Source organism: Neltuma alba, unplaced genomic scaffold, assembly GCF_004799145.2.
Source record: "Neltuma alba isolate B1F8T4 unplaced genomic scaffold, ASM479914v2 tig00003838_pilon, whole genome shotgun sequence".
Lineage (NCBI taxonomy): Eukaryota > Viridiplantae > Streptophyta > Magnoliopsida > Fabales > Fabaceae > Neltuma > Neltuma alba.
The window spans coordinates 111098-166845 of NW_021633442.1; the positions used below are offsets into that span (position 1 = coordinate 111098).

The window sequence follows — 55748 nt, forward strand, 5'->3', positions numbered from 1 at the left end:
TAACTTGTATAGAAAGTATTCCAAAGGAAAAGAATTAGCTAGATCGGCAGTGACAAGGTTTGCAACAGCTTATCTTACACTAAGTTGTATATTGCAACAAAAAAATACTCTTCGAACCATGTTTGCTTCAGATGATTGGATTTCTAGTTCTTTTGCTAGTAAAAGTGAGGGCAAGCAAGTGGTGGACATGGTTTCTGGGGATTCTAGATTTTGGAGTTCCATCAAATATTGCTTAAAGTGTGTGATTCCACTTGTAAAAGTTTTAAGACTTATAGATGGTGACTCTAAACCTGCTATGCCTTATATTTATGAAGCAATAGACAGAGCCAAAGAAGAGATTGCTGACAATTTTGAAAAGAAGGAATCAAGGTATAAAAAAATATGGAACATCATTGATATTCGTTGGACTTTGCAATTACATAGACCCCTCCATGCGGCTGTCTACTTTCTTAATCCTAAGTAAGTTTTGTACACTTTAAAGTTTAAAATTTAAATATTATTGTTTAATTGTATGTTAGAACTTAGAAGAACATAACTTATTTGTTATTTTTGTAGGTTTCATTATGATGAAAAATTTAATGCGGACTAGGAAGTTTATTTTGGTTTATTTGAAACTATTGAGAGAATGATTCCAGATAGAAAGACAAGATTTTTAGTTGATCAACAACTTGAAGCATTTAAGTCTGCTAAGGGGCTTTTTGGAAGGAGCATGGCAATACATACTAGAAACAAAAAGCAACCTGGCACCATTCTCTAGTCTATAGTCTATTCTATTTAGAAGACTTTAATTTTTAATCTTAATAATAAATCCAAATTTTTGAAATCATTTCTCATTATTGTATCTTTTTTTAGCTCTTTGGTGGGAAAGTTATGGAGGAGAGGGCAAGGAGTTGCAAAAGATAGCTATGAGGATTTTGAGTCTCACGTGTAGTGCTACTGGATGTGAAAGAAATTGGAGCACATTTGATCAAGTGCATACTAAGAGAAGAAATCCTTTAGAACAACAAAGGTTAAATGCACTTGTATTTGTCAAGTACAACCTTCAACTTGAGATGAGACAGAAGATTAGAGAGGAAAAAGGAGAGACATATGATCCAATCTATTTATTAGATATTGAATCTGAGGATGAGTGGATCATTGAAAAAGAAAATCCATGCTTGCCAGTGGACGGGTCATGGATGGACATATATGAGAGTTTTACTCTTGATGAAGGAGCTCCAAGTAAGATAAGAAAGAGAGGTATAATATTTCAAAGCTAAACTTAAGTTAATTTTAGTTTAAATATATACCATCATGCCTATTAAGTTTTTTTCCCCATAGGTCCAAGAAACTTGAATACCAAAGCCAATAACAAAGGAAAATCTATAGTAAGACAAGAGAATGAGAATGAAGATGATGCTAAAGATGGGGAAGAGGAGGATGATGAAGAAGTGACATTGTTAATCGAGGATGATTATGAATTGAGTGACATTGATCTTGGAGATGATGAATGAGGAATTGAATTTTATGTTCAGTGATTTTAGTCTTTTTAAGCTAGGATTTTGATTTTTGAATTGATTTTGAGGACTATTTGTCTTTAGAATTTCATATGTTGGCTTTTTTATTTTTTTGAGAGTCTAAAATAACTAATATTTACAAACTTTTGACATCTTCTTATACAAAAATTACTTATATATCATCCTTAATAGTTATTCATGAATCTTACGATTCACAATACGTTACGATTCAAGATTCAAAAATCGGCTTTCCAATTCACGATTCGTATCTCGTTTTGATAACCATGAACGGCATTACTAAAGTTGTAAAAATGCTATCTTTTGAATTTTTCAAAAAACCTGTTTTTAACTGATATATTGAACTTATTAATAAAGTTACAAAAGTTGTTAACTGTTTTGTTGAAGTTGTAAAAAAAAAATTTTAAAAAATTGTTGCCGGCAGCCAAAGACGGGAGCTTTGTGACTAGCCGGTCAGTGGGGGCATTTGGTTTTTTAAAAAACAATAAATAAATTAAAGGGCAATATGATTATTTCAGCATATCTATAAATGTCAAATTGGTCACTTGTGACGAAATTGGAATTTTGCAAATTCAAGTGACTATTTTGGCATTTTCAAGTTCAAATATTAGTTTTGTGTCATTTTCTCTATTAATTAGTTTCTGCTATATATATATATATATATATATATATTTGTGCTTTTAACTTCTTGGCATTTAGTATATTACTTATAATAGTATTATATCTTGTCAACAACTGGTCAAGCTCATGGTTTTTTGTTTTTTTTTTTGTTAAATTATCATCAAGTAGTTAAATCAGCGTATAATTCATTGCGCTGATGTAATACCAAAAAAAGGAGCGGCAACTCACAAATTTACGTATGGGAAATTAAGTATTTACGAGATTTAACTATAATTATATGGACATAAGTATCTATAGCCTTCCACTAATGAAAGGTTTTGTAGCATAACAAATTAATCATAAAACGCCTCCGCTCTTTTAATTTTATTTTGTGGTTTCTTTTTCTGTGCTAAAAATGTGATTACTATTTTTCTGTGTTCATTGACATCAAGCTACTTTGTTCCGTGCTTTTTGTAGGAGAAACTATGGTGAACATTTCAAGGTCAGAGGTTGGGCTACATGCAGAGAATGAAACTTGACAGTTTTCTGGAAGACCAACATAACTGATTGCAGTGTTCAAGTAATTAGTAATTAGTAATTAAATTAAATAATCCAACGTTAGAGCATATTATTAAGCTCTGAGACACTATGTATAGTTGTTTATTGCTTGTTTTATTTTGTTTTGACTACGATATCAAACAACGATAATCCTTATAGTGCAAGTTCATAAGATCTTATTATTATGATATCAAACAACTGAATTATATTGAAATCATATATGCTAGCTCGGCTTGTGTCCTTTTCAACGTAAAAGCTAGCTAGTTAGGGATTTAATTTGATTCTAAATTACCTGATAGGAGGGATTGGTTCTTGAATTGAAAGAAGGCACAGGGGCGGATTCTGTCATTGTATATATGCTGCAGAAATTTATTTCCACCGTGATATATCCATCTCATCAAGCGTCGGAATTTGTAGTCAGGTAATTTGCTTGATTTACTCTTTACTTGTTCTTCTCTTCTTGTGCCTGAATTTACTCTTACTTCATTACCCTATGCATACGAAATTATGGATCCAAAACAAGTACGGCGAGACACAGTCCACCCGAACGCCAAACCTTCCGAGCTCCACGGCGGTGTTCCTCGTCAGGCCCACCAGACGCCACCACTGCATGCTTGGAGCTCGTGTACGCATGTGAGGCCCCACCCCCGATACAGCCACAAACATTGGCCGTAGATATCATGCTGCCACGTCGTGCAGGAACCATCACCCTAGCAGCCTGCTTGGTCCCCAGAAGCACACGAATCAGATTAACGTTAATGATTTCCTCGAATTCGGATTTGGGTTTTCGATGATGTTGGTTTTGTTGACACCGCCAATACAAGCGTTGTTGAACATGATGTCAAGCTTGCCGTACTTTGAAACCGCAGTGTCCACCGCGATTTCGATGTCCTTTTCCTTTGTGACGTCGCAATGGACGTAGGTAGCAGAAGAAGAAGAATCTGTGATGCTTTTGGATATCAGCGATCGCCACATTAGCTCCATGCTGCGAGAAGAGCCTTACAGTAGACTCTCCAATACCACTTGCACGACCTGTGATCAGAGCCACCTTCCCTTCAAGCCTGAAAGTGGTGAATGATATTTTACTTGTAAGTATACATATTAAATCTTCAAATTAAACATATTGGGAAGTTGAGTTCCATTAATAATTGAGACGGATGAAGCCGTAATTGTTTACCTTCTCATGGCAACCGAGGCTAACATGGAGACACCTCCCATGATGAAGCTTCTGGGCCTTCTTCGATGCCAATCTTCAGTTCTGTGTCAGTTTGGATTTTGCTGCATTATATAATAGAGGACTAGATGGGCTATTTATAGAGTTCATATGATAATATGATTGGTCGATTTCAAGTGGAACCAGTTTCGATGCTCATCACTTTGATGAGTACTCTAAACTCATCAGATCTGGATTGTCCATATCTCATTTGGCTGGTCCAAAGTTGGTTTCTTTTTTTATTTTTATTTATTCAAAATAATTATTTTAATATGTATAGAATATAAAATAGAGATAATCTCTTCACTATCACTTTTTCAAAAAATAGTTTTCTCTATTTAAAAATAACTAATTAAAGATTTTAAATCTAGACCGTTCAAATCAAATATAGACAGTCCAAATATGATGAGCTTAAGGTGATCGTCAAGGCGATGAGCATTGAAACTGGTTCCATTTCAAGTACAGTGAATCTATGCATGGGGAATGTGTTTCGGCACTCATCAGAGTAAGGAGCACTCCAAGCTTGTGATACTTGGACTATTCGGATTTGATTTGGATGGTCCAGATTTAATTTATTTTTTGTTTTTATTTTTAAACAAGAAATTATTTTTCAAAAAAATGATAGTTAAGAAATAGTTCTTATTTTAGATGCTATACTCATTAAAATAATTATTTTTTTAAAAAAATGGATTATCCAAATCAAATCTAGATAGTCAAGACATAATGAGCTTGGGGTGCTCATCATTCCGGTGAGCACCAAAACTACTTCCGTACATGGGGTGTTCGTTCACTTCACATGCATACACTCGGCAACCCAGTTTTCTTGTCTTGGATATACGAAGATATAGATACCTTAAACTATTTTTTCGGCAAGTTACAGTCTAACCTTATTGAAATCACAAAATATAGCTTATATATGACTATTTCAATTCTCTGCACTACAATGCTATGACTTACGAGGCACTCTATAATTCAAATTACGTACCACGTTTTATGATTATTATAGGACATCTAAGATTTTAAATAACAGAAGTTAATTAATGTGTTTCTTCCATTTTCCTTTTGGGAAGAATTGCAATCAAATTTCAAAGAAGGAATTTAATTATCCTAAAATCTATTGATAACTGAAGAGCACACAATAACAAGTTTCACGATGAGAAATGACAATAGGTTCAGGTTGTTTCACTTGTCATTGAGATTTTTTGGTAATTAACTTTCTTCCTTGATACATCTCTTAAAGGAAACGGTTTTGATGCTCATTGCAGCTAGGGGTACTATAATAGTTATCGTTAGGGTAAAATCTCACCATTTAGATATATATAGTTTTAATGATTTAGATTTAAAATTTTCAACTAATAATTTTTAAATGAAGAAATTATTTGTTAAGAAACTTACAGTTAAAAAATTATATTTATTTTGGATTATCTACCTGTTAAAAAAATTTTTTTAAAAAACAAAAGATATAAAAATTAAATCTCGATCGTTTATATTAAATTTAAATGGTTGAGATTTAAAACATTATGGTGCTCATCATTGTGATGAGTACCAAAATCCAAATCAAATACATTGTTTTTTATAGGGAAAATGGATTTTAATTAACTGTCATGTCAATGTCGTTAATTTCATTTTCAATATAATTAAAAAACACACATTACACATTTTGGAAGGTCCATCCCAACAAGGCTCGTAGAGTGACTGTGTGACGAGTGTAATTCAAATTTTATATATAACGACTATGACGACGATGGTGATTTATTCATTTAGGAGAACTTTTAGTGTGTGGTGGGCCTTTTTATTTTTTATCTCTTACTCATTGATACGATCTGTTCAGCTTGAGCAAGGAAAAACATATGAATTAAAATATGGTGCGAGTGTATATGCAAAGTCAAAGGGTTAATCCATTCAAATTTCACCATTCCAAGATATATATATATATATATATATAAAAGCTGCACAAGTGGAGAGATCATTCAACTTAACCAAGACAAAAGTTTGGAACCCCTAAGTATTTGGTTCAACTGACAGGAATTGTTCCTCCTTAATTATATGTTTTAAGATTGAGTCCTGAAAATTTAATCGAGTTAAATACTTGGTTTTGGAGAGTTTTTGTTGTCCTTTGCGGTCTTGTCCTTCTCAATCCAGATTATTCGAAGTATTGTTAGGTCCTCCAGTTTTAAAACAGGACAATCCCGGGATATTAGGGGGTTCAATTGACCAAATACAAAAGATTTAGAGAGGGAGTTTCAAATTGTGGAGGAGAAATCACATTTTTCTTGAGGAATTATTAAAAATAAGTTTACGCGTATTGGGTAAAAGATTTCTTAGGATAATGTATTTTTGTCCACTAGTGGCGACAATTAAGCCCTTCACTACTTGAAAGTACATAATTTGAGTTTCTAATTAGAGATTAAAAAAAGAGAGTGAGGAAGAGAGGGATTGAAGCTAATGAAGTCCTTTTTCTGCAATTTAATAACGTGGGTCATGTCCCGTACCACAACACTCTCCCACCTTTCCATAATTTAATGAAGTAGTTCAAGTTTGAATCAGACGTTGGGCTGTATCATGGGTTTGATCAAATGAAGAGCCCATTGCAGCCCACAATATCTGATCTCGATGTGCTTGTTTTCCACTTTTCCTTTTCATTCTTTTTTTTTCAATTTTTCATTAACTCTTTTCAAAACATAAAAATCAAAAGTTGGCATACCTTTTAGAAAACTTAATATGGATGATTCGATATTGTATTAGTATTATATTTTTGACTTGTTATCTTTGAATTGCGACCTTGTGTCGACAAAACGAGGAACTAGGCGTGTTGACGGGAGCATAAATTATTTAATTTAAACACGACAACAAATTTCTAAGAAATAATTAATTAGTGAGTTGTTATATATATCAATCCTTTCCTTTTTATTTTGTGATGTTTTTTCTTTGGCTGAATTTTCCTCAGTAAACTTCTCAAGATCTCCCTTGTAAGAGCAGTTGGCCAAGGTACTTGCTGTTGATATAAGAACTATATTTTTCAATGAATTTGTTTTCGTTTTTCTTGAATATAATCCTTTTTATTTCGTTTTTTGCTTAAAGATCTCACAGAAAACATTTTGTTATGCATGGAAGAGAATTTACTTATAGTTGAATGGAGCTTTCCAGGAAAGTGCACACTCGAAATTAGAGCGCGGGTGACAGTGAATCTCGAAGATAGGGACATACTTTTCCTTGTCACGTGGAAAATGGAAAATAAGAGGGAAAATGATAGTTGTTGAATATTGACCGTGGAGCTTGGGGCATTCATTATGTGGATTCGGATTATACTTTTCTTTGCCGTTTTTTTTTTAAACAACTTATTAAATAGAGTGAAAATCACAGTTGAGAAAAGCCTGGGTAAACGTATGATTGACAGGAAAATGAAAGATTGCATTTTAATTAAAACGTGCAAAAACAAGTTAATTAATTTAATCATATAAAAATTACATACTCACAGATCAATAACAGCAGCAAGTCAGTACTGTGTCCTGGCATTATCAATAATTCTTTTTGTTTTTCTAAATGATATATATTTTTTCTTTGGTTCAATTTTCTTCAGTATACGATCTTTAAGGTGTCCCTTGTGAAATCAACAGACCAAGGTATTTCTTGACGACAAGTACTGTTTTTTCTTCAATGATTTTTTTCGTTTTTCTTGAATCCTTTCTGTTTCTCAGAGAAAATTTTTTGTTCTACATGAGTATTTTCTTAAAGTAGTTGAATGGAGCTTTCCACGTAACTGCATTAATTCGAAATTAGAGAGCAAGCAGATGATAGAGGTTGAAGCTTGCTGGGACGCAAATACCTGCTATTCTTTGCCGCGTGGAAACTAAAGTAAAATATCTTTTTTAATCTTACGCATTAACAGGAAATGAAGGATTTTTTTTTTTAAATCACCGCACATCATTTGCAGTTAGAGCGTGAAAATGGTAGATGCAAGATGGCCATGAAGTTTGGAAATTCTCCACTTCCTTTGCGTTTGTTTTCCTCCATTTTTTTATTCTCACCGTTAAATCAACTTCGAACTATCGAGATTTAATATTTTCTAAAAAATAAAAAATATATGAAATATTTTAATAAGAACATAAATTCTGAAATATTCAGATCAAGTCTTAATAATTTAAATTTATTTATATACAATTTTTTTCATTTGATATTAAACTAATATTTTCGTAGGATATTAAATCTTAACCGTTCTAAGTTAGTCTAATGATGAGAATAAAGGAAGAGAAGGAAGTGGACGGTGGTAAGAAAAGGGAGGATGTTCCTTCTCGGTGAAGCTTCTAGGAAGATCGGCGATGGAATGTATTATGCACGTTATGGACTCATAATTTTATAATATTGCTGAGCATAAAGCCTATGTCGATGGGAGTGGTTGGTGGAGCATAAAGCCTATGTCGATGGGAGTGCTTGGTGTTCATACTTTAAAACAAATTGAGTCAATCCTTTTTTTATATTAATTTTTTTCTTCAGTAAATAATTCAACGTCTCTCTTATGAAACCGAATATAACCAACCGTGCAAGATATTTCTTGATGAAAAGTACTACTTTTTTCATTTATTTTTTTGGTTTTCCTTAAATAAAATCCTTTTTTTTTTTTTGCTTTAAGGTCTCAGAGAAATTTTTTCCGCCCCATCGTAAGTATTTCCTTAGGGTAGTTGAATGGAGCCTTGCATGAAACCGCGTTAAATTAATTTGAAATTAGAGGGCAGATGATGGTTGTTGAAGCTTGGAATGTGAATACCTACTTTTATATGGCGTGTTTTAGATTGATTGGAAATTAAGTTAGTGTGAATATGATAGTTATTGGATATTGAGCGTGGAAAGTAAATTCCCGTCCCGACAATAAGGCCCCAGCATGTTTTGCGCGTCAAGATTCTTAAGCTCTTGTAGCTTACGAAATGAAAGAGTACACATTAGAATGTCTAAAAACAAGTTAACTTGATCATATAAAAATTACATACTCCAAGCAACTATCTCTATAAATACTAATAGATGCAGTAGTGTGTCTAGCATTATCAACTCAACAGAGATACAATGGTGAAAGAAATGGAGACGATGTCGATGGGTTTTTTGAAATTGCTGGTGTTAGCTATGACAGTGCTTGAGGTTTGGAGAGCCATGGGTGTTGATGAGGTTCACTGCATAGAGAAGGAGAGGGAAGCCTTACTTCGCTTTAAGGCTGCTCATGGGAATGATTCTTCCCTTGTCAGATGGTCTTCATGGGGTAGCAAACAGCACAAGACAGATTGCTGTGAATGGGAGGGAGTTTTCTGCGACAACCAAACTGGCCATGTCATCAAGCTTCATCTTCCTGGTGATTTTCCAATGTTCCGCTTGAAAGGTGAGATCGATGCATCATTGGCAGAGTTGCAATACTTGATGTATTTGAACCTTAGTTCCAATTATTTTGGAGATAGCTCCATCCCCGAATTCCTTGGCTCTCTGCAGCACTTGAGATACCTTGATCTCCACAATTGCGGTTTAAGTGGAGGAAATATTCCAAGTCAACTTGGGCTTCTTTCACATTTACAATATCTTGACCTCTCATGGAACTCGGCTCAGGGAGCAATACCTTATCAGCTTGGAAATCTCTCGCAATTGAGGTATCTTGATCTCTCACGCAATTACCCTCTTGAAGGAGCAATACCTCATTTGGAAATCTCGTGCACCTGCAGCATGTTGATCTTTCGTCAAATAATCTTACAGGATCAGTACCTCATCAACTTGGAAATCTCTCACAATTGCAGTATCTTGATCTCTCATATAATACTCTTAGCGGAACAATGCCTCATCAACTTGGAAACCTTACGAACTTGCAAAATCTTCGTCTACGTAGTGCAGGTACTCTCAAGATTGATCAAGAAAATGGTGCTGGACATGAGTGGCTGTCTAGTCTCACTTCTTTGACCCGTCTAGAGCTGCCAAATGTAACTGATCTCAAATATTGTCACAAGTGGTTGCAAATGATTGCAAAGCTACCCAACTTGAAAGAGCTGACTATAACGGACAATGATCTTTCAGATGAGTATATCCTCTCCTTACCCTCCTTAAAATTCAATTCCTCTTCCTCTCTTTCTAAATTAGATTTCAGCTGCAATGATTTCCAGTCATCTACAGTATTCCATTGGATCTTAAATATCAGCACCAATCTTGTTGATCTTAGTCTTGAGGGGAACCGCCTAAAGGGTCCCATTCCTCGTGAATTTGCTACTACGATGAATTTTCTTGAGAATCTAGACCTTAGTGGTAACAAAATCAATGGGGGATTAAAATTCGTAGGACATATATGTACCTTGCGTTCTTTGTCTCTAAGCTTTAATCGTTTGAGTGAAGAACTTTCAACAATTCTTGAAACTTTTTCTAGTTGTGCCCGGTGTTCTTTGCAATACTTGGACTTTAGCTATAATAAAATCACCGGCACACTGGTAAACCTTTCCACATTCTCATCTTTAGAGTATCTTGACATTTCAAGAAACCTGTTGAATGGGACAATACCCAACGATTACCGATTTCCCTCATCACTAGTGCATTTGGACATTCATTCCAACTCCTTAAAAGGCATTCTCACAGACTCACATCTTGCCAATATGGACAAGTTGACATTTTTGGAGCTATCTGATAATTCATTGACTTTGAGACTCAGTCATAATTGGGTCCCGCCATTTCAATTACAAGCCATCTATGTGAGGTCATGCAAGTTGGGTCCTGATTTTCCGATATGGTTGCAAACTCAAAATAATTTCACGGAACTTGACATTTCAAATAATGGAATTTCAGGTATTATTCCAGAGTGGTTTTGGGGCTTGTTGACACCACAACTTAAAAACTTAAATGTTTCATGCAACAACATTTCTGGTATTATACCGAATGTCACTATAGACTTTATTGGATACCCTATCATAAATCTAGCTTCAAATCAATTTGAAGGCTCACTTCCTAAGTTTCTTCAAAATGCAAGGGTCCTTTTGTTGTCAAATAATAGTTTTTCTGAGCTTCGCATGTTTTTATGTGCAAAATGGTCAAGCCCAGCACTGGATGTGTTTGATCTTCATGATAATCAATTACATGGGCAGCTTCCTGATTGTTGGAGTCCTTTCAAATCATTATGGTATTTAGACTTGAGTAATAACAATTTCTCTGGAGAACTTCCCATGTCTGTAGGTTCTCTACAACATCTTCAAGTATTGGTATTGAGAAACAATGGGTTTACTGGAGAGTTGCTTGTTGCTTTGAGGAGTTGCTTAAGTTTAGCACTTCTTGATGCAGGGAACAACAAGTTCTTCGGACATATACCTTCATGGATTGGGACTGAATTGCAAAATTTGGAAATTTTAATCTTACGAAATAACTGCATTTCAGGAAGTTTGTTATCAACTCATCTTTGTTATTTATCGAACCTTCATGTTTTGGATCTTTCTTCGAACATTCTATCTGGCCAAATCCCCAGATGCTTCAAAAACTTCACCCAAATGGCTCTACGAAGTACATATGATTCTTTACCTGGTGTTGCTACACTTGATACTGTGGAGGATGGAGTAACTTTTGTCTCTTTTGATGCAAGTGCATTGCTGATGTGGAAGGGCCAAGAGCGTATTTTTAAGCATAAAATATTGGTTAAAGGCATTGACCTTTCAAACAACAAGTTAACGGGAAAAATTCCATCAGAATTAGGAATGTTGGTTGAATTGATATCATTGAACTTGTCAAGGAATCAATTAAATGGAGAAATTCCTTTGGAAATTGGACGACTAACATCATTAGACTTTCTTGACTTGTCTAGAAACCATCTCGTCGGTCCAATTCCTTCTAGTTTTGCTCAAATTGATCGTCTTGCAGAGTTAGACTTGTCATATAACAACCTTTCTGGAAAAATTCCAACTAGCACGCAACTGCAGAGTTTTGACAGCTCAAGATATGAAGGAAATCTTGGCCTATGCGGAAAACCACTTGAGATAAAGTGTCCTGGAGAGAAAATTCCTCAAAAATCAGTTGAATTCCAAGAAAAAAATGAGTCAATTCCTTTGGGAGAGTTTTATTGGAGTATGGCATTTGGATTTATTATTGGATTTTGGGGAGTTTGTGGGCCAGTACTTTTTAATCGCTCTTGGAGGCATGCTTACTTCCACTTCCTCAACAATGTGGCTGACGCTATTTATGTTATGGCTGTACTAAATGTGACAAAATGCAATAGACGGTTTAGAGGCTATTTGGTAATACTTCTTATTCTTGCTTTTAGTTTTTGCATGCGTACTTCTTCTGTAGTTTGTTCTTTCAACTTTTGCGCATCTAATATTTAACTTTACTCAATAATTATAATCATGTAGTTTTATATCTTATAGATAAATAGGCAAGCTTATACGCTTATGCTTATTTTATTAGCATGAAGTAGTTAAACAACTTAAAATTCATTGTGCTGGTATAACACCACAAATTAAAATAAACTAGCAACTCACAAACTTACTAATTCAAAATTAAGTAGTTATGAGATTTAAATATAATTATATGAAAATTGTCAAAGTCGTGTTGTGCATAATCACTATATAAGTAAAATAATTATCTGTAGCCTACCACTAATGGAAGGTATTGACAAATTGGCATGACAAATTAATCATAAAAAGTCCCTGTTCTTTTAATTTTAACTTCTAGTTCCTCTGTCTGTGTAAAAATGTAATTATATCTGTTTTGCATAATATCAAGCTACTTGGTTCCTTTGCTTTCTGCAGGAGAAACTAAGGATGAACATCCAGCTTCAACAGCTTAAAGGTTGGAGTACATGCAGAGCAGGAGACATGACACATATGGGCTAAGAGTTTGCTGTCGGAAGACCCGCATAATTGATTGCAATGATCTAATACTTATTAATTACTAAATCAAATAATCGAACGTTAGAGCATGTTGTAGAGCTCTGAGATACAATGTATTGCTGGTTTGTACTGTTTGTTTTATTGTGTTATTATATTATGCTTTGTTTGTACGTAAGTATCTATCTATGCCAATCTTCGACTAATGTGTGTCAGTTCGAATTCTACTATGTTACATAATAGACGACGAGGTGGGCTATTGATAGAATAGAGTACATGTAAAGTCATTGTTCCATCAACAAGGGTTGGGTCAGGGCCTAGTCTCTCATAACCTGATGAACTAAGGTTCAAATTCCTATTAGGAGATGTACCCACATTTAGTGTCCGACAATGTTTCGAATAAGATTACCTCAAATAGAAAGATACCCATGTTGTAGCCAAAAAAAAAAAGAGTCATTGTTTCATAAGGAAAGGGTTGATCCATTCAGATTTCACCCTTTCAAGAACAAAAAAACATAAAAGCTGCACAAGTGGAGATATCATTCAGCTTAATTGTAAGTATTGAGATTGAGTCTAGAAAATGCAATTGCCTTAAATACTTGGTGTGAGGGAGTTTTTGTTGTCCTTTATAGTCTTGTCCTGCTTAATCCAGATTATATTAAGTCCTGTTAGGTCCTCCGGTTAAAAACAGAACAATCTCATAATATCGAGTGGTTCATTTTGCCAGCAAAATAGCTTCGTAGTAAATTGTTACCGAGACTTTTACTTTGATTTCCATGGCCGCCTCAGCCACATCTTGAGTTTCAAGCTTTGCACCTTTCAGGGTGGAATAAACCCCCTGGAGTCCCTTATCATCAAGCCTGAAGAAAGCTTTGTCAGGCCCACCAGTGCATGCCTCGGGCCCGTGTGCGCGTGTGAGGGCCCCCACCGACACAGCCACACACACTGGCCGTTGAGAATATGCTGCCATTAAAAAAAAAAAAAAAAGCTTCAAAACTATTTTTCTTTTCATATTCCTTCAAATTTTCGTTAACTGCTCTACAGTATCTTCAACATGGTTATTTCTTCTGATCACCGGATACCTGTGTTCAGCCCAAAAAAATCTTCATTAACTCTTTTTAAAAATGAAACTTGAAAATTGACTTACATTTTAAAAAACTTAGGGAGTGTTTGGGAATTAAAAAAAAAATACTTTTTAAAAGTATTTTTTCACAAATTGAGATAAACTCCTTCATATATTGTAAAATCATTTCTGAACTTATGGTTTGGTTTCCATTCAAATGCCCTAACTGGATAGGTCAACAAATTGCTAGGAAAAAATTGGTGATCAGTCGCCGTTTTGTTATGTGATGTCCCCCTCCCTTTGGTTGAATTTTCTTCGGTAAAGACCCCAAGGTCTTGTTTTTGCTTTTAGCTGGGTGTCAGAAAATTTTTTGTTCTGCATGTTGGAAGCAGCTTTCCGCGAAATTGCATATTTGAAATTAGAGTGCAGCCGATAGTGAATTTCGAAGCTGGCTTGGGACGCAAACACATACTTTTGTCTCACATGTGGAAATTAAATTAGAGTGAAAATGATCGTTGTGATTGAATATGGACGTGGAGCTCGGGCTATTCATTATTATGAGGGATCATATTAATATTTTTAATTTCTTCCCATTTTCTAAAACAACTTAGCTTATTAAATAGAGTGAAAATCATAGTTGAGAAAAGTCCAGGTATAAAGATGATTGACAGGCCCACCACATTTTTCTTGAGGAATTATTAAAATAAGATTACTCTTATTGGGTATAACCGCATAAAGTTTCTTAGGAAAATGCATTTTTGTCCACTAATGGCGACAATTAAGCCATTCACTACTTGAAAGCACATAATTTGAGTTCCTAATTAGAGATAAAAAGAAAGAGTGAGGAAGAGAGGGATTGAAGTTAATCAAGTCCGCTGGTCCAAAAACAATGAAGTCTCTTTTCTGCAATTTAATGAAGGGGTTTGGCCTAAGAAGCATCAGACGTTGGCTTGTATCATGAGTTTGATCAAACAGAGAGCCCATTACGGCCCACAATATCTGATTTCGATGTGCCTTTTTTCCTTTTCATATTTTTTTTTTCAATTTTTCATTAACTCTTTTAAATGTATAAACATTAAAAGCTGACACACCTTTTAGAAAACTTAATGTGGACGATTCGATGTTGTATTAGTATTATATTTTTGACTTATTATCTTGTTCTCACCACATGTCACTAATTTGAATTTAGAGTGAAAACGAGGGATGTAATTAAGATGGCCGTTAAGCTTCTTCTTGAAAGATCAGTTATTTGAATTTTGACCCTGTGTAGGTAAAAGAAAGAACTAGTCGTGTTGACGGGAGTATAAATTATTTAATTTAAACACGTCAACAAATTTTTAGGAAATAATTAATTAGTGAGTTGTTATATATCAATCTTTTCCTTTTTGTTTTGTGACGTTTTTCTTTGGCTGAATCAACCTATAATAATAAATAAAAATCAATGATCAGCCAGCTCATTTTCATATGCATATCGGCTCTTCACTCAAAATACTGTTCTATGAACAATAACAGCTTGGCTTATGAACAGTGCCAGCTCGCATATGGCTCCATCATTTTTTTTTCCTTACGAGGCTGTTCTCATCTGTCATATTTTTCACCTACTACGCCTACTCCTCTGTTAAAATTCAAGATTGAGGCTCTATTAATTTGTTTCCTTTTCCCCTCACTTTGTCTTCACCAATGCCGGTGAGGGACGAGGGGAGAAAATTTTCTAGAAGCTTCATTCAGTCCCTCCTCTGCTCAAGTCGTTGCTCCTCTTTTCAAGGGAGAATGTTTTTTTTTTTTCATTTATAATGCTCTGCTGTCACCCTCTGTATTTGTAATCTCTCCTTATCTCATCTATTTTTCTCTTTCTTTTTCATTTCTTCTTCTTCACAGGCTTCTTCGTTGGCCTAGAGATCAGCTAGAGGGGTCTTCAACTTCATCTCCATCTTGGCTGATTGATTTCTGACCCATAACTTCGCTACTTTTGCTTTAAAGGTGGGATTTCTCCATGCTCTTTTCTTATTGCAAGCATTTATTCCCTTCCATTGCTTCCGTGCTTATTCTACTTTATTCTTCTTCATCCTATGTTTCCCAGCATTTTTTTATGCTCCATGATTCTCATCGGTTATGATTTTTTGGAACCCTGAAGCTGTTGATTTCAACAAAAAAATTTTAAGGAAGGAAAAGAGAACAGTACTTAAATGATTTATTAAAATGCTTTCTGCGATGCACATATGGTGTGAAGGAAGTTTGAAAAGTGCACGTAAAATAAATTGGAACGACAAGCAATTATTTGTATTGACTATTGCAAAATTTTCATTTATTCATCATTCTCCATAACTTCCACTCATAAAATAATGTTCATAGAACAATAGTTTGAGTGAGGAGCCGATGTGGATCTAAAAATGAGCTGGCTGGTCATGGATCTACATTAATTATGGTATTGAGTGTTTTTTTTTTAATTACTCTCGAAATTTGAGTTTTTAGTTATATCAGAACCTTCATTCATGTGGAATTAAACTTTGTCAACAAAATAGCAAAAAAGTGGACCATAATCATGGAGGTACGTTGGATTTGACAGCCATTTTCATTCACAAGCATGGAGGTACATCGAAAACACAACTTCCACTAAAATTTTACGGCAGAAGGATCCTCAATCTTGGGTGGGATCTTGGCTTGCCAACACATTCCAACTCTATCAAAGCTACGGTGGTCCACATATCACTCATTGGGGAATAAGAGTGGCTGAGCATTGCTAATAGGTTGGTAGTTGAATTAGCTTTCTGGTCATTCCTCTTCATGTTTTGAGGGGATAGTTGCTGTATTTCTTGATTATCTAATATACATATTTATGATATTATCCAGATGCTTATTGCATGATTCTATATAGTTGGAGCAAGACTGGAGATTTACATTTGGCATGCAATTATATCAACGATCACTAAAATTTTACAGCAGAAGGATCCTCAATCTTGGGTGGGATCTTTGCTTGCCAACACATTCCGACTCTATCAAAGCTATGGTGGTCCATAAATTTAGAATTGTGATCGTTATGTTTCAAATGATGTGGAGGCATTAGTAGGTTTAGATATTAGGCCGTAAACTCAATAAAATGTGGCTAGCATTTTCCTTTTCTTTCAAAAGAAAAAACTATTCACGGAGACTAATCGAGATTTTCAGGGGTTTCATATGTATACTTTTTTTTAATGTGTTTGTGAGATAGGTTTTGATCAATATAAATCTGTAAAGAATTCTCTCATTTCAATTTATTTTGGCCCATGCACATTTTTTATTAATCCCAGCTTGGAGAGGAGGAGTTAGCATAGCTGATAACTCCCCTACTTTTGTATTTTTCCTTTCAATTTTCATTTTGATTTATTTTTTTAAAAGTTTATTAGTTGATTCCATAGGCTCAATTTTCGTTTTGATCTTAAATATCATCTGCCTGATTCTTTTTTTATTTCAAACTAATCAATAAAATATGAAAAAAGATGCAAGAATTGGCAGCACTATAAGCATAATTATATGGTTTGGATGCTTGCTGGTGATGATGATTATTGTAATAGAAGGGTATTGCTGTTTAGAAAAATCATTCTCACGTGTATTGCGCGGGACCGTGCAAGAAGGCTTTTTTGTTTTTTTTTTAACAATGTTGTTTAGTACCTAATGTCCATCGTTTCGAATGAAGAATACTTTTGATATAGGATAGCTTCCTCTTTTTTATAGTTGTTACGCAATTCATGATCATATTATAATCATTGTGAAACTATAACAATATCCAAACAAACAAAGTGAAAATTAATTATATTATGACATATCCTTTTTTAATGTTTTGTGCTCATTGCAATGAGGTAAAACATCAAAATATTAAGATGTTTAAACTCCTCCTAAATATCAATATCAAATTACTTGCATTACTTTTTGGCCAATTAAAGAGGTGTACAAATAAAAAGCTAAAATAAGAGTTTTCTGACTTATTGGTCTTGTATGATTTCAATTCAATATTTTAATTTAACGGAATGACAATTTTTTTAATTTTTCGTAAGTAAATATATAAGACTCAGTTAACTAATTTAAAATGATTAAAAAAGTTAAATGAATTACTGTAAAGTATTTATCTTTATCTTTTTTTCTTCAAATTAATTTGGTTGACTTATAAATTAATGTATATGAAATCTAATGATATACATAAGTATTTTAGAGAGATCATGGAATTAAATTAATTAAATTTTATTAATTAATTTTTTTAAAAAAAATCAAATTATTGGGTCAAGATGAAACCCACTTAAATAACCTTATCTTTTTTCTCATCCTCATTTTATCTTCTCTCTCTATGTTGGTAAATGGCAAAAGCTAGAAAGTTTAACTTTTGCTGCACTGAGCTCCCCACCCCCCGGGGGAAGTTAGATAGAAAAAAGTTGATCCAAACAATGTTTCATCTCTAACCATACCACTAACTCACATTTTATACTTTTCAATGCAATTTTTCATATGCAAACGGTGATCCAAACGTGCTGTTGATGGTTAATGATGTCATGATAATGTTTCTGTATGTTATTTGCACATGGACTCGCATTATTATATTTAAAGCACGTGGGTTAGTATGTATCCATTTTATGTGTTAGAGTAAGTTCATCCCGCATATCGAGCGGGGTAAATTGCTAGTTTTCTTCAGTAAACTTTTCAAGATCTCCCTCGTAAGACCAATTGGCCAAGATACTTAGTGCTGACATAAGTACCATATTTTTCAATGAATTTTTGTTTTCATTTTTCTTGAATATAATCCTTTTTGTTTCATTTTTTGCCCTAAGATCTCATTGAAAATATTTTGTTATATATGGAAAAGAATTTACTTATAGTCGTTGAACGAAGCTTTCCAGGAAACTGCACATTTGAAATTAGAGCGCAGGTGACAGAGAATCTTGAAGCTAGGGATGGAAATGCATACTAATAAGAGTGAAAATGATAGTTGTTGAATATTGACCGTGGAGCTTGGGGCATTCATTATGTGGGATCAGATTATATTTTTCTTTGCCATTTTTTTTGAAACAACTTATTAAATAGAGTGAAAATCATAGTTGAGAAAAAGCCTGGGTATGCATATGATTGACAGGAAAATGAAAGATTGCATAGTAATTAGAGCGTGCAAAAACAAGTTAATTAATTTAATCATATAAACATTACATACTCTCAGCAGTTATGTCTATACATTCTAATAGATCAGTAACAGCAGCAAGTCAGTACCGTGTCCGGCATTATCAATAATTCTTTTTGTTTTTCTAAATGATATATTTTTTTTCTTTGGTTCAATTTTCTTCAGTAAATGATCTTTAAGGTGTCCCTTGGGAATTCAATAGACCAAGGTATTTCTTGACGACAAGTTCTGTTTTTTCTTCAATGATTTTTTTTTCTTTTTTCTTGAATCCTTTCTGTTTCTCAGAGAAAATTTTTTGTTTTACATGAGTATTTTCTTAAAGTAGTTGAATGAAGCTTTCCACGTAACTGCATTAATTCAAAATTAGAGAGCATGCAGATGATAGAGGTTGAAGCTTGCTGGGACGCAACTGAATACCTGCTATTCTTTGCCTTGTGGAAACTAAAGTAAAATATCTTTTTTAATCTTACGCATTAATAGTAAATGAAGGATTTTTTTTTTTTTTTGCTTTAATGTCTCAGAGAAAATTTTCTTTTCAACCTAAGTATTTCCTTAGAGTAGATGAATGGAGCCTTGCATGAAACCGCGTTAAATTAATTTGAAATTAGAGGGCAGATGATGGTTGTTGAAGCTTGGAATGTGAATACCTACTTTTATTTGGCGTGTTTTAGATTGATTGGAAATTAAGTTGGTGTGAATATGATAGTTATTGGATATTGAGCGTGGAAAGTAAATTTCCGTCCCGACAATAAGGCCCCAGCATGTTTTGCGCGTCAAGATTCTTAAGCTCTTGTAGCTTACGAAATGAAAGAGTACACATTAGAATGTCTAAAAACAAGTTAACTTGATCATATAAAAATTACATACTCCCTGCAGCAATTATCTCTATAAATACTAATAGATTCAGTAGTGTGTCTAGCATTATCAACTCAGCAGAGATACACTTGTGAAAGGAATGGGGATGATGGGCCCATGTTGTCTAAAATTGCTGGTGTTAGCTATGACAGTGTTTGAGCTTTGGAGGGCCATGGGTGCTAATGAGGTTCAATGCATAGAGAAGGAGAGGGAAGCCTTACTTCACTTTAAGGCTGCCCTTGGCAACTCTTCCCTTGTTAGATGGTCTCCATGGGGTAGCAAACAGCACAAGACAGATTGTTGTGAATGGGAGGGAGTTTTCTGCAACAACCAAACTGGCCATGTCATCAAGCTCCATCTTCCTGGTGATTTTCCAAAGTTCCGCTTGAAAGGTGAGATCGATGCATCATTGGTGGAGTTACAATACTTGATGTATTTGAACCTTAGTTCCAATTATTTTGAAGATAGCTCCATCCCCGAATTCCTTGGCTCTCTGCGGCACTTAAGATACCTTGATCTCCACTATTGCGGTTTAAGTGGAGGAAATATTCCCACTCAAGTTGGGCTTCTTTCACATTTACAATATCTCGACCTCTCTGGGAATGAGGCTGGAGGAGCAATTCCTTATCAGCTCAGAAATCTCTCGCAATTGAGGTATCTTGATCTCTCGGGCAATGACTATCTTGGAGGAGCAATACCTCATCAACTTGGAAATCTCGTGCAACTGTAGCATCTTGATCTTTCGACAAATAATCTTACAGAACCAATGCCTTATCAGCTTGGAAATCTCTCACAATTGCAGTATCTTGATCTCTCGCTTAATCAGCTTAGCGGAGTAATACCTTATCAACTTGGGAACCTTTCGAACTTGCAGAATCTTCTTCTACGCGACGCAGGTACTCTCAAAACTGGTCAAGAAAATGGTGCTGCTGGACGTGAGTGGCTATCTAGTCTCACATCTTTGACCCGTCTAGAGCTGCGAAATGTAACTGATCTCAAATATTCTCACAAGTGGTTGCAAATGATTGCAAAACTGCCCAACTTGAAAGAGCTAACTATACAGGAAAATGATCTTTCTGATGAGTATATCCTCTCCTTACCCTCTTTAAAATTCAATTCCTTTACTTCTCTTTCTAGATTGGACTTCTCATTCAATAATTTCCTGTCATCTACAGTATTCCATTGGATCTTAAATATCAGCGCCAACTTGCTTGATCTTGGACATTCTTTCAATGATCTCTTGCAAGGTCCAATCCCTTATGAATTTGCCAATGCGATGAATTCTCTTGAGAATCTGGACCTTGATTTTAATCAACTTAAGGGTGGATTTAAAATCCTGGGGCATATATGTACCTTGCATTCTTTGTCCCTAAGGTTTAATCATTTGAGTGAAGAACTTTCAACAATTCTTGAAACTTTTTCTAGTTGTGCCCGGTGTTCTTTGCAATACTTGGACTTAAGCGATAATCAAATCATCGGCACACTGGTAAACCTTTCCACATTCTCATGTTTAAAGAATTTTGACATTTCAAGGAACCTGTTGAATGGGACAATACCCAAAGAATATCGATTTCCCTCTTCGCTGGTTTCTTTGGATATTAGTTCCAACTCCTTAAAAGGCATTCTCACAAACTCACACCTTGCCAATATGCACAACTTGAAAGTTTTAGACCTATCTAATAATTCAATGACTTTAGATTCAGTCATAATTGGGTCCTGCCATTCCAATTAGAAGCCATCTATGTGCGGTCATGCAAGTTGGGTTCTGATTTTCCCGAATGGTTGCAAACTCAAAATATTTTCACAGAACTTGATATTTCAAATAATGGAATTTAGGCACCATTCCAGAGTGGTTTTGGGGTTTGTTGACACCACAGCTTACAAACTTGAATGTTTCATGCAACAACATTTATGGTACATTGCCAAATCTTGCCATTGAATTTGGTAAATACCCCACTATATCTCTAGCTTCGAATCACTTCGAAGGCTCACTTCCAAAATTTCTACAAAATACAATGGGCCTTCATGTTTCAAATAATAGTTTTTCAGAACTTTACACATTTTTGTGTGCAAACGGGTCAATTCAAGGATTGAAGGTATTAAACCTTTTTGGTAATCAATTATATGGACAGCTTCCTACTTGTTGGAGTCCTTTCAAATCATTAGCATTTTTAGACTTGAGTAACAATAATTTCTTTCGAGAATTTCCTATTTCTGTTGGTTCTCTACAAAGTCTTAAACTACTAATATGGAGAAATAATGGGTTTACTGGAGAGTTGCTCGTTACTTTGAGTAGTTGCTCAAATTTAGTAGTTCTTGATGCGGGGGAAAACAAGTTCTTTGGACATATACCTTCACAGATTGGGAATAATGATGGATTGCAAAAATTTAAAACTTTAATCTTACGAAATAATAACATTTCTGGAGACTTGTCAAGTCATCTTTCTTATTTATCAAACCTTCAATTTTTGGACCTCTCTTTGAACATTCTATCTGGACAAATCCCTAAATGCTTCAAAAAATTCACACAAATGGCTCTGGAGAGTGTAGATTATTCTATTATTTTTGGTTTCGTTTTTGCTCCCAATAGAAGATCTTATTTTGAATATGATCCAATTGCAATGCTGATGTGGAAACACCAAGAACGTATATTCAAGCATAGTATATAGGTTACAGGCTTTGATCTTTCAAACAACAAGTTAAGTGGAAAAATTCCACGAGAATTAGGAATGTTAGTTGGGGTCAGATTAAATTTATCAGGAAATCAATTAGATGGAGAAATTCCTTCGGAGATTGGAAGCTTAAGATCATTATAGTCTCTTGATTTGTCCAAAAACCATCTCTTTGGTTCAATTCCATTTAGTTTTGCTCAACTTAATTATCTTGCAGTGTTAGACTTGTCATCTAACAACCTTTCTGGGAAAATTCCAACTAGCACACAACTGCAAAGTTTTGATAACTCGAGCTATGAAGAAAATCTTGGCCTATGTGGAGAACCGCTTGAGATAAAGTGTCCTGGGAAGGAAGAACCTCAAGAATCAGTTAAATTCCAAGAAAATAATGATTCAATTCTTTCTAAGAAGTTTTATTTGAGTATGGGATTTGGATTCGCTGTTGGATTTTGGGGAATTTTTGGGCCAATACTTTTTAATCGCTCCTGGAGGCACGCGTACTTCAAGTTCCTCAGCAATTTGACCGATCCTATCTATGTTATGGTTGTATTGAATGTGACAAAGTGCAATAGGTGGCTCAGAGGTTATCTAGTAATACTTGCTGCTTATATCTTTACTCGTACTTTTATAGGTTTTTCATGCCTACTATTGAATAGTTTCTACTCTATATTATGTCCTTTTAAATTTAATTTCTCCGCATTTAATATTTAACTTCACTTATAATTATGTAGTATTATATCTTATAAAAAACTTGTCATGCTTACTATTTTTATTATCATTAAGTAGTTAAATCAACTTAAAATTCATTGCGCTGCTATGATAGCACCCAAAAAAAAAAAAAACACAACCCAAAAATTGACGTTTGGGGAATAAACTATTTATGACATTTAACTATAATTATATGGACAACGTCAAATTCATGTTATGCATAATTATTATGTGATGAAAATAAATATCTATTGCCTACCACTAGTGAAAGGTTTTGTAGCATAAAAAATTAATCATAAAACGCCTCGACTCTTTTAATTTTAATTTCTGGTCTCTTTATCTGTCGTAAAAATGTAATTAGTATTTTCTGTTTTTCTTAACATCGAGCTATTTTGTTGCTTGCTTTTTGCAGGAGGAACTATAGTGAACATCTTCAAGCTCAAAGGTCGGGCCACATCCAGAGCAGGAGGCATGACGGGCTAAGAGTTTGCTGGAAGACCAACATAACTTATTTCAATGTTCAAGTAATTAGTCAATTAAATAATCTAACGTTAAAGCATATTGTTGAGCTCTAAGATACTATGTGTTGTTTTGTACTGTTTGTTTTATATTGTGTTATGATTATGGTATCAAACAATGATAATTATTGCAGTGCAAGTTCATAAGATTTTATTATTATGATATCAGACAAATGAGTTGAAAATGCATATAGTAGTATATATGAATTGAAGCAAGGCACAAGGGCGGGTTCTATCATTGTATACATGCCACAGATTGTGATATATCCATCTCATCAAACAATGGTAATTTGCTTGATTTACTCTGTACTTGTTCTTCTCTTCCTCTGCCTGAATTTACTCCTACTTCATTACACTAGACATACCAAATTATGGATCTAAAACAACGTAGCTGTCCTAAGAAAAGAAGACAAAACTAATGTGTTTCTATGGTTCATGTCTCAGAGTGGCAGAGGCTTCATCCTCTGTTTTTGGATTCAAGGCAGAGCAACATGTTGTGCTTATGCTTTCCCTTTCCAAGTCACTATTTTTTTTTTTGGTAGACAAAAGAGGGCCCAAGCCCAACTCACTACTCATAAACAACCCTTCCTACCCAATTTACACGACAGCTACCCCCCATTCCTCGTATCTTGTCTTCTTCGTATAATCCCTTCAAGATCTCAGGTTCCTCTTTCCAGATTTGCAGAGACCCATCCATTTCCAAACTTAACTTCACAAGAGCATTCGCTACAGCGTTTGCTTCTCGCAGAATCCACTCAACTCTGACTTCCCACCTTCGATCCATTAATTCAACAATCTCCTTCCATAAACAACAGGTAAAGCTTCCTTCTTTATACTTCCCCTTCAACCTTCTGGCAGTATCTCTCACATCAGCCTCCAAAATCACCTTTTTGATTCCCAAGTTCCAAGCTACTTCCAGGCCTCTCCTTATACCCCAAAGCTTCTACCTCTTCTGGTGTACAACACCCTATTTTCACTGCAAATCCAGATACCCACTCACCTTTTTCATCCCTTACCACACCACCACAGCCCACCACTTCCTGCTCTCCCCTACAAGCTCTATCAGTGTTAAGCTTGAACCATCCTGCTTCTGGGGCCTTCCAAACTCGTCTTCTTTTTCCTTCAAGATCAACCTCCATTAGCAGCACAAGATCGCATCTTTTCACCTTCATAATCTCATGACACAAGTTTAAGCATTTGAGAAGTAGGCGGAACACCCCTTCATCACCTCGAGCCTTACCTGGGTTGAAGATTCTCTCATTCCTTCGTTTCCATAGGCTCCAACAAGTCACCCCAAAGCAGAAATTCCAAGGTATTCCTCAAAATCTCTCCTCATTTTTTAAATTCAACTTAATCCATTGATCTGTCTGCTGGTTATTACTGCATCCTCTTAATCCATTCATCATACTCCAAGCCTCCCTTGCCTTCAGACAATCACGTAGAACATGACCGGTAGTCTTTAACTCCTGACACACATCACAACACCCTGACACACTCAACCTCTGATTCCTCAATGCATTAGTATTTAATCTGTCATTGGCAGCTAGCCAGAGGAACAACCTTATTCTTTCCGGCCCTTTCCATTTCCAAATTAGGTCCCAGTCTTTCCCCTCAACTCCCCACTTCCTCTCTTCTAAGAATTTATAGGCACTCTTCACAATGAATCTACCATCTCTATTTCCCCTCCATAGGTCCTTATCTCTTCCTCCATCTCCTCTCAGGGGGGCTTTTGCCCAAATCTTTCCAACAACTTCTTGGGAAACAATGAGATCAATTAGCTCCTTATTCCACTGTCCCTCCTCAGTTACCATATCCGCAACCCTACAATCACTTTCTACTAAATCTTCACCCAATTTGAAATCTTGTAGCACAGTCTCATTATCAACCCATCTATCCCTCCAAAACAGTGTGTTTTGACCATCTCCCACACCTTTCCAACTAAAATTACTAATCTCTTCCCAAACTCTTCCCAAATCCTTCCATAACGTAGACGCCAAAGCTCTGACTATGGGGGAGCCAGTTATTTCCCTTCCATCATTATACTTATTTAACAAAACCTCCCTCTACAATCCTCCACTTTGAGCCTTCAGTTTCCACGCAAGTTTCATCAGACACGCTTTGTTCATGCTGGTCAAGTTTAGAATGCCCAACCCCTTATACTATCTTGGTCTCTGCATCTGATTCCAGTTCACTAAGTGCATCTTCCTCACTTCACTATCATGCCCCCACACAAAACTTCTCTGTATCTTCTCAATTCCATCAATAATCCCCTTCGGTATCTCCGTCACCATCATAGGATAGATCGGTATGGCACTGATTATAGACTTAGCCAAGGTTACACATCCCGCCATACTTAAGCATCTCACCTTCCATCCTGCTAGTCTGCTCTTTACTTTATTCAACACAAACACAAATTTCCTACTTTTAGCATTACCATAGCTCAGAGGTAACCCCAGGTAATCTCCCAAATCATCCACTATACGGAGCCCAGTCCCACCTACAAGCTCTTTATCGTACTCTTTACTTACATTCTTGGAGCAAAAAATAGCCGACTTGGCAAAATTCACCTTCTGCCCTGTTATCTGACAAAAGGATTCTAGACATTCCATTGTACACTGCATCTGTTCCTTAGTAGCCTCCCCAAATATAATCAGATCATCAGCAAACATTAGATGAGTAATCACAAGACCCTCCCTACCAATCCTTATTGATCTCCACCTTCCACTACTCTGCATCTTCTGGATAATATGCGTGAGTTTCTCCATAGCCAAAACAAAAATGTAAGGGGAAAGAGGACCCCCTTGTCTAACACCTCTTTCTGGGCAAAACACTTCTGTCTTCTCCCCATTCCATAAAACTTGCATTGACACAGTGCTAACACACTGCAAAATTAAGCCCTTCATCTTACTTCCCATCCCTAATTTCTCCAACATTACACTGATAAATTCCCACTTCAATCTATCATACGCTTTTTCAAGGTCTAACTTCATAGCAAAATACCCTCTTCCTCCATGGGTTCCCTTCATCGAATGCAATACCTCCTGTACAACAACAATGTTATCTTGTATGTGCCTACCTGGTACAAAGCTTACTTGATTCGGGGCAACCAATCTATCCATTACCCTATTCATTCTTGCTACAATTACTTTAGAAATGCATTTGTATATTACATTACAGAGTGCTATAGGTCTCATTTGCCGTAAATTCTCTGGCCTATCAATCTTTGGAGCAAGAACCAAAAGCTTTTTCTTTATGTCATCCATTGCCCTTTCTCCTGCCCAAACCTCTCTTACAAACATCCACACCTCCTTCCCCACGATCTCCCATTCCTTTTGGAAAAACAAAGCTGGAAATCCATCAACACCTAGGGCTTTAAAGGCCCCTATGTTGAACATAGCATTCTTCACTTCCTCTTCTGCAAGTGGTCTCTCCAACCTCTTAACCTCCTCCTCCTCAAGTACAGGAAAAGTGCAAACTCCTTGTTCCACTGAGTCCCCAACTGCCTCCTCTGCAGTATCGACTGAAAATAATCTTTTATAGAAGTCTACTGCCATCTTCTTTAGCTCTTCTTGATTTTCCTCCCATTCACCATCATCTTTTTTCAACATAATTACTCTATTCCTTTTCCTTTTGTTAGTAGTTCTAATATGATAGAACCATGTATTTCTGTCTCCATCATTGATCCAATCACCTCTTGACTTCTGGTACCAAAGGATCTCTTCCTGTTTCAATATCTCTTCCAGTTCTCTCTATAACTTCTTTTCCAATTTAAACAGTCCTCCGTCACTTCTTCTACTTAGCTGTCTTTAAATTCCATCCAATCTTACCAATATAGATCTCTTCCATTTTTGAATATTTTTGAACACCTCCCTATTCCAACTTTGCAGCTTTCCCTTTAGTTCCTCAAGGTTACTACTCACTACCCCCCTTTCTTCCAGTTTTCCTTTAACATTGAATCAAACTTCTCATGTAAGAGCCATGCTGCTTCAAACCTAGAAGGTTTTTCTCCCCTCCATTCCCTATCCTCCTCTAAGACTAGTAATAGAGGGTGATGATCAGAGCACTCAAGCCTTGGTAGCACTTTAATTCCAACTTCTTGAAACTTTGTCCTCCCTGCTATATTGCAAAGCCCCCTATCCAATCTTTAAAACACCCTGTCATATCTCGGATTAGAGGCCCCTTCCAAGTGAACCGATTTCCATACGTCTGTACATCTATCAATCCGCATTGATCAATTCTTTCAATGAACTTACCACACTTCCCTACATTCACAGGAGCTCCCCCACTCTTTTCTTGCTCCCCTCTTATATCATTTAAATCACCAATCAACAGCCATGGCCCTCTTTCTCTTTCAGCAACCTCTATCATTTTGCACCAAAACTCCTGTTTCTCGTATTCTCTTGGGCAAACATAGGCAAAAGTAATTTTCCAAGGATCCTCATTGATAAACTGGATTTCGCAGTGCCCAAATTGTTTATCCATCTCCTCCATTTTTATAGACACCCTGTCCTCCATCCAAGCAATCCAGATCCCACCAGAAAACCCAGCCCCCGGGATGACTTCTACTTTTCTGAATCCCATACTCCTCATCAAACCCTCTGCTCTACCACCCTCCACTCTTGTTTCTAATAAAACCACTACATCTAGATTTTTCTCCTTTACCAGAAAATTCAAACCTCTCTTCAAACCCCTCCCTCCAGCACCTCTACAATTCCACACCAATATTTTTTGATTCATAACCATTAAAAACTTTTTAAGAAAAAAGGACATTCAGTCAACAGCCACCACAGCCTTCCCCACCTCAAACTCCAGGTCACACTGCCCAGTATTCACCTCAAACTCAACTTCTTCCCGATCTGGGGGTCTTCCACTTGTTGTACCTTCTATTAAAGTATCCTTGTCCCCTGTAAATGGAACCATGGCCACTCTGTTATAGTCAACTTCTTTCAAGCATTCACTTTCCCAAGTTAAACATCCTACAACCTCTTTTTACCCCAAAATAAACTCTGATCTTGCTTTAGCTTCTCTTTCCTTTCTTCTCACTACCATTCTTCTTTCCTTATCCTCCCTTATGTTTCCAGCCTCATTATTCTCCTTTTCAAGCCACTTCAAAGATTCAAGGTCCTGTTGACGTCTATTTCGCTTGATCCGTTCTTTAACTTCCTTCCACGACTCAGTGTTTTCTCCTTGAGTAATCAGTAGGGGCTTTACAGTTTCAGAGGTTTGCTTCTCTTCCTCTACCTCTTCTACTACCAATGCTGTAAATCTAGAACCTGAGTTCTTATGTACCCCTCCAGTACTACCAGTCCCTCCACGCCTAGTCCTCCTTTCCTTCGTCACTGTCATCCAGGCTCCATAGAGTTTTTCCTTCTTTTCTGTTTCCCCACATCTATCCTCATCCATATGCTCCTCCCTTCTAAAGTTAGCCTCATCCCCAGCCTTTTCACCACAATCTCTCTCGAAATGCCCATACCTCCCACATCCATAACAGAGGAGATGTAAACCTTCATATTCTACATCATATTCTTTCCCTTCAAAAATGATCCTAGGCAGTAAAGGCTCTCTTAAATTCACCTAAACCCCCAGCCTTGCAAAACTTCCTCTGGTTAGAAAGGAAGTAGCCAGATCCACCTTCACAGTATTACCAATCCTATCTCCTATTGCTGCCGGAATCGTCTCCTCATATGCTTCCAGCAGAAAATCTGTTAGTCTCACCCAAACAATAACATCCTCAATTGATTCTATCAACGGATCAAAGTTCCTCCTCCACTTTCTAACCGTCAAGTAATGATCATGGATCATCCAAGGACCTCCCGCTAGAGCTTGCTCATAATCAGATTTGTTAGAGAAAGTTACCACAAAAAAATCATTTCTCAGGCCAACTACTGAAACTACTCCCTCCCTAGCCCACATTCTTTGCAACCTCTCTTCCATCTTGCCCAATCCAAGTTTCCATCCCAAGAATTTAACAATTAGGCTCAACTCAGAAGGCCGACAGATGTAATCTACTACTTCCTTAGAGAGAATGAACTCAGGAATAGTAGTATTACCTCTCCTGTGATCAATAATCTGAATCCCTTCCTTGATCTTTTCTCTTTGCATTCGCGCCCTGCTCGATTCTTCCTTTCCATTCGTGCTTACTCCTTTCAAAGTATCACTAAACGATCTGGTGTGTCCTTCAAAATCCATGTCCGTTGCTCTCCCATCATCATTCCTTACTTTCTTCTTGTTTTGATGCAGGAGATCTGCCTCCTCCGTCGTGTGCCGCCCAGAATCGTTCAAGCTCGAAAAGTCCGCCAGCGAGAGCATATTCGGAGAACTCTAGATTCCAAGTCACTATTTTTATCCTTCTTTTGTTTCTTAGAGAAAACATTAATTAATTTCATTGTCAAAAATAAAGAAAATTAATTCATTTCTTGAAGGAATGCCTACTTTTGTTGCAGTGTAATTTATTAATTCTTATGTAATTTTAGCTAACCTATTGAAGAATGATAGGTGAACTTATATAGAATTACACTCCCTAGTTAGTTAATTAGTATTAATGCTACTTCGATCTAAGACAATTTTAGGTGCATAAGCATTCTCTCTGTGTTTTGCTTGTCCAGTGTCTTATTCCATTATTCTTGTTTCTTTTCCAAACATTCCCAATGTTTCATATAAATAAGAACTTTCAACTTTAAAATTTTTTATTATAACTATCTAGTACGCAATGTTTCTTATCATTTTAATACCAAAATTTTTTTTAATATAATTTTTACTATTTGTAAAATCCAAGCACAAAGACTGTTTCTACCAAATATAAATTTACTTTTTTTTTTAATTAAGGTGTGGCGGAAGGGGAATTGAAGATTTGTTCGTTTTTTCCCCGACCATAAGGTAAAGTTGTTTTGTACTTATTGTAAATTGATTGTGAATTAATTTTTGTTCGTCACTTAGTTATGTTATTTTCTTGTTCTTGTTTTTTCCCTCTTGCCTGCCAGTTTTCGTTAGTAATAATAACTTATTTTTTTCTTTTTACGAGGTTGATAAATTCACATGAAAAGATATTTTTGAGAGTTTGGGATTATGAAAACAAATTTTTCAGCGAAACTATTGGGGAAGTAAAGAAAATTGACGAGGTCAGTTTTATCAATGGGTTAAGAAATTACAAGCAGTCACATACCACCCACTCCCTGACTCCCACTTGCCTCGGATTGAAGTTAATCCGGTGTTGCAGCTATGCCTATCGCCGTTTGTTGCCGTTCATCCTCTCTTCCTTTGGCCTCTCTTTTCCTACCCGACAACTCTAGGGTTTCACTTCTGAAGCGTCCCTTCATCCGGCTATTGCTTAATTCGACCTCCCCTCGTGTTCGATTTCATTCCAGGTTTCCAATTAACGTAATATTTCCGTCTATTTGTCTCTGCCTATGCATTAATTAAATTTGAATATTGTTCTTTGGCTGCTTCGAGAATTAAGGGTTATTAAAAGAAGGAATCAATGGAGATTATCCGGAAGTAAGGGTGTTCTTCAATGGTATGGAGTGGAAAGTTTCAATATCTAATCTTTCACCTACGTTTTATCCGTATCAGCCTTCTGCCGTGCGCGCATAATAAGAAACAAAACTAGTAGATATCACTAAGGGAGCGGTGTCTACTTTGTAGATGTCTTCTATCCAATTACGAATACATATCACAATGTCGATAGAGTGTTAGACTATTAGGTCGTCATGGCAGATTGTTCCCACTGGGTGCGTCTGTTTAACCAGAAACAAAATTAAATTTTAATATTCAGGGGGGCTTTGAAGTAGGAACATATAATGTGATATGCAATTATCAGTTTTGCAATGATAGCCCAAGTGCTCTTCTACATTAACCCACTTGCGAAGGGGCATAAAAGACGTTTTGCATAAAAGTATCACCCTTTTTTTTTCCTATTCAATTTTATTATATTCTAAACACCAAATCAAACCTCCAGCTGAAATTCTCAGCCTGACCTGATATGAAAGATAATGCTATTGCTATCATTTTAATGAGAAGTCAACCTTTATACATTGAGTGCTGATTTACTTCTGTTTGATGCTTCATAAATCTGCACTTATCAGCATACTCAAAACTTGAGCTTGCTTAACTTGGTTCACCTTCGACCTTAAATTTTGAGTTAACCTTTAAAATTTAGCTAGACAAAGCCATGGGCTAGCCTCATATCTTATATATGTCAATATGTGCTTGGTAGTGTTCATGCTGGCTATCTCCAGCATAGGCTTCTTAGGGTAGAGAAGACTTGGCATTTACTGTCGTTGACTGTGGCAGATTTTGTTGTTGTATGGTCAAATACTATGAAGTCCACAATCGCAATAGATCACAAAATTATGGGGCAGGAGAGACATACAGCATGAGACAAGAAACCCAGTGAATGATGTAATCTGCATTAGAGTCATGGAGAAAAGAAAATAATTGTGATTAGTTGCCTATTTTGAGGTTACAGGATTTGTTAAAAGGAAGCTGAGGATAGGATTTCAATCATTGGCGTCCACTCTATTCAGTCGATAACTAAGGGCCTGTTTGGTTTAATTTCCAAGTGCTTGTATATGGTAATGCAATGCAAGGGGGTGATGGGGTGTAATGTAATATTCCTTACCATCAATATGTTTCGTAAGTTATTAATAAGATTTGGCAAAAAGAATTATCTTTTATATTTAATCAAATAAAAATAAGATTAAAAGTCTAGAATGCCCCCAATCACAGGCACAAACAGAGATGCTCCTGCACCTCGTTCTGCAATTACCGATCCCCCTCCATCAAATCCTTGCAAGCCACAACACCTTTTTAACAACCCATAGTCCACCTCCATTTTTGCTTCAACTTTGTCTTGAATTTTCCAATTTGAAACATTTTCAATTTTCTCCTCTTCATAATTAGACTATGGTGAGCAAGAAAGAAAGAACCAAATTAACATTGCTTTTCTCCATACAGATGCCTTCACCGTCTTCAGCTCTTAGACCCAATGCCATTCTCAGATGTCGTTTCAACATTCATTGTCTTACAGCAACGGCCCTCGTGCATTGCCCATCTTGCACGACTATGTGCTCTGTTTACATTTGAGTTCTCTCACTGCCGACAACAATTCCCTTTCTCCATCAACTCTTTCAGCCCAGTCTACATGTGATGCACCCAAAACAGCACAGATCTGGAGATAAGGGACAAAGATCAACAGATTTAGAGGTAAAGGTGAAGTAGTATGAGGAGGTGACGATAACGGAGGAAAGAGACCAGGGAGGAGAGGGAGCGATGATGGTAATGGGGGGAGGGAGATGAAAGATAAAGTTTGGAGAGGGATAACGTTTAAGGGCAAATATTATATTTTCACATTGATTATAGAGAATAAAATGGACATTTGTGAGACATTGCAACCTTGCAATGATCATTCATAGCCCCTCCCATAAGAATAGATATTATCAAAAAATATGCAATTGATAATACCATTGTAATCCCTTTTACCATCAATAAGTCCAACCAAACATGTCATTTATAATAATGTAATAAGGATTATTATTGTAAACCTGCGATGGGGTTGAAACAAACGGGCCTTAAAAGAAACCATAATCTACAAGGACAACAATATATTATTATTCGTAAGGCTAAGGGATCCTGTCTTTCACTTTATTTAATCTTAGGATGTTTAGTGGACCTCTTTTGAAAGGTGGCAATGTACCAAGGCATGGCACTATGGCAGTGAATTTAAGAATTGTTAAATTCAGTTTCTATGACACAAAATACGAAGTACCTAACTTCATTACATTTTCTATGTACAATTTCTTCTGTTCACAGCCTTCTCTATTAATATCTCTGAGCATCTAATTTGTGCATTTGATTAAGAATCGTCTTATTGAGGAAAACATATGATTAGCCACTGCGTGAAATTGATATGCTAGGGTTTATTTTGCCTTCTTTCTATTAGCCTAACTTCAATTATCACCTCATTCAAGAAATGGAGATTTTCCTGTTATAGGCATGAAAACTTTTCATCTGAGGATCCTAGCTCAGAGCTCACTGAGGATGCATTTAAGGATTTGTACGATCACCCTAACTTGAAAGTGATGTGTACCATCACCCTCGCAGCGTGCTTGGTCCCAGAAACACACCGATGAGATTCACGTTGATGACTTCCTCGAATTCGGATTTGTGGTTTTCGAGGATGTTGGCTTTGTTGACGCCGACAATACCAACATCGTTGAACATGATGTCAAGCCTGCCGTATTTCGAAACTGCAGTGTCCACTGCGTTTTCGATGTCCTTCTCCTTCGCCACGTCGCAATGGATGTGGGTAGCAGAAGAAGAGGAAGAAGAAGAAGATGAAGAATCTGTGATGCTTTTGGAAACTGAGTGACCCAAGTCATCTTGGATATCAGCGATCACCACTTTAGCTCCGTGCTGAGAGAAGAGCCTTACAGCAGACTCACCGATACCACTTGCGCCGCTGGTGATCAGGGCCACCTTACCTTCGAGCCTGAAAGTGATGAATGATTTTACTTGCAAGGATGCATATTAAAACTTGAAACATATTGGGAAGTTGAGTTCCATTAATTGATGGATGAAGTTGTAATTTTGATTACCTTATCATGGCTACCGAGGCTAACATGGAGGCACTTCCCATGGTGGAGCTTTTGAGCCTTCTTCAATTCCAATCTTCAACCAATGTGTGTTGGTTCGATTTTTGCTGCGTGTTATATAATAGAGGACGAAGGGGGGCTATTTATAGAGAACGTATGAATGGTCGATTTCAAATACAGTGAACCCGTGCTCGGGGTGGGTAATATTTCTTCTTCTTGTGGTTATAATATATCAATTTTTTTCCATTTTGGATCGATAGTGAAGGGAATTTTAAATGAATTCATAAGATCTCACAGTTGATAATCTTTTAACTAATCATTGGTTAAAAAAAAAGTAAGGGATGAGTTTCACCAGATATGGCTTCACCAATCAAGATCGAGGTGACATGTAATTGAGAGTAATAAATTGAATTAAAGTTATAATCCCTTGATCGTGTTTCGATTCACGTTTGCATGTGTTTTAGTAGGTTCTAAAAAGCTTGTTATTTTTTAATTCTCCAATGACTCATTATATTTTCCCTCTCTCCTTTTTAAAGGAAAAAAACAACCTTTGCAATTTTTAGCTAACTTTCTTAAAAACAACCTCGATAGCTTAAACTATCTTACCGACGGACTAAAAGGTATATTTCTTTTGTCTTGGATATACGAAAATACCATAAACTATTTTTCGCAAAACATACCTTATATGCATGATTATTTCAATTCTCTGCGCTTTACTGTATGAGGGACTCTATACATTTTCTTTTCTTTTTTTTTTTTTTTTGCCAAAAGGGACTCTATAAATTCAAATGACCCAGTTTCACTTTTTTTTTAGGACTTCTAAGATTTTTAATATAGCAGGTATCAATAATGCGTTTCTTCCATTTTGCTTTTGAGAAATTATTAGATTGTCCAACAATATCACGTCTTGTTCATGCTTTGCCCAATCAAAACGTTTCAAATCAAATCCTTTTTTTTTTGGTTAATTTTGATGGGAAAAGAAAACTTTAACTTGACATGTGAATGCCATTTAACTTGATTTTTAAACAAGACTACAGATGGTGATATATATATATATATATATATATAAATATATAAGTACGCACTACACATTTTGGAGGGTCCATCCCAACAAGGTCTGTGGAGTGATTTTGTGATGAGTGCGGTTCAAATTTTATATATAATGATGATGACGAGGGTCGTGATTTATTTATTGACCATAAAGTTTAGTGCGCGTTAGACATGTGAGAAGTTTTTTAAAATTAAACTTAATATATTAATATTTGAGAATGTTTTATCAATATTTAATATCTTAATAACATTTTTTTTAAAAAAAATTTTAGGGTCAAAGAATTAAAAGTATACTTTTAAAAGTTAAGGAATTAAATTGAAACTTTATACAAAGTTAAAAGACCAAATGTATGTTTCAGCCTATATTTTATATTTATGATCGGAAAAGTATGCATATATATTTCATTTAATCCGAGAATAATATCTCGACCTCCTTACCACACGTCATCTAATTAAGGTACCGGAGGGAAAATGATAGATTGTCGTGAAGCTGCGAAATTAGAAAATTAGTGATAAACTATATTTTGCGTTGTCTTGAGAGCGTTTTTAGTGAACTTGGCTTCTCTTTTTTTGGTTGCGGCCCCTGCTCTCTTTTACCTTGAAACCAATCACCACAAGCTTTTGGGTATAATAAGATGGAGACTAACTTTTTTTTTTTAATTCAAGATCATTCAGCCCACTAAAATATTTTTTTAATAGCATTCAGTACCTTAAAAAAAATTTAGTGCACTTGGTATTCTAAAATTTAGTGCACTTGGTAATCACCACAAGCTTTTGGGGTATAATAAGCACTCTTCCTTTATTTCACACACATATATATAAGAAACAATTTGTTAATATTTTTTTATCAAGTATAAAACAATATTGCATAGTTTAATATTTGATGCGATTTTTTTTCAAAAAACCCATGAGTACTGTCATTCTTTTTTCTTTTTATATAAACTCAGAATATTTTGAAATCGCTTTGCACTTAAAATTAATTCCTGTATACTTTCCATCTTTTAACCAACGGTGGACTACAACTTAACTGTGTTTAACGATGGACATACAAAGTAAGAAAGAAAATATTTTCAGACATCCAACCATTTTTAATTATGTCACTGTACTTTTTTCCCCCCTCAATATCATGATAACGCGGAGGAGTGATGTACGAGACCATCGATAAAATTAAGAAACACTTTCTGAACCAAGTGCCTTCCCCCTCACATATATGTATCTCTTCAATTTTACTTAATATGTTTTTACCAAAGTTTAAATACTAAAAAAGATATATTTTTATATTTTTTTGATTTAATTTATTGTTGTGATATAGGAGTATATACACATACATAATTATTAGGTTTTGAAGTCTTTGAGCGAATCGTCCCACACTCAGAATTGTAGGAGTGAAATCATGCTTTATCACCAAATTTGTTGTTTTGTTTTTTGCTTTTAGCTAGGTGTCAGGGAAAATTTGTTGTTCTACACATCGGAAGGAGCTTTCCGCGAAATTGCATATTTGAAATTAGAGTGCAGGTGATAGAGAATTTCAAAGCTAGCTCGGGACGCAAATACATACTTTTGTCTCATATGTAAAAATTAAATCAATTCCATAATCAGTTCTTATATTAAGTATCGGTGGAGTATTATATTTTTTACTTATTATCTTGTTCCCACCACATGTCATTAATTTGAATTTAGCATGAAAACGAGGGATGTAATTAAGATGGTCGTTAAGCTTCGTCTTGGAAGATCAGTTATTTGAATTTCGACCTTGTATCGGCAAAAGGAGGAACATGTCGTGTTAACGGGAGTATAAATTATTTAATTTAAACACGTCAACAAATTTCTGGGAAATTATTAATTAGTGAGCTGTTATATATCAATCCTTTCCTTTTTGTTTTGTGATTTTTTTCTGTGGGTGAATTTTCTTCAGTAAACTTCCCAAGATCTCCCTCTAAGACCAATTGGCCAAGGTACTTTGCTGATATAAGTACTATATTTTTCAATGAATTTTTTTGCTTGAATATAATCCTTTTCATTTCGTTTTTTGCTTTAAGATCTCATAGAAAATATTTTGTTATACATGGAAGAGAATTTACTTATAGTCGTTGAATGGAGCTTTTCAGGAAACTGCACATTTGAAATTAGAGCGCAGATGACGGTGAATCTCGAAGCTAGGGACATACCTGTCCTTGTCAGGTGGAAATTGGAAAATAAAAGTGAGAATGATAGTTGTTGAATATTGACCGTGGAGCTTGGGGCTTTTATTACGTGGGATCAGATTATACTTTTCTTTGCCATTTTTTTTTAAACAACTTATTAAATAGAGTGAAAATCATAGTTGAGAAAAGCGCGGGTATGCATATGATTGACAGGAAAATGAAAGATTGCATATTAATTAGAACATGCAAAAACAAGTTAATTAATTTAATCGTATAAAAATTACATACTCTCAGCAGTTATGTCTATGCATTCTAATAGATCAGTAACAGCAGCAAGTTAGTACTGTGTCCGGCATTATCAATAATTCTTTTTGTTTATCTAAATGATATTTTTTTTCTTTGGTTCAATTTTCTTCAGTAAACGATCTTTAAAGTGTCCCTTGTGAAATCATCAGACCAAGGTATTTCTTGACGACAAGTACTGTTTTTCTTCAATGATTTTTTTTTTTTCGTTTTTCTTGAATCCTTTTCTGTTTCTCAGATAAAATTTTTTGTTCTACATGAGTATTTTCTTAAAGTAGTTGAATGGAGCTTTCCACGTCACTGCATTAATTCGAAATCAGAGAGCATGCAGATGATAGAGGTTGAAGCTTGCTGGGACGCAAATACCTGCTATTCTTTGCCGTTTGGAAACTAAAGTAAAATATCTTTTTTAATCTTAGCATTAATAGTAAATGAAGGCTCTTTTTTAAAAAAAAAAAAAATTCACCGCACATCATTTGCAGTTAGAGCGTGAAAATGGTAGATGTAAGATGGCCACGAAGTTTGGAAATTCTCCACTTCCTTTACGTTTGTTTTCCTCCATTTTTTTATTCTCACCGTTTACTCAACTTCGAACCATCGAGATTTAATATTTTCTAAAAAATAAAAAATATATGAAATATTTTAATAAAAACATAAAGTTGTGAAAGATTCAGATCAACTCTTAATAATTTAAATTTATTTATATACAATTTTTGTCATTTGATATTGAACTAATATTTTTGTAGGATATTAAATCTTAAACGTGCTAAGTTAGTCTAATGATGATAATAAAGGAGGAGAAGGAAGTGGACGGTGGTAAGAAGAGGAAGGATGTTCCCTCTCGCTGAAGCTTCTGGGAAGATCAACGATGGAATATATTATGCGCGCTATGGACTCATAATTTTATAATATTGCTAAGCATAAAGCCTATGTCGATGGGAGTGGTTGGTATTCATACTTGAAAACAAATTGATCCAATTTAAATACGTTAAGAAGTTGCTAGGAAATAATTAGTGAGAACCAATCCTTTGTTTTATATTTTTTTTCTTTGGTTAAATTTTCTTCAGTAAATAATTCAACGTCTCTCTCATGAAACCGAATATAACCAATTGTGCAAGATATTTCTTGATGACAAATACTACTTTTTTCATTGATTTTTTTTGTTTTCCATAAATATAATCCTTCTTTTTTTTCTTTTCTTTTTGGGCTTTACGGTCTCATAGAAATTTTTTCCCAACATAAGTATTTCCTTAGAGTAGCTGAATGGAGCTTTGTATGAAACCGCGTTAAATTAATTTGAAATTAGAGGGCAGTGATAGTTGTTGAAGCTTGGGACGTGAATACGTACCTTTATTTGGCGTGTTTTAGATTGATCGGAAATTAAGTTAGTGTGAATATGATAGTTACAGGATATTGACCGTGGAAAGTAAATTGGAAAAATTGCAATTTAGGACCTTGAAATTACAAAAATGTAGATAGAGACATTTGACAACTTCACTTTGGGTTTTGACAACAATAATGTGTCATGAAGTTGTCAAAACACAAAATGAAGTTATCAAGGGTCCCTATCTGCGTTCTTGCAATTTCAAGATTCTAAATTGCAATTTCCCCAAAGTAAATTCCCGTCCCGACAATAATGCCCCAACATGTTTTGTAAGTCAAGATTCTTAAGCTTTTGTAGATTTCAAAATGAAAGATTACACATTAGAATGTGTAAAAACAAGTTAACTTGATCATAAAAATTACATACTCCCAGCAATTATCTCTATAAATACTAATAGATGTCTAGCATTATCGACTCGGCAGAGTGTCTAGCATTATCGACTCGGCAGATATACACTGGTGAAAGAAATGGGGATGATGTGGACGGGTTTTCTGAAATTGCTGGTGTTAGCTATGACAGCGTTTGAGGTTTGGAGAGCCATGGGTGCTGATTAGGTTTAATGCATAGAGAAGGAGAGGGACGCCTTACTTCACTTTAAGACTGCTCATGGGAATGATTCTTCCCTTGTCAGATGGTCTTCATGGGGTAGCAAACAGCACAAGACAGATTGCTGTGAATGGGAGGGAGTCTTCTGCAACAACCAAACTGGCCATGTCATCAAGCTCCATTTGCCTGGTGATTTTCCAGAGTTCCGCTTGAAAGGTGAGATCGATGCATCATTGGCGGAGTTACAATATTTGACGTATCTGAACCTTAGTTCCAATTATTTTGAAGATAGCTCCATCCCCAAATTCCTTGCCTCTCTACGGCACTTGAGATACCTTGATCTCCACGACTGCGGTTTAAGTGGAGGAAATATTCTGACTCAACTTGGGCTTTTTTCACATTTACAATATCTTGACCTCTCGTGGAATTTCGTTGGAGGAGCAATTCTTTTTCAGCTCAGAAATCTCTCGCAATGGAGGCATCTTGATCTCTCAGTCAATATTCTTAAAGGAGAGATACCTTGTCAACTTGAAAATCTCTCACAATTGAGGCACCTTGATCTCTCGTGGAATTTAAATCTTACAGGAGCAATACCACATCAACTTGGAAATCTCGTGCAGCCGCAGCATGTTGATCTTTCGAGAAATAATCTTAGAGGAGCAATACCTTATCAACTTGGAAATCTCTCACGATTGCAGTATCTTGATCTCTCAGATAATACACTTAGCGGAACAATGCCTCATCAACTTGGGAACCTCACGAACTTGCAAAATCTTCTTCTACGTGACACAGGCACTCTCAAGATTGATCAAGAAAATAGTGCTAGACATGAGTGGCTGTCTAGTCTCACATCTTTGACTCGTCTAGAGCTGCAAAATGTAACTGGTCTCACATATTCTCACAACTGGTTGCAAATGATTGCAAAGCTGCCCAACTTGAAAGAGCTAACTATAACATACCATAATCTTTCAGATGAGTGTATCCTCTCCTTACCCTCTTTAAAATTCAATTCCTCTTCTTCTCTTTCTAAATTGGATTTCATGGGGAATAATTTCAAGTCATCTGCAGTATTCCATTGGATCTTAAACATCAGCCCCAACCTTGTTGATCTTAGTCTTCAGTCGAACCAGCTAGAGGGTCCCATCCCTTTTGAATTTGCTAGCCTGATGAATTCTCTTGAGAATCTAGACCTTGGGTCTAATCAACTTAAGGGTGGATTTAAATTCCTAGGGCATATATGTACCTTGCATTCTTTGTCCCTATGGTTTAATCTTTTGAGTGAAGAACTTTCAACAATTCTTGAAACTTTTTCTAGTTGTGCCCGGTGTTCTTTGCAATACTTGGACTTGAGCTATAATAACATAACTGGCACACTGGTAAGCCTTTCCACATTCTCATCTTTAAAGAATTTTGACATTTCATATAACTCGTTGAATAGGACAATACCCAATGATTGCCGATTTCCCTCATCACTAGTGTCTCTGGACATTCATTCCAACTCCTTAAAAGGCATTCTCACAAACTCACATCTTGCCAATATGGACAACTTAAAATTTTTGGACCTATTTGACAACTCATTCACTTTGAGATTTAGCCATAATTGGGTCCCACCATTTCAATTGGAAGCCATCTATTTAAGGTCATGCAAGTTGGGTCCTAGTTTTACGGAATGGTTGCAAACTCAAAATAATTTCATGGAACTCGACATTTCAAATAATGGAATTTCAGGCACTATTCCAAAGTGGTTTTGGGGTTTGTTGACACCACAACTTAAAAACTTGAATGTTTCATGTAACAACATTTCTGGTATTTTACCAAATGTTGCCATAGAATTTGCTAAATACCCTATCATAGATCTAGCTTCAAATCAGTTTGAAGGCTCACTTCCAAAATTTCTACAAAATGCAGGGGCACTTTTTTTTGTCAAATAATAATTTTTCTGAGCTTCAGATGTTTTTATGCGCAAAATGGTCAAGTCCAGCATTGATTTTATTAGATCTTTCTGATAATCAATCATATGGGCAGCTTCCTGATTGTTGGAGTCCTTTCAAATCATTATGGTTTTCAGACTTGAGTAATAACAAGTTCTCTAGAGAATTTCCCATTTCTGTGGGTTCTCTACAAGTTCTTCAAGTATTGATATTGCAAAACAATGGGTTTACTGGAGAGTTGTTTGTTACTTTGAGGAGTAGCTTAAGTTTAGCACTTCTTGATGCAGGGAATAACAAGTTCTTCTGACATATACCTTCATGGATTGGGAATGAATTGCAAAATTTGGAAATTTTAGTCTTACGAAATAACAACATTTTGGGAAGTTTGTCATCAACTCATCTTTGTTATTTATCAAACCTTCATTTTTTGGATCTCTCTTCAAACATTCTATCTGGCCAAATCCCCAAATGCTTCAAAAACTTCACACAAATGGCTCTACGAGGTGCGTATAATTTTTTATCTGGTAGTATTATAGTTGATATTGTGGAGGATGGAGCAACTGATGTCTCTTATGATAGAAGTGCATTGCTGATGTGGAAAGGCCAAGAGCGTATTTTTAAGCATATTGGTTAAAGGTATTGATCTTTCAAACAACAAGTTAACAGGAAAAATTCCACCAGAACTAGGAATGTTGGTTGAATTGATTTCATTGAACTTATCGAGGAATCAATTAAATGGAGAAATTCCTTTGGAAATTGGACAATTGACATCATTAGATTCTCTTGATTGTCTAGAAACCACCTGTTTGGTCCAATTCCTTCTAGTTTTGCTCAAATTGATCGTCTTGCAGTGTTAAACTTGTCATATAACAATCTTTTCGGAAAAGTTCGAATTGGAATACAACTGCAGAGTTTTGATAGCTCAAGCTATAAAGGAAATCTTGGCCTATGTGGAGAGCCACTTGACATAAAGTGTCCTGGAGGGGAAAAACCTCAAGAATCAATTAAATTCCAAGAAAATAACGATTCAATTTTTTCCAGGGAGTTTTATTAGAGCGTGACATCTAGATTCATTATTGGATTTTGGGGAATTTTCAGGCCAGTTCTTTTTAATCACCCTTGGAGGCATGCATACTTCAAATTCCTCAACAATGTGACAGACGGCATTTATATTATGGTTGTGCTAAATGTGACAAAGCGCAATAGGTGATTTACAGGCTATTTGGTAATACTTCTCATGTTCTTACTTCTAGTTTTTGCATGCCTACTGTTAATTATTAGTCTTTACTTTATATGTATTTGTGCTTTTATATAACTTTTGCGGATTTAACATTTAACTTTACTTATGATTTTATGGTATTATATCTTATTAACAAATGGGCAAGCTTTTTTTTCCCTTTTATTATCATTAAGTAGTTAAACACCTTAAAATTCACTGTGCCGGTATAACACGACAAATTAAAATAAAACCAGCAACTCATAAACTTACGAATGGAAAATTAAGTAGTTATGAGATTTAATTATAATTATATGAAAATTGTCAATTTCATGTTCTGCATACTCATTATATAATAAAAATAAATATCAATAGCCTACCACTAATGGAAGGTTTTGAGAAGTTAGCATAACAAATTAATCATAAAGCATCTCTGTTCTTTTAATATTAACTTCTAGTTGCTATGTGTGTAAAAATGTAATTATATTTGTTTTCCGTAACATCAAGCTACCTGGTTCCTTGCTTTTTGCAGGACAAACTCAGGTGAACATCTTCAAGCTTGAAGGTTGGAGTAAATGCAGAGCAGGAGACATGACAAATATGGGCTAAGAGTTTGGTGCTGGAAGACCGACATAACTGACTGCAATGATCAAGTAGTTATTAATTTCTAAATTAAATAATCAAACGTTAGAGCATGTTGTCGAGCTCTGAAAGACTAAGTATTGCTGGTTTGTACTGTTTGTTTTATTGTGTTATTATATTATGATATCAAACGATAACAACTGTTATACTGCAAGTTGAATAATTTTGATGGAAATGATGCTTTGTCTGCACATAAGTACCAATGCACTACGAGGGTTTTGATTGGTATACACATGCACAAGTGAATTGAAAACACATGTATTATGCATTGAAAGAAGGCACAGGGGCGGGTCATGTCATTGTATAAGCCGCAGAAATCTATTTGCATGGTGATGGGTGTCATCAACCATCGAGGATTTAGAGTCAGGTAGTGTGCTTGATTTGCATTCACTCGTTCTTCTCTTCTTCCGCCCGAATTTACTCCAAGACTTCGTTATATAGTGCTCATTATGATGTGTTTGTGTGGTTCATGTTGAGGTTTGCAATTGATGTCTCACACAGTGGTAGTGGCAGTAGCAGAGGTTTCATGCTCTGTTTCTGAATGGAAAACAATGATTTCGTTGCATACCGTGCCGGCGAACAGAATAACAGAAGTTATATTGTTCTCTTCGTCTTCTCGCTTTCGCTTTCGTTGCCGTTTTCCTTTGTGACGTCGCAATGGACACAGGAAGCAGAAGCAGAAGAAGAAGAATCTGTGATGCTTTTGGAAGCTGAGTGACCCATGTCATGTCGGATATCAAAGATCACCATTTTAGCTCCGTGCTGGGAGAAGAGCCTTGCAGTACGCTCACCAATTCTGCTCGCACCGCCTCTGATCAGAGCCAAACATGCATATTAAAACTTCAAACATGCAGATCGGGAAGTTGAGTTCCATTAATTGAAGGATGATGTTGTAGTTTTGGCTTACCGTCTCATGGCCAACGAGGCTAACAACAATATGGAAGCACTTCCCATGTTGGAGCCTTAATTTTGAGCCTTCTTCAATGCCAATCTTAGATTAATGTGTGTTAATTCGAATTGTACTGTGTGTTATATATAAAATAGAGGTATTTATAGAAAACATATGAATGGTCGATCGATTTCAACTTCAGTGATTCCGTGCTCGTGATGGCCGTAATAGGCACTGTCCTTTAATTTCTCTCCTGCTTCTTCAACAAGGTTTGTAGGGTGTTTTTGTGTTGCTGGCAAAAAAGTAGAGTGATTTTGTGTTGAGTGTAATCCAAATTTTATATATAATGACGATGAGGATGGTGGTAATTTACTTAGTTACGACAACTTTTAGTGCGTGTTGGACTTTTTTTCCTGCTCTTTTTTCTCTCCAACTCATAATCAGCTTGAAAAGGGGAAAAAAGTACAAATTCATATATATGGTGAGAGTTTACATGTAAAGTCATTGTTGCATGTGGAAAAGGGCACCATTTCAAGAACAAAAAATATAAAAACTGCTCAAGTGGAGATATCATTCAGCTTAGCCAAGATAATAGTTTGGAACCGCCTGGTTACCAGGAGTTGTACCGACTTAATTATAAGTCTTGAGATTGAATCTTGAAAATGTAATTGCCTTAATGCTTGGTTTAGCTTGAGAGAGCTTTTGTTGTCCTTTATAGTCTTGTCCTGCTCAATCCACATTATTTCAAGTCTTGTTATGTCCTCTGGTTAAAAACAGGACAATCGCATAATATCTGGTGGTTCAATTGGGGCCAAAAAAAGAAATACAAAGATTTGGAGAGGGAGTTTGAAATTGTGGAGGAGAATCACATTTTTCTTGAGGAATTATTAAAATAAGATTACTCGTATTGGGTATAAGGTTTCTTAGGATAATGCATTTTGTGACGAAAATTATTAAGTCCTTCACTGCTTGAAAATACATAATTTGAGTTTGCAATTAGAGAGAAAAAGAGAGGTAAAGTCATTTCATGTTCATTTTACTTTAAAATTTGATGTTTGATCTATCAGAGTACAGAAGCATCAAAGATTGGGCTGTGTGGGCGCTTGATCAAAACGACGAGCCTATTACGGCCCAAAATATCTTATCTCCGCTTGTAGGTCTTATGGAAATGGCACCCCAAATTTGATTTCCGAGTTAAAATCCTTAAATTTTTGTGGATTTCGAGATGAAAGATTGCATATTAATTAGAATGGGTAAAAGCAAGTTAATTAATTTAATCATAGAAAATTACATGCTCTCACCAGTTATCTCTATGCACTGCTAATAGATCCAGTTCCTGCAGCAATTACTCCTGAGCATGATTTGATCAATTAACTCAATAAGAGAGAGTAACCACATTTGAATGCTTTCCAAAACTATGGTTGCGGGGAGTATGTAATTGCCGATTTGTCATAATGCGAATGGCTCAATTATTTCTAGGGAGTTTTATTGAAGTATGGCGTTTGGATTCATTATTGGATTTTGGAGAGCCTTTGGGCCAATGCTTTTTAATCGATCCTAGAAACACGCGTACTTCAAGTTCGTGAACAATTTGACCGATTTTATTTGTGTTATGGTTGCAATGAATGTGACAAAATGTCATACATGGCTCAGAGGTTATCTGGTAATACTTTCTTACATCTTTATTCTTGCTTTTATAGCTTTTCCATCGCATACCTACTATTGATTAGTTTCTACTCTACTATATATTTGTGCTTTTAATTTCTGCGCATTTCGTATTTAACCTTTTTTTCTGCCATCAGTATTTAACCTTAACTTGTAATTATGCAGTATCAGATCTGAACAACTTGTCAAGCTTATATGTTTTGTTATCATCAAGTAGTTAAATCAGCTTAAAATTCATTGAGCTGGTGTAATATCACCAAAAAAGACACTCACAAACTTACGTTTTTGGAAATTAAGTATTTATGAGATTTAACTATAATTATATGAAAAAGTCAAATTTATGTTTTGCATTATTATTATTATATAATGAAAATAAATATCTATAGCCTACCACTAGTGAAAGGCTTTGAACCTTCGTAGCATAACAAATTAATCATAAAGCGCCTCTACTCTTTTAATTTTCATTTCTGGTTTTTCTATCTGCCATAAAAATGTTATTACTATTTTCAGTTTTCCTTAACATGAAGCTAGTTTGTTCCTTGCTTTTTGCAGGAGAAACTAGGGTGAACATCTTCAAGCTCAAAGGTTGGACACTACATGCAGAGAAGCGAACATGACATATATGGGCTAAGAGTTTGCTAGAAGACCAACGTAACTGATTGCAATATTCAAGCAATTAGCAATTACTAAATTAGATAATGGAACGTTAGAGCATATTGTTGAGCTCTGAGATACTATATATTGTTTTGCATTGTGTTATGATTTTGATATCAAACAATGATAATCATTATAGTGCAAGTTCATAAGATGTTATTATTATTTTACTCATCAAAAAACTGAACTGAAAACACACATGCATATATGAATTGAAACAAGGCACAGAGGCGGGTTCTGTCGCTGTGTGTGTGTGTGTGTGTGTGTGTGTATGCTATAGATTGTGATGTATCCATCTCATCAGCCATCAAAATTTGGAATCAGGTGATGTGCTGGATTTACTCTTTACTAGTTCTTCTCTTCTTCTGCCCGAATTTCCTCCTACTTCATTACACTATACATACGAAACTATGGACCTAAAACAATGTAGCTGTCCTAAGAAAGGAAGACAAAACTAATGTGTTTCTATGGTTCATGTCTCAGTGTCAGAGGCTTCATCCTCTGTTTCTGAATTGAGGGCAGGGCAATGTGTTGTGGTTATGCTTTTTCTTTCCAAGTCAGTATTTTATCTTTCTTTTGTTTCTCAAAGAAAACATTAATTAATTTCTTGAAGGCACGCATGCTTTTGGTGCAGTGTAATTCTTATGTCGTTTTAGCTAAATTATTGAAGAATGATACATGAACTTGTATAGAATTACACCTCCTAATTAGTTAACTAGTACTAATGTTACTTCAATCTAAGACAATTTTAGGTGCATTTGAACACCAATCAGCGCACAGTTGTAACGTTTTTATGGCTCAAGCTATAAGGGAAACCTTCATCTTTGTGGAAAACCACTTGATAAATCATGCCATGCGGAGAACGCACCGGAAGAACCTATTGGGGTCCAAGAAGATGAGGATACATTCATATCTAAAGGCTTTTATTGGAGTTTGGCAACCGGATTTATAATCGCCTTCTGGGGTATCTTTGGTTCAATACTTTTCGACCGTTCTTGGAGACAGGCCTACATCAAGTTCTTGGGCAATGTGACAGACTGGATTTATGCCAAGGCAGCGCTGAGAATAGCAAAATCCAAGAGGTGACTCGAAAGCAAACTGGTAATACTTCTTGGTCTCTCCCCATTCTTTGCTTTTAACTATTGCTTTCATACTTAATTAGCCTTGATCTGATTTTATACCTCTGTGCAGGAGAAAATTTCCCTGAAGGCATCTAGTTTGGGCTTGGTTTCCGAGGTTGGAGATCTGTCAGGGGACTAGTGTTTGGTGTGCGAGAAAATGGAACTAATTTTGCTATTCTGTCAGTTATTAATTTATTTAGTTATTACATTATGTGAAACTGCTTTGGAAGTGTATGATTAGCTTCTGCATTGTGTTGTGTTATTACAGTCACATAGAGACAGGGGATTAGCAAAGTCCAAAACCTTACACAACGGAGAAATATATAAATCAAAAGGCAAACAGTAGTCTGAATGCCTCCATACTGGGAAAGCATACTTATGGTCTGAATAATGTTTCTAGAAGTAAATGAAAAACCATTCATTCCTAGAATGTGGCTGGAGTTCTGGGACAATGATGGATGTTTTAATAATGAAAAAAAAACCCTATATATATATATAAAGGAAAAAAGGCCACTCATTTTAACTTTTAAGAACATAATAAAAAAAATTCTAAATAAGATAATCTTTAAAAATAATCTTCACCGCACAACCTCTGAATTCTTATCATGGCTAATCAAAATCTTAGTTTCCCGTTTCTGCACAAGCAAACAAAGATTCATCAAATCCAAAAGGACACGCTAAAAACTTAATTAGGCATATAATGAAGTGGAATCATTAATTCTGTACATTCACAGGCACACTCAAGTGTACCCCCCCCTGTAGGGCTGTTCACGGGACGGATCGGGATCGGGACAGGCCCGTCCCGGTTCCGTCCCGGTGAACAGTAACGGGACAGATTTTCTGTCCCGTGTCCCGGCCCGTCCCGGTCCCGGTCGGGACAGGACGGATCTGGGACGGGACCGGGACGTCCCGAACCCTTTTTTTTTTTTTTTTTTTTAATTTTTTAATTTTTTTTAAATTTTTAAAAATTTTTTAAATAAAATCTGATTTTTTTAATTATGTTTTTTGGGCTTAAATCTTATAAAAACATCTTTTTATTTATTTGTTTGGACACTCTTAAATAAAAACTTAAAATATTACATATAATAATCATTAAAAACTCTAAACAAAAGCTTTTAACACAATAAAAACTTGCTAAAAATTCTAATCATCAATAATCTCAAATCATTAACAAATATAAAAACTCTAAATAAATATATCTATAATTCCATACAATAGTCTCAAATCTTAAAAAGATATGAAAAAAATAATATTATATAAATGGGATAAAAAATTAAAAAAAATTTTAAAAAAAATAAAAAAAGGACCGGGACGGGACGACCCCGTCCCGTGTCCCGTCCCGTCCCGGTCCATTTTTTGTCCCGTCCCGGTTTGTCCCGTCCCGAAAAATTTCGGGACGGATCCGTCCCGTTCCAATAAGATCGGGACCGGAACGAGCCGACCGGGACGGGTCATTCTTGATCACCCCTACCCCCCTGTACATTCATCAATAATACGCTGCCTTCACTCATTACTGTGATAAGGTGAAAAGATGCATACGGCTTCTTAACAAAGTAGCTATGTGATAGATTATTTTATTACAAATACAACATCCATCAAATATAAAAGCACGAACTGAAAGTGAACAAATCGTACATGATCATTCAAACTCCAAACGGGGGAAAATCTACAAAGATTTCCCAAAACTGAACCCCGCTTTCCAGTGGTGAAATCATTCTGGGTCCCCAAAAACAGTGAAACCAGGATTTGTGATTGTGAATCCTCCATCGACCACAATATTATGGCCACTCACATACTTAGACTGGTCACTTGCCAAGTCACAGTGCCGCGTCAGCCACGTCTTGAGGTTCAAGCTTTGCACCCTTTAGTTCGAATAAATCCTATGGACTCGCTCATCATCTAGCCTGAAGAAATCCCTAGCCAACGGTGTCACCACCAAGTACGGCAACATACAGTTCACCCGACTCCCAAACCGTCCGAGCTCCACGGCGGTGTTCCTCGTCAGGCCCACCACTGCATGCTTCGAGCTCGTGTAAGCATGCGAGGCAACCCCACCGACACAGCCACACACACTAGCCGTCGATATGATGCTACCACGTTGTGCAGGGACCATCACCCTCGCAGCGTGCTTGGTCCCCAGAAACACACCGATGAGATTCACGTTAATGGCTTCCTCGAATTCGGATTTGTGGTTTTCGAGGATGCTGGCTTTGTTGACGCCGACAATACCAGCGTTGTTAAACATGATGTCAAGTTTGCCGTACTTCGAAACCGCAGTGTCCACTGCGTTTTAGATGTCCTTCTCCTTCATCACGTCGCAAAGGACGTAGGTAGCAGAAGAAGAGGAAGATGAAGAATCTGTGATGCTTTTGGAAACTGAGTGACCCAAGTCATCTTGGATATCAGCGATCACCACTTTAGCTCCGTGCTGCGAGAAGAGCCTTACAGCAGACTCATCAATACCGCTTGCGCCGTCGATGATCAGAGCCACCTTACCTTCAAGCCTGAAAGTGATGAATGATTGTACTTGCAAGGATACATATTAAAACTTGAAACATATTGCGAAGTTGAGTTCCATTAATTGATGGATGAAGTTGTAATTTTGATGACCTTCTCATGGCTACCAAGGCTAACATGGGGGCACTTCCCATGGTGGAGCTTTTGAGCATTCTTCAATTCTAATCTTCAACCAATGTGTGTTGGTTCGATTTTTGCTGCGTGTTATATAATAGAGGACGAAGGGGGCTATTTATAGAGAACGTATGAATGATCGATTTTAAATACAGTGAACCCCTGCTCTGGGTGGGCAATATTTCTTCTTCTTGTGGTTATAATATATCAATTTTTTTCTATTTTGGACCGATAGTGATGGGAATTTTAAATGAATTCATGAGATCTCACAGTTGCTAATCTTTTAACTAATCATTGGTAAAAAAAAAAAAAAAGTAATGGATGAGTTCCCCCAAATATGGCTTCACCAATCAAGATCGAGGTGACATGTACTTGAGAATAATAAATTGAATTAGAGTTATAATCCCTTGATCGTGTTTCGATTCACGTCTATTTTATTTTTTTTGTAGGTTCTAAAAAGCTTGTTATTTTTTAATTCTCCAATGACTCATTATAATTTCCCTCTCTCCTTTTTAAAGGAAAAGAGCAACCTTTGCAATTTTTAGCTAACTTTCTTAAATTATAGTCAAAGATTTAAATTTGGAAAATTTTTCACTTAATTAGAAGACCTCAATAGCTTAAACTATCTTACCGACGGACTAAAAGGTGTATTTCTTTTGTCTTGAATATACGAAAATACCATAAACTATTTTTCACAAAACATACCTTAGATGCATGATTATTTCAATTCTCTGCGCTTTACTGTATGAGGGACTCTATAAATTTTTTTTTTGGCCAAAAGGGACTCAATAAATTCAACTGACCCAGTTTCACGTTGTTTTAGGACTTCTAAGATTTTTAATATAGCAGGTATTAATAATGTGTTTCTTCCATTTTGCTTTTGAGAAATTATTAGATTGTCCAACAATATCACGTCTTGTTCATGCTCTGCCCCATCAAAACGTTTCAAATCAAATCCTTTTTTTTTTTTTGTTAATTTTGATGGGAAAAGAAAACTTTAACTTGACATGTGAATGCCATTTAACTTGATTTTTAAACAAGATTACAGATGGTGATATATATATATATATATAAGCACACATTACACATTTTGGAGGGTCCATCCCAACAAGGTCTGTGGAATGATTTTGTGATGAGTGCGGTTGAAAATTTATATATAATGATGATGACGGGGGTCGTGATTTATTTATTGACCATAAATTCTAGTGCCTATTAAACATTTGAGAAACTTTTTAAAAAAATTCAAATTAATATATTAATATTTGATAATATTTTATCAACATTTAAGATCTTAATGACATTATTTTTTAAAAAAATTTTAGGGTTGAAGGATTAAAAGTATACTTTTAAAAGTTAAAAAATTAAATTAAAACTTTATACAAAATTAAAAAAACCAAATATATACTTCAGCTTAGATTTTATATTTATGATCTGGAAAAGAGTGTGTATATATTTTATTTAATCCGAGAATAATATCTTGACCTCCTCACCACACGTCATCTAATTAAGGTACCGGAGGGAAAATGACAGATGGTCGTGAGGCTGCGAAATTAGAAAATTAGTGATAAACTATATTTTGCGTTGTCTTAAGAAAGACTAAAAGCCCAAGTTAAAAACCATCAGGATTAGATCCTGTACAATCATGATCCACCAAAGTTCGTAAGTTCTCAGGACAACTATCCCAAAATGCAGAATGAGAAAGACCCATCTTCGCAAGCCCGTCTGCCGCTTTTTTCCTTTCTCTTGATATATGCTTCAGCACAATTTTCCAGCTGAATCTCAGTAGCTCACGGATCCTGATAAGAACAAGACTTCCATACTGTATCTCCTCCTTCCTCAGAAGCTGCTCAATAAGATCCTTGGCATCTGATTCCAGAATCACCTGCTTGAATCCAAAGTCCCAAGCCAAGGTTAGACCCTTAAAAATCGCCCACTCCTCTGCTTCTGCAGCGCTGCACGTACCAATTGAAAAGCAAAACCCCATAATCCAGGTTCCAAACTGATCTCTGATAACCCCTCCACATCCTGCCTTAGCGGATCGTTGAGCCATAGCCCCATCAACATCCAGTTTCACCCAATTTTCCGGGTCTTGAGAGCGTTTTTAGTGAACTTGGCTTCTCTCCTTCTTGGTTGCGTGCCCTGCCCTCTTTTACCTTGAAACCAGTCACCACACGCTTTAATGAGATGATGACTATTTTTTTTAATTTTTATTCAAGATCTCAGCCCACTAAAATATTTTTTTAACAGCATTCAATATCTTAAAAAAAAATTTAGTATACTTAGTATTCTAAAATATTTACTAAAAAGATTTATTTTTCACTATACTAGTACTCTTCCGTCATTTCATATATATATATATATATATATATATATAAGAAACAATTTGCTAATATTTTTTTATCAAGTATACAGATAAAAATATATTGCATAGTTTAATATTTGATGCAATCTTTTTTTCAAAAACCCATGAGTACTCTCATTCCTTTTTCTTTTCATATAAACTCGGAATATTTTCAAATTGCTTTGAACTTAAAACTAATTCCTATATACTTTCCATCTTTTATCCAATGATAGACTACAGCTTAACTGTGTTTAACGATGGACATACAAAGTAAAAGAAAATATGTTCAGACGTCCAACTTTTTTTAATTATGTCACTGTACTTTTTTTCCCCTTCAATATCATGATAACGCGGAGTGAAATACGAGACCGTGATATACACACACACACGCATATATAATTATTAGGTTTTGAAGTCTTTGAACGAATCATCCCATACTCAGGTCGTAATATGAAGTTATTAAACCCAGACTTGCAGGAGTGAAATCATTCTCTATCCCCAAAAACAGTGAAACCAGGATTTGTGACTGTGAATCCTCCATCTATCACAAGATTGTGGACACAGTTCACCCGAATCCCAAACCGTCCAAGCTCCATGGCTGGTGTTCCTCGTCCGGCCCAACACTGCCACTGCGCGCCTCAGGCTCATGTGCGCATGTGACACCCCCCCGGGGGGGGGGGGGAACACAGCCACACACACTGGCTGTTTGTAAGAAACAGGAGGACAATTTTGTGATTTAGCTTGTTCAGTTTTGGCCCATTAGTTCTAAGTTCCTGATTGTATACGGATCCGGGACTTCTTGATTTTCTTTGTTTATCTGTTGAGACTGTTGGGCTCTGTAAAAGGGAGTCCTGTGGAGCTTATTCTCCTAAGCCCATATTGATGTAAATAGTTTGTCATGAGACTAATAGAAATGGTCTTGACTCTAATAGAAGGGATTAATCCTTTGCAGCGTGACAAATCAAAGTTCGAATCTTTATTAGGAGAGGTGTCTACATTTAGTGTCCGATATTGTCTCGAATAGGATTGCTTCTAATAAGAGGATACCTATACTATAGCAAAAAAAAATAGAAATGGCCTCTTTCTATCCGATGTGTTTGAAGGTTTCTGGTTAGGCTTAACTTCTCTACACCATTGATATGATGCTGCCAAAAAAAAAAAAAAGCTTTAAAACACGCACATAATAACTGATCTCTAGATGCCCTCGATGTGCCTCTTTTTCTTTTCATATCTCTTCAAATTTTCATTAGCGGATCCACGGTGTCTTAAACATGACAAGTACTATTTTTTTTCCAACAATTTTTTTCGTTTTTTTATTACTATAATCCCCTTTTTGTTTTGTTTTTTGCTTTTAGCTAGGTGTCATGGAAAAGTTTTTGTTCTACATATTGGAAGGAGCTTTCCGCGAAATTGCATATTTGAAATTAGAGTGCAGCTGATAGTGAATTTCGAAGATAGCTCCGGACGCAAATAAATACTTTTGTCTCGCATGTGGAAATTAAATTGGAGTGAAAATGATAGTTGTTATTGAATACTGACCGTGGAGCTCGGGCTATTCATTATTATGTGGGATCAGATTATACTTTTAATTTCTTCCCATTTTCTCAAACAACTTAGCTTATTAAATAGATTGAAAATCATAGTTGAGAAAAGCCCGGATATGAATATGATTGACAGGCCCACCACATTTTTCTTGAGGAATTATTAAAAATAAGATGACTCGTATTGAGTATAAGGTTTCTTAGGATAATGCATTTTTGTCTACTAGTGGCGACAATTAAGCCATTCACTACTTGAAAGCACATAAATTGAGTTTCTAATTAGAGATGAAAAAAGGGAGTGAGGAAGAGAGGGATTGAAGTTAATGAAGCCCTTTTCTGCAATTTAATGAAGTGGTTCATGTACCACAACACGCACTCGCCCTTCCATAATTTAATGAAGGGGTTTAAGGGTGTGTTTGGATGAAACCAAACCGTGGTTTGAAAAAGTAATTTTGGAGAATAGATTTTGGGGAAAATAAATTCTGTGAAGAATAGATTTTGTAAAAAAGTGATTCTGAGAAGTGAGAGTATTTGGATAGTTGTTATCAGAAGCACTTTTTATATGTACAAATTACTAAAAAAAGACATAAGTTAATATGAAAATTACAGAAAAAATAGATTTTATGATATATTTTAATTTGAAGGAATAAAATTGTTAATAATATATTTTTTACCAACATAATTAATAATACATAAGATAATATAATTAATAAATAATTAATGTGTATATATATTTATAAAATATAAGATTAAATATATTTATAAAAAAAATATGTTTATAAAAAAAATAACAAGATACATATCATATAGGCCCTCACACTCTCCCTTCTTTCTCCAAAAGCAAAAAAATTTTGCTTTTTCCAAAACCATGGTTTTGATCCAAAACCATGGTTTTGGTTTTTGGAAGGGGTGTTTGGGTAGATTATTCCCCAAACCATGGTTTGGAGTGTCACCCAAACACACGCTAAGTTTAAACTAAGAAGCATCAGACGTTGGGCTGCATCTTGAGCATTGAGCTTGATCAAACGGAGAGCCCAGTACGGCCCATAATATCTGATCTCGATGTGCCTGTTTTCGTTTTCATTTTTTTCCTTCAATTTTTCATTAACTCTTTTAAAAATATGAAAAATTAAAAGTTGACATACCTTTTAGACAACTTAATGTGGATGATTCGATATTGTATTAATATTAGATTTTTGACTTATTATATTGTTCCCACCACGTGTCATTAGTTTGAATTCAGAGTGAAAACGAGGGATGTACTTAAGATGGTTGTTAAGCTTCTTCTTGGAAAATCAGTTGTTTGAATTTCGACCCTGTGGCGGCAAAAGGAGGAATTTGTCATGTTGACGGGAGTATAAATTATTTAATTTAAACACGGCAACAAATTTCTAGGAAATAATTAATTAGCGAGTTGTTTTATATCAATCCTTTC

At 35.7% G+C, this 55748-nt stretch overlaps 1 protein-coding gene and 2 pseudogenes across 1 annotated transcript; 1 reads left to right on the forward strand and 2 right to left on the reverse strand.

The window, feature by feature from the left end:
- Positions 1–3158: 3158 nt before the first annotated feature.
- LOC114742631 (secoisolariciresinol dehydrogenase-like) lies at positions 3159–34338 on the reverse strand (annotated as a pseudogene).
- Positions 34339–39533: 5195 nt separating this feature from the next.
- LOC114742632 (receptor-like protein 12) lies at positions 39534–41920 on the forward strand. The gene is made up of 3 exons (XM_028930852.1): positions 39534–39622; positions 39768–41058; positions 41708–41920. The coding sequence occupies exons 1-3, from the start codon at positions 39534–39536 to the stop codon at positions 41918–41920; spliced, it is 1593 nt and encodes a 530-aa protein (XP_028786685.1).
- Positions 41921–49511: 7591 nt separating this feature from the next.
- On the reverse strand, positions 49512–50451 carry LOC114742611 (secoisolariciresinol dehydrogenase-like; annotated as a pseudogene).
- Between the last annotated feature and the right edge of the window lie 5297 nt (positions 50452–55748).

Bases quoted from the DNA above. Each gene is read 5' to 3' on its own strand.
- LOC114742632 (XM_028930852.1), top strand. From the start codon at position 39,534: ATGTCTAGCATTATCGACTCGGCAGAGTGTCTAGCATTATCGACTCGG. The intron at 39,623-39,767 runs GTTTTCTGAAAT...TTCCCTTGTCAG, and splicing joins AATGGGGATGATGTGGACGG to ATGGTCTTCATGGGGTAGCA. The intron at 41,059-41,707 runs GTAAGCCTTTCC...TCATATGGGCAG, and splicing joins ATAACATAACTGGCACACTG to CTTCCTGATTGTTGGAGTCC.